The sequence below is a fragment of the Pelodiscus sinensis genome, chromosome 2 (genome assembly GCF_049634645.1).
Source record: "Pelodiscus sinensis isolate JC-2024 chromosome 2, ASM4963464v1, whole genome shotgun sequence".
Classification (NCBI taxonomy): Eukaryota; Metazoa; Chordata; order Testudines; family Trionychidae; genus Pelodiscus; species Pelodiscus sinensis.
In genome coordinates this window covers 3,363,238-3,428,959 of record NC_134712.1, presented here as the reverse complement: position 1 = coordinate 3,428,959, position 65,722 = coordinate 3,363,238, and the positions used below count along the sequence as shown (strand labels likewise).

The 65,722-nt window shown below is 54.0% G+C and overlaps 1 protein-coding gene and 1 long non-coding RNA gene across 2 annotated transcripts; both read right to left on the bottom strand.

Moving 5' to 3' along the window:
• Positions 1–35,871: 35,871 nt before the first annotated feature.
• Positions 35,872–39,121, bottom strand: LOC102460129 (lymphocyte antigen 6 family member E). The gene is made up of 3 exons (XM_075920007.1): positions 38,963–39,121; positions 37,450–37,569; positions 35,872–36,140 (listed from the first exon to the last, which is right to left on the bottom strand). Exons 1-3 carry the CDS (start codon positions 39,012–39,014, stop codon positions 35,983–35,985), a joined length of 330 nt encoding a protein of 109 aa, XP_075776122.1. The 5' UTR covers positions 39,015–39,121; the 3' UTR covers positions 35,872–35,982.
• A 14,728-nt stretch (positions 39,122–53,849) lies between these two features.
• LOC142826679 (uncharacterized) lies at positions 53,850–58,387 on the bottom strand. The gene is made up of 3 exons (XR_012900879.1): positions 58,256–58,387; positions 56,413–56,532; positions 53,850–54,388 (listed from the first exon to the last, which is right to left on the bottom strand). It is a non-coding gene; the product is annotated as an uncharacterized LOC142826679 (long non-coding RNA).
• Between the last annotated feature and the right edge of the window lie 7,335 nt (positions 58,388–65,722).

Below are 65,722 nucleotides of genomic sequence, written 5' to 3'. Positions count from 1 at the left end.
GTTTGGCTTACATCCTACATCATGGCAGGTTTTACGTCCTACATCATGAGAGTGTAGGGTTCCCATGAAAATTTGTTTTTAATTATGCAGAAGGTTTAGGGTTTCATTCTTTTGTTAACATTTTCTTCAGAACCATCCCAAGTCAACATGCCCACAGCCAGTGAGGGAAATGCAAGGAGTGAAGGAATTCAGAGGAAAATACAGATGTATTGTATAAAGAACTGTCGGCAATTTGAAAGCGTGCAATTTAAGCCCATTGCTTCTTGTCCTATCCTCAGAGGCCAAAGAGAACAATTTTTCTCCCTCCTCCCTGGAACACCCTTTTCAGTACTTGAAAACTGCTCTCATGTCCCCTCTCAGTCTTCTCTTTTCCAGACTAAACAAACCCAGTTTGTTCAATCTTCCCTCATAGCTCATGTTTTCTAGACCTTTAATCTTTTTTGTTGCTTTACTCTGGACTTTACCAATTTCTCCCCATCTTTCCTGAAATGTGGATACAGTACTCCAATCAAGGCCTGATCTGTGCAGAGTAGCACTTATAGTTGATCCTTGTGGAATCCCACTCGTTATGCCCTTCCAGTAACACTCTTGGACCACTCTCTGGGCATGGTTTTCCACTCTGTTTTGCACCCATCTTGTAGTAGCTCCATCTAGGATGCATTTCATAGAATCATAGAACACTAGAACTGGAAGGGACCTCAAGAGGTCATCAAGTCCAGTCCCCTGCCCTCATGGCAGGACCAAGCACCATCTAGAACATCCCTGATAGATGTCTGTCTAATCTGCTCTTAAATATCTATAGCGATGGAGATTCCACAATCTCCAGGGGCAATTTATTCCAGTGTTTCACCACCCTCACAGTTAGGAAGTATTTCCTAATGTCCAACCTAAACCTCCCTTGCTGCAGTTTAAGCCCATTGCTTCTTGTCCTGTCCTCAGAGGCCAAGGAGACCAATTTTCACCCCTCCTCTGTGACACTCTGAAAACTGCTCTCATGTCCCCTCTCAGTCTTCTCCTTTCCAAACTAAACAAGCCCAATTCTTTCAGTCTTCCTTCATACCTCATGTTTTCTAGACCTTTCATCATTCTTGTTGCTCTTCTTTGGACTTTCGCCAATTTCTCCACATCTTTCTTGAAATGTGGTGCCCAAAACTGGACACAATACTCCAACTGAGGCCTAAACAGTGCAGAGTAGAGTGTAAGAATGACTTCTTGGCTGTGTCTAGACTGGCATGATTTTCCGGAAATGCTTTTACCGGAAATGTTTTCCGTTAAAAGCATTTTCAGAAAAGAGTGTCTAGATTGGCACAGATGCTTTTCCACAAAAGCACTTTTTGCGGAAAAGCGTCCATGCCAATCTAGACGCGCTTTTCCGCAAAAAAGCCCCAATCGCCATTTTCGCCATCGGGGCTTTTTTTGCGGAAAACAAATCTGAGCTGTCTACACTGGCCCTTTTGCGCAAAAGTTTTGCTCAAAAGGACTTTTGCCCAAACGGGAGCAGCATAGTATTTCCGCAAGAAGCACTGATTTCTTACAGTAGGAAGTCAGTGCTTTTGCGGAAATTCAAGCGGCCAGTGTAGACAGCTGGCAAGTTTTTCCGGAAAAGCGGCTGATTTTCCGGAAAAACTGGCCAGTCTAAACACAGCCCTTGTGTCTTGTTCACAATACTCCTGTTAACGCATCCCAAGTTTGTTTATAAAAGATCATGCGAGATTGCATTAAAAGCTTGACTGAAGTCAAGATATACGAAGTCTACCACCTTCCCTCATCTACAAGGCTTGTTATCCTATCAAAGAAAATGATCAGGTTGATTGGACATGATTTGTTCTTGACAAATCCATGCCGACTGTTACTTATCAACTTGCATTTTCCATATGTTTGCAAACTGATTGCTTAATTATTGCACCATTACCTTTCCAGGTATAGAAGTTAAGCTGACTGTTCTATATTTCTCTGGATTTTCCTTATTTCCCTTTTTATGGATGGGCACTATATTTATCCTTTTCCATCTGTGCCGTGCTGTGTTATTTTCCCAACAGATGTCTGACTAGCTGAAGTCCCTCAACATCACCACGTCCTGGACTGATTCCGTTAGTTGTTTATAAAAAGCCTTAGCTACGTCTTCTGCTCCAGGAGGTGCGGATCAGTGCTCCGGCCGGTTGAGGGTTGGGGTGGTTCAGCCAGCGCTTCTCCGACCTTGAGGTGGGAGGAGGAATTAGGTCTTCAGCAGGCAAAGGGTGCGTGCAGGGGGCGGAGTAGAGGCGGGGCCTCTGGCAGAAGGGGCGGGGCTGGGGATTTAGCATCCCCAAAGCAGACCTCACCCAGACATGATGGTCTTCATCATCCCATTTCTCTCTCCCCCTGCATAATCACTTGGCACATATGCTTGTCACTCAGAGGTGATAAGAGAGACAAGGTGGCTGAGGTAATATCTTTTATTGGACCAACTGCTTTGATGATACCCTTCAATTCCTAGGGAGAGCGTGATGTGGGGTCATCTTTGAGTTCTCTTCATTAGGTGGTTTTGGAGAGATGTTGGTTGACCACGTTACTGTAGTCTTCCCAATTGGTGTCCCCTTTGTCTGCTGGTTTGATCGGTTTTTGGTGCTTAGAGTACAGGGACAGCTGTGTTCTCCACAGGAGAGAGATTGTGGTGGATATGACGTTCCTTGTGGATTTGAGTCAATTTTTAAAATTGAGATTTAAAAAGATTGGGACTTTTCAGCTTAGGAAAGAGGAGACTAAGGGGGCAGAGTAAGGATAGAGGTCTATAAAATCATGACAGATATGGAGAAAGTGAATAAGGAAAAGTTATTTACTTGTTCCCATAACATTAATCCAATACTAGAATACTAGGACTTGAAGGGACCTCGAGAGGTCATCGAGTCCAGTCCCCTGCCCTCATGGCAGGGCCAAATACTGTCTAAACCATCCCTGATAGACATTGATCTAACCTGCTCTTAAATATCTCCAGAGACGGAGATTCCACAACCTCCCTGGGCAATTTATTCCAGTGTTTAACCACCCTGACAGTTAGGAACTTTTTCCTAATGTCCAACCTAAACCTCCCTTGCTGCAGTTTAAGCCCATTGCTTCTTGTTCTATCCTCTTATTAGCACTAGGGGTCACTAAATGAAATGAATAGGTGGCAGGTTTAAAACAAACCAAAGGAAGTTTTTCTTCACTCAGTGCAGTCCTGTGGAACTCCTTGCTGGGGGATGTTGGACTTTAACAGGGTTCAAAAAAGAACTAGATAAATTCATGGAGAATAGGTCCACCAATGGCTATTAGCCAGAATGGGCAGGAATGGTGTCCCTACCCTTTATTTGCCAGAGTCTGGAAATGGATGACAGGAAAGAAATCACTTGATGGTTCCCTGTTCTGTTCACTCCCTCTGGGGCATCTGACTTGGCCACTGTCGGCAGACAGGATCCTGCACTATATGGATCTTTGGTCTGACCCAGTCTGACTGTTCTTTTTTTCTGAAGCAATCAACGTAATGACCCTAAGTGTGGTTTTGCATGCTCTGTGTTCCAGGCAGATGTTACTTAGAGGCAATCCCATTTTCCCAACACCCTCTTTTCCCAGACACATCAATCTTGCTAATAGGGAGCCCGGTGTGAGGCCCAGGCATGTCTCTGCTTTCCTAGGAGCTCCACTGTTGACACTTGGAACCAACAGAAGAAACAGTTAAGCAACCAAACCTCACAAGGGTGTGTCGGTCTGAAAACCTTCCAGGTTTTTAGGGTGGCATCACGCATGAGGCAGAGGACAGTTGGCTGGCAGCCTCTGTCCCAGCACACCAAAGCCTCTGTAGTGTTCCCTACAATTTTCCCACCCCCTCTGCAGAATGAATTTTGTTATGTGCACCAATATGGAAAAGATGTGCACCATCTCCATGGCCACTGCCATGCCAGCAGGGGAGGGAGATCCTAATGGTACCTTCCGCACCCTAGAAGCAGCAATTAGAGACTAGATGAGGTGAAATTCATGTGCATCAGAGTCTCTGCTGGGCTTCAACTCTCCTTTTAATTGCTGGGCGGTTCCCTTCCTCACCTCGAATGGCAGGACGCACTTTTCTTCATGCTGATTGTCCCTGCTGCTTTTCTCATCTCCCCAAGTCACTGCGCTTCTTGGTTGCCTCCTTCGTTGCCTTGGTTATTTGATGCCTCCCTGCTCCAGTGCCAGCTTTGGCAGCAATGTTGACCATGTGTGAATTCATGCCATGAAACACCTGATCAAGCATGGGGTGAAGCAGCCACACAAGGAGCCAAGGTGGTTTATGGGCAAGAAAGGCTGGAAAACCTTCCTAAAGCCCACCGTGGGCCTGCAAAAAGCATCATTCTTTGGAGAACAAGCAATGCATCTCCCTTGAGACAGATGCAGGTCTGAAGAGCACAAGCAGCCTCCCTGCCCAGGCCTGCCGGCCACTGGTTAACGCTCACCAACCACAACTGGGATTATTGCTTTGCAGCACATTCTAATTTAAACCATTTTCAACCTGGAACAATTTCAGCTGGCACAATGATAAGAACATAAGAATGGCCAGTTCAATGGTCCTTCTAGTTCAGTGTCTTGACTTCTGACAGTGGACAATGCCAGGCACCCCAGACAGGGAATCATCAAGCGATCCATCCCCCATTGCCAAAACAAGCTTCTGGCAAACAAATGCCAGGAAAACATCCCTGCCCATCCTGGCTAAAAGCTACTGTTGGACCTGTCCTCCATGAACTTATCTAGTTCTTTTTTGAACTCCATTATAGTCTTGGCCTTCATAGCATCCTCTGGCAAGGAGTTCCACAGGTTGAGTGGGCATGGTGAGAAAGAATACTTCCAATTGTTTGTTTTAAATCTTGCTGCCCATTAACTTCATTGAGTGACCTTTAGGTCTCGTGTTATGAGAAGGCGTAAATAACATTTCCTTCTTTACTTTCACCACATCCTCCCCGACTTTGTAGATCTGTATCATATCCCCACTTAATTTTATTTTTTCCAAGCTGAAAAGTCCCAGGCTATGTCTAGACTGGCCACTTTTCCCAAAAAAAGGGGGAGGGATAGCTCAGTGGTTTGAGCGTTGGCCTGCTAAACCCAGGGTTGTGAGTCTAATCCTTGTGTAGGCCATTTAGGGATTTGGGACAAAAATTTGTCAGGGGTGGTACTTCGTCCTGCAGTGAAGGCAGGGGGCTGGACTTGATGATCTTTCAAGGTCCCTTCCAGTTCTAGGAGATAGGCAATCTCCAAAAAAGCAGCCACTTTTCTGCAAAAACTTGCCAGCTGTCTACACTGGCCGCTTGAATTTCCACAAAAGCACTGACGATCTCATGTAAAATCATCAGTGCTTTTGCGGAAATACTATGCTGCTCCCATTCAGGCAAAAGTCTTTTTCCGAAAAGCTTTTGCGCAAAAGGGCCAGTGTAGACAGCAGAGATTTGTTTTGCACAAAAAAGCCCCGATCGCGAAAATGGCGATCAGGGCTATTTTGCGGAAAAGCGCGTCTAGATTGGCCACGGACGCTTTTCCGCAAAAAGTGCTTTTGCGGAAAAGCGTCCTGCCAATCTAGACGCGCTTTTCCGAAAATGCTTTTAATGGAAAACTTTTCTGTTAAAAGCATTTCCGGAAAATCATGCCAGTGTAGACGTAGCAACAGTGTTTGAAATCTCTCCTCTTATGGAAGATGTTCAGTATCCCTAATCATTTCAGATGTTCTTCTTTGTACCTTTTCCAACACTAAGATCTCTTTTTTAAGTTGGAGAGACTACATCTACACAGAGTATTCAAGACGTGAGTTTGCCACAGATTTATATAAAGGCAATAAGATATTTTCTGTCATATTAGTGATCCCTTTCTAACCATTCCAAACATTCTGTTTGCTTTTTTGACGGCCGCTGCACATTGGGTGTACGTCTACACTACATGCCTCTGTTGGCAGAGGCATGTAGATTTGTTTATTCAGCAAAGGTAAATGAAGCCACGATTTAAATGATTGCGGCTTCATTTACATTTACATGGCTGCCGCGCTGAGCCGACAAACAGCTGATCAGCTGTTTGTCGGCTCGCACGCTAGTCTGGACGTTCCCCTGCCGACATCAAAGCCCTTTGTTGGCAGCCCCGGTAAACCTCATTCCACGAGGAATAACGGGGCTGCCGACAAAGGGCTTTGATGTCGACAGGGGGAACGTCCAGACTAGTGGCGAGCCGACAAACAGCTGATCAGCTGTTTGTCGGTTCAGCGCGGCAGCCATGTAAATGTAAATGAAGCCGCGATCATTTAAATCGCGGCTTCATTTACCTTTGCCTACAACCCTAATCTACATGCCTCTGCCGACAGAGGCATGTAGTGTAGACACAGCCTGAGTGGCTGTTTCCAGAGAACTATCCACGATGACTCTGAGATCTCAGTCTTGAGTGGAAACAGCTAATTTGGACCCCATTGTTTTGTATGAGTAGTTGGGGTTATGTTTCCCCCCTACTTTCTGCGTATATCAACATTAAATTTCAGCTACCATTTTGTTGCCCAGTCACCCAGTTTTGTGAGATCCTGCTGTAGCATTTTTCAGTTGGCCGAGGACTGAAATATCTTGACTAGTTTTGTATCACCTGTAAAATCCTCCCTTTTTCCAGATCATTTATAGAGTCATAAAATCATAGGGCTGGAAGAGGCCTCAGGAATCATCGAGTCCAGCCCCCTGCCCAAAGCAGGACCAATCCCAACTAAATCAACCCAGCCAGAGCTTGGTCAAGCTGGGACTTAAACACCTCTAGGGATGGAGATTCCACCTTCTCCCTAGGGAACCCAGCCCAGCGCTTCCCCACCCTCATAGGGAAATAGATTTTCCGAATATCCAACTGAGACCTCCCCTAGTGCAACTTAAGAACATAAGAACGGCCGTACTGGGTCAGACCAAAGGTCCATTCAGCCCAGTATCCTGTCTGCCGACAGAGGCCAGCACCAGGTGCCCCAGAGAGGGTGGACCAAAGACAATGATCAAGCGATTTGTCTTCTGCCATCCTTCTCCAGCCTCTGACAGACAGAGGCCAGGGACACCATTTCTATCCCCTGGCTAATAGCCTTTTATGGACCTAACCTCCATGAAATTATCTAGCTTCTCTTTAAACTCTGTTATCGTTCTAGCCTTCACAGCCTCCTCTGGCAAGGAGTTCCATAGGTTGACTACATGCTGTGTGAAGAAGAACTTTCTTTTATTAGTTTTAAACCTGCTCCCCATTAATTTCATTTGGCGTCCTCTAGTTCTTCTATTTAGGGAACTAATAAATAACTTTTCTTTTAACTTGAGACCATTGCTCCTCGTTCTGCCATCTGCCACCACGGAGAACAGCCTCTCTCCTTCCTCTTTGGAGCCTCCCTTCAGGAAATTGAAGGCTGCTACCAAATCCCCCCTCGCTTTTCTCTTCTACAGACTAAGAATATTTATGAATATTCCACGGTGGGGAGGTATGTTGTCCCCTCCGCCAGTCCAGGCACTGCTGCGAGGAGAGAGAGATGGAGGGAGTCATCTCTCCTCGCAGTAGCACCTCAAATTGGCCCCAACACAGAGCCCGTCCCACCCCCAGCCAGAGCCCTCAGACCCCTGCACTCCAACCCCCCCTGCCGCAGGCGTAAGCCCCCTCTCATATTATGGCCCCACCCCCGCCACATGATTTTGTTTATGCACACCCATATGAAAGTGATGTGTCACAGACCCCCTCCATCTTTGGTGCACATAACAAAATTCATTCCGCACAGGCTCGTGGAAAAATTATAGGCAACACCGGAGAGGACCTGGCGTGCTGGGATAGAGGCCCTCAGCCTGGAAGGTTTTCAGACCGACGTGCCCTGACGTGGTTTGACTGTTTAATTGCTGCTTCTGTTTGTTTCAAGTGGCCTGGCTGGGCCAGATGAGAAAGGGGAGACGCCCAGGGCTGAGTCACGCCAGGCTCCCGACTGAGAAGGGAGGGTGTTGGGAAAGTTTCCTCACCTCTAATCGACACCGGCCTGTAAAACCAAACTGGGGACAAAAATCGACTCTTAGAAGCAAAATTCCTTCCAATTGTTTCCCTCCCTGCCCGGAACACATTTTCTGCTGTGCACCCACGCAGGCACAGACATGCCCCCCCCTCCCCCCGAAACACGCTGCCAGCTGTGGGCGACTGAGGGCGCTCTGCCAGTCAGCTGGGCCGCACCTGACTCTCCCCCAGGCGGCCGCCCACGTGCTCGGCTTCCCAGGAACGCTGCTAGGAATCGGGAGACCTTGGGGTTCACGTGGGCCAGCGTTCCCGTCCTAGTGCGCCGCCGGGGGCGGGGGAGAGGGGATCGGCACACGGTCGCCACCCCAGCCCTAGTCACGGGGTGACTTAGGAGGGGCTGGCTCTGGGAGCAGGGAGGAATTTCACCCCAGGGCTTGTCCTGCGCATCGGGATCCTCCGCTGAAAGCTGCCCGAGGAAGGCCAGCTGCCGAGCGAGGGGTGATCGCAGAGGTGGAGGCAACTCAGAGAGGGGGGGTCGCTGGTAAAGGGGGGGGGCACACATGTTGTGGGGCGCTCAGGGACACGGGGAGGCAGCTCATGGAGGAAGGGGTCGCTCGTGCTCAGGGTGACCGTGTGTGGCGACGTGTCAGGGATCCCCCCCATCCTGCGCCCCCATAGCAGGAAGATGAGACTCCGCCAGCCCGTAGAATATCGCTTCTCCAGGCTGCAGCACAGCATGGACATAAGCACTCTGCTTAGTCTCTTCTCTTCATGGTTTCCCTGCAAAAAACTGCCCAGCTCCCTGGCCCTGCCCCGCAGCCACCTCCCTTCCTTTGTCTCTCCCCCTGGGAAGAGCCTTGTTATCTGAGCAGGCTGGGAGTAGGTGTCTGGGCCAATCCACATGTGGGTGAGCCAGTGGGAATGACACAGCCCAGCATGGGGGAACCCTGGGTTACAGAGCAGACAGCCCCCCCACTCCGTCACACCGTGGGCCTCAGTTTCCCCTCCCACTCCTGGCATTTCTTGCTGTGTCACCTGGTCTCCCCAGGCCTGGGGCTGTCGGTCACTGGATTTGCACAGCAGGCTGGGGCCCGGGTCTGTGTCCATGTGGTACCAGGGGCAGGGCTGGGCTACAGGAGGCTGCTGTCTACATTGCAGCGGGGTGGGGGAAACCCGCGTGGGCGCTCCTGCTCCCTCCCACATGGGGGGAGGTAGGAGGAGATGGGGGGGTGGCAGCCCAGCGGTTTCCACTGGTCTCTACTCCCCACCCCCCGGGGCTGCAGGGGGATCGACGCTGCTCACCTGGCGTAGGAAGGTGATGGGCTTTGGCCTGCAGCATGGGGGTCTCCCGAGTGGCACCAGAGAACCGCCCGGAATGGCTTCTCCTCTCCCTGGGGGCAGAAAGCAAAATGCCCAACCCAGAGTGTGGGGGGGGACGGGTTCTGAGCTGCATTAAGAGCCAGACCTCCCCTCCCTTCCCCTGGGACGGGCTCCCCGCTTTGTCCTGCAGCCCCTTTCCTCTAGCCTGGCTGCTGCACCCCACAGGCCCGGCCCAGTGACAGGGCAGGGAGCTGGCCCCAAGAGGCCTGCAGGGCCGGCCTAGCGACAGGGCAGGGAGCCGGGAGCTGGCCCATAACCCTGCCTGGCTGGCCTAGCGATAGGGCAGGGACCTGGGAGCTGGCCCCATGAGCCCTGCCTGGCTGGCCTAGTGACAGGGCAGGGAGCCGGGAGCTGGCCCCATGAGCCCTGCCTGGCTGGCCTAGTGACAGGGCAGGGAGCCTAGCGACAGGACAGGGAGCCGGGAGCTGGCCCATGAGCCCTGCCTGGCTGGCCTAGTGACAGGGCAGGGAGCCAGGAGCTGGCCCCAGGAGCCCTGCAGGGCCATCCCAGTGACAGGGCAGAGAGCCGGGAGCTGGCCCCAGGAGCCCTGCAGGGCTGGCCTAGCGACAGGGCAGGGAGCCGGGAGCTGGCCCATGAGCCCTGCCTGGCCGGCCTAGTGACAGGGCAGGGAGCTGGGAGCTGGCCCATGAGCCCTGCCTGGCTGGCCTAGTGACAGGGCAGGGAGCCAGGAGCTGGCCCCATGAGCCCTGCAGGGCTGGCCTAGTGACAGGGCAGGGAGCTGGGAGCTGGCCCAGGAGCCCTGCAGGGCCGGCCTAGTGACAGGGCAGGGAGCCAGGAGCTGGCCCCAAGAGGCCTGCAGGGCCGGCCTAGCGACAGGGCAGGGAGCCGGGAGCTGGCCCCATGAGCCCTGCAGGGCTGGCCTAGCGACAGGGCAGGGAGCCAGGAGCTGGCCCCAGGAGCCCTGCAGGGCTGGCCTAGCGACAGGGCAGGGAGCCAGGAGCTGGCCCCGGGAGCCCTGCAGGGCTGGCCTAGCGACAGGGCAGGGAGCCAGGAGCTGGCCCATGAGCCCTGCAGGGCTGGCCTAGCGACAGGGCAGGGAGCCGGGAGCTGGCCCCAGGAGCGCTGCAGGGCTGGCCTAGCGACAGGGCAGGGAGCCGGGAGCTGGCCCCAGGAGCCCTGCAGAGCTGGCCTAGCGACAGGGCAGGGAGCCGGGAGCTGGCCCCAGGAGCGCTGCAGGGCTGGCCTAGCGACAGGGCAGGGAGCCGGGAGCTGGCCCCATGAGCCCTGCAGGGCTGGCCTAGCGACAGGGCAGGGAGCCGGGAGCTGGCTCTGTGTCCCCCACAGGGACCCGGTCGAGGGGCAGGGAGACGGGCACCCCCAGTGTCAGGACAGACCCGGTTTCCCAGATCCGTTGAGCAGGGCTCAGCTGTGGGCCGCTTGGTCCCTGGGGATTTTGCTGGCAGCGCCGCGCTGCCTCTGACTGGCCAGACAGGCCCTGGCTGGGCACAGCAGCCAACAGGCCCGACTCCAGGGCGGGGAGCCCGGTGCCTTTGACACACGGCTTCCCCGCGTCCAGCGCCAGGCCCTCCCTCCGCCGCCGTCTCCCTGCTGGGCTCCAGCGCTCAGGGGGCACTCGGCACCTTGCAGCTCTGGGTCTGGCCTGACTCCTCGCCCCCCGCGATATTCCTGCACCTCCCCGAGGGAGGTGCGACCCCCCCCCCCGAATTTCCCCACCCCAGTGGTCCACGAGTGACCTGTCACCTTGCCAACGTACTCATTGGTTGGAAATTTGAATTGAAACAAACCGCCTGCCTGGCCCCGCCCCCACTCAGCCCCAGAACGCCTGCTGTAGGGCACAAGCCCCGTCCTGCGGGGGGCGCTGCAGGCCAGGCCATCAGTGGCCCACACAGTGCAGGCCAAAGGGACACATGATGACACTTGGCCTTCAGCCACTCCCTGGGCAGAGCTATTGCCGGCGCTTGAAAATGTTCCCTCCCAGCCCGCCTGTGTGAGCCTCCTCAGGCCCATTTGATAGACAGGGAAACCGAGGCACGGGGAACAGTCTTGTTTTAGTTTAAGTAATAGGAAAAAAGATACCCACACAAGCCAGCCGACCTGCCGTTCCTATTCCAACAGAAGCTGGCACCAGGGAAAACTCCTGCTAGCCACTGCCAGCAATGTGGGAAGCAACTCCACAAGGAGCTCTGTCTCGCTATTGCAGGGTATCCGGCTCATTTTGGGAAATACAGTCGCTCTACCACAAGGCCTCCTGAACAGATGCTTCCTGCTCCCTTGGAGCCTTCTGGGAAGGGATGGGACACGAGACACATATTTACAGAGCTCAGTTCCAGATGAGGACAGATAACGGCCTATTTGTTTATGTGATGACAGGTGCCAAAGTAGATGGTACGTGGCAGACACAGGAGAGCTAGGAGTTCAGCAGTTGGCGTGGGTTGGAGAGAAGGCATCGTGCTGCTAACACCAACCAAACATACTCACGGTCCCACCCAGAATTCTGGGGACATGAAACACAAACCTCTGTCAGTGGCCTGAACACCGAGAACTTTGCCACGTATGAGCTGTCTGAGACTTTCATAGTATCCTAGAACCGGAAGGGACCTTGAGAGGTCGTGGAGTGCAGTCCCCTGCCCTCACGTTAAGACCTAGTACCATCCAGACCACCCCTGATAGACATTTATCTAACCTGCTTTTAAATATCTCCAGAGATGGGGATTCCACAACCTCCCTGGGCAATTTATTCCAGTGTTTCACCACCCTGACAGTTAGCAAGTTTTTCCTAATGTCCAACATAAACTTTCCTTGCTGCAGTTTAACCCTATTGCTTCTTGTCCTATCCTTAGAGGCCAAGAAGAACAATTTTCCCCCCTCCTCCCTGTGAGACCCTTTTAGATACTTGAAAACTGCTATAATGTTCCCTCTCTGTCTTCTCTCTTCCAAACTAAACAAGCCCAATTCTTTCAGCCTTCCCTCATAGCTCATGTTCTCTAGACCTTTCATCATTCTTGTTGCTTTTCTCTAGATCTTCTCCAGTTTCTCCACATCTTTCTTGAAATGTGATGTCCAGCACTGGACACAATACTCCAACTGAGGCCTAATCAGTGCAGAGCAGAGCGGAAGAATGACTTCTCACAACACTCCTGTTCACGCAGCCCAGAATCATGTTTCTTGCAACAGTGTCACTCTGTTGACTCGTATGTAGCAGAGACCCCTAGATCCCTTTCTGCAGGACTCCTTCCTAGACAATCACTTCTCCTTGTGTATGTGTGAAATGGATTGTTCCTTCCTCAGTGGAACACTGTGCATTTGTCCTTATTAAACATCAACCTATTTGCCTCAGACCATTTCTCCAGTTTGCCCAGATCATTTCTGAATTACGACCCTCTCCTCCAAAGCACTTGCAATCCTCCCCGGTTGGTATCATCTGCAAACTTAATAAGCGTCCTCTCTATACCAATATCTAAATCGCTGATGAAGATACTGAACAGAACCGGTCCCAAAACAGACCCCTGTGGAACTCCACTTGTTATACCTTTCCCGCATGACTGTGAACCGTTAATAACCACTCTCTGAGAACGGTTTTGGGTTGGGTTGGCGCGCTGTGGTCCGTTCTGGCCTGGGAATCTCTGAATGTCCTTGTTCCTTCCCAAGGCTCGGGAAGGAAACTGCCGGCTTCACTCTTAACACATTTGTAACATTTGCAGGTCTGCATTAAGACACTGGCTATACTTAAAAGCTCATGCTCTAGGGTTTCTGCAGGTCACTGGCAGGGGTCAGGAAAGATTTTAGCCTGGCCAGATGTATATAGCAGGGGTAGTCACCTTCCTCTGAAGTAGTGGTTCCCAAACTTTTCGGCATCACGCCCCCTTTTTGATTTTTGAGAAATCCTCATGCCTCCGCCCCAAAAAATTGCCCTTTAAAGAGCAGAGCAGTCATTGCCCTTTTAAGGTGGCCATTTTTAAGTCTACCCGGAATGCTCCATACTCCCCCCAGCCAGCCCGAGCTGCACGTGTTCCGACAGACGCCCCGAGCTAGGAATACAGAAAATACCGAGCATTTCACATGGGGTATGTCTACACTACCCTCCTAGTTCGAACTAGCGGGGTAATGTAGGCATACCGCACTTGCTAATGAAGCCCGGGATTTGAATTTCCCGGGCTTCATTAGCATAAGCGGGGAGCCGCCATTTTTAAATCCCTGCTGCTTCGAACCCCGTGCAGCGCGGCTACACGGGGCTCGAACTAGGTAGTTCGGACTAGGTGCCTATTCCGAACTACCGTTACTCCTCGTGAAACGAGGTGTACCGGTAGTTCGGAATAGGCACCCTAGTCCGAACTACCTAGTTTGAGCCCCGTGTAGCCGCGCTGCACGGGGTTCGAAGCAGCGGGGATTTAAAAATGGCGGCTCCCCGCTTATGCTAATGAAGCCCGGGAAATTCAAATCCCGGGCTTCATTAGCAAGTGCGGTATGCATACATTACCCTCCTAGTTCGAACTAGAAGGGTAGTGTAGACATACCCATGGTGTTTTCTGAATTTTTTTCCCGGACGGACTGGGCTCTTTCTTGGAGGGGATTGACGGGGGGAGGGCTGGGTTGCCTCACACACCCCTAGAATTTCTTCATGCCCCCCCCAGGGGGGGCGCACTCCCTCGCTTGGGAACCTATGCTCTTATGCTGCAGAGTTTGGCCATAGCTGGAGATGGGACGTCAGGTGGTGCAAAGCCCTGAGATGGTACGAGAATCTGCTGTTTTAAAAGCTTGGCTGGCTAATCTTGGTCACAGGCAGAGTAGCCTAAGAGAGCACTTCACCGGGGAGGAAGAAGTAAAGACCAACTGGCTAAGTAGGAGTCTGGCAGAAAAGGACCTGGGGGTTACAGTGGATGAGAAGCTGGATACAAGTCAACAGGGCGCCCTTGTAGCCAAGAAGGCTAATGGCATATTAGGGTGCATTAGGAGGAGCATTGCCAGCAGATCTAGAGAAGTGATTATTCTCCTTTTTTCGGCACTAGAGAGGCCACATCTGGAGTATTGTGTCCAGTTCTGGGCCCCCCACTACAGAAAGGATGTGGACACATTGGAGAGGGTCCAGTGGAGGGCAATCAAAATGATGAGGGGGCTGATGCACATGACCTACGAGTAGCGTCTGAGGATTTGGGGCTTTTTTACACTGCACCGGTGGTCGAAATAAGCTACGCAATTTGAGCTACGCCAATTGTGTATCTTATTTCTAAATAGCTTAGTTCATAATTTGGCACTCGCGACACAGCGCTTAATTTTGAAATAACCCGCTATTCTGAAATGTCTCTTACTCCTCGTGAAATGAGGTTTACAGGGATATCCGAATAACGAGCCTGTTATATTTCAAAATAACGGGCTTGCTGTTAAGACACAGGATAGTTATTTCAGGACATAGCCTTTCAGACCAGCATTGGTTAACAATCTTGGTTGTTTTTTAATCACTTCCCTTCTCTAGTTTTAGACATTTTAATCTTTTCTTGCTTTGTTATGACATTTGAAAAATCTTTTCTTGTCGTTCTTTTTGGAATATCTTATTTCCTGGTATTGATAGCCTCTATTTAGTTAGGCCTTGTTCGTTTGCTTGTTTTTTTTAATTTTGGCAACCCTGTTGATACCTAATACTGAGTGGTGCTTAAAGAAAAGAAAATGCTTTGTTTCCCCTCCTCTACACACCTAGTTGTGTTGTATTTTCCTTTGGCTGCACTCTCTGTGTTTTGACAATAGTATTTCATAGTACGTTTCATTTCTCGGATTTGCTGGCAGGAGAATCAGTTTCCATTCTGCAGAGAAGTTTTGTTTGGTTTAGTTTCTGGGGTCAGAAGCTCTGCAGAATTAGCTTCACTTGCTCGTCTTCTGAGCAAGGACAGTCTGTTACTCTGTGCTGGCAAAGCTTGGGTCTTAATCCCAGGAGGGCACTTTTGTGATCCAAACAAGTGGTCCACAGCTTTCCCACACACTCCTCTGGCAGCCCACATGCCCTGCCTGTGGGTGTTTGCACACGACAGGAAGGGCCCTGCTTGTATTGCTGAGGCTGCTCATCAGCAAAATAATTTTCATAGAATCATAGAACTGGAAGGGACCTCAAGAGGTTATCGAGTCCAGTCCCCTGCCCTCATGGCAGAACCAAACACCATCTAGATCATCCCTGACAGATGTCCATTGTAAACCACGAGTTTTATGTTTTATGTAATGTGCTTATTGGGTAGTGTGAGAATAAACAACTATAACTCCACTGGCCACCCTTCTCTGGATAGCAGGGAAGAAGTTTTCTAGACCCTTAATAACGATGCATCAGGCAAAGTGCTTGGCTGTGTCTACATTGGCAAGATTTTGCGCAAAAGCAGCCGGTTTTGCGCAAAAACTTGCTGCCTGTCTACACTGGCCGCGAGTTCTTGCGCAAGAACATTGACGTTCTAATGTATGAAATCAGGGCTTCTTGAGCAAGAACTATGATGCTCCTGCTCAGGAATAAGCCCTCTTGCGCAAGTATTCTTGCGCAAGAGGCCAGTGTAGACAGGCAACATGAATTTCTTGCGCAAGAAAGCCCGATGGCTAAAATGGCCATCAGAGCTTTCTTGCGCAAAAGAGCGTCTACACTGGCACGGACGCTTTTGCACAAAAGCACATGCCAATTTAGACACTCTCTTGCGCAAATACTTCAATGCAAAAACTCTTGCGTTGAAAGTATTTGCGCAAAATCTTGCCAATGTAGACATCGCCCTTGTATTTATATCTGACATCAAGACAGAGAAAGATCAGAGGGATTCTTGTGAGTCAGCACGGTCACACTGTTGCTCTTGGGAGTAATTAGAATACCAATTGTAGTATAAAGAAAATACACTGAACGAATTAAAAGTTTGTATTAATGGAAGTTTTGTGTTCGGAATTAGATTGATACCTTTTGTATGAACAATTGTATCCCTTTTCCCATGTATGACATGATTGTGTAGTTCCTAGGGAGGGGGTAGGATTGCCAGGTGTCCAGTTTTTCTCTCCCCTGTCCTGTAAAAAAAGAAAAGAAAAACATTTTCTGTTTCTCTCCGATGAAAGGCCGGCGGGGACTGTCTGGCGTGGGCGGAGGGAACTGAGGAGTCCAGGGATTCTTAAAGGTGCAGAGACCTTTTTTTTTGTTGTCGTGAGGGTTTTTTTGTTTTGTTTTGCTCAACAACTTTTGTGTGTCTCTTTTTTTTTTTCCTCAACCAAGTTTTTTTCCTGCCATATTTGGGATTTTTGGTGAAAGCATCTGGCAAGCCTCGGAGGGGGAGTGAAAGAATTTGGAATATGGTTGTTTGGAGAGATAACCTGAAGGCCCAGTAATTTTAGTGCCAGATGGTGGAAGAGGGGAATGGGTTGTGGTTTTGCTGTGTGTTATGGAAGCAGGTCTTCAACATAAAAAAGTAATCAGGACTCTGGTGGATGTTAATTGTGCCCCTTTTTAAGACAGAGTTTCTGAGTTATGATAGCTTTGGATCTAAAAGCAAGTCAGAAAGTGGGAGTGCAAATGACATAGCTAATAAGGGAAGGCAAAAACTGTCCATAATGAATATACCTTGTCAGCAAACTAGGCTCAAATTGTGACCATCCAATCCAGAAAAGAAAGGTAAAAGAGAGAGTCAAACCTGAGAGTAAAAGGGAATAATTGAACCGTAAGTAAAATACAGTAAAACTCCAATTGTCCGGCATCCAGTGGTCCAGCACTCCCGATAGTCCGTCACCAACTGGAACCCGGAAGTACTCCGGCCAGCCAGACAATTGGAGCTGCTCTGCCCCCGGCTTCCCCAAGTCCGCCGCTGCTGAAACTGACCAGCAGCGGACTTGGGGAAGACGGGGGCAGAGCAGATGGGGTGCTGCCAGGTTGGTCCCACAGCACCGCCCTCACCCACACTGCGCAGTTCCCCACCGACTACCACCCCCACCCCAGACCCCTCATAGCCCCCCTTTTGGTACTCTGGCATATCTGATAATCCGGCACTCCCTGGGTCCCAAAGGTGCCGGATTATCAGAAGTTTACTGTAAAAACATGGTATATGCACAGTGCTGAAATCTGAAAACAGATACAAAAGGGAGTCTCCTAGGCTGTGTCCAGACTCCATGCCTCCGTCGACGGAGGCATGTAGATTAGCCAGATCGGAAGAGGGAAATGAAGCCGCGATTAAAATAATCGCGGCTTCATTTAAATTTAAATGGCTGCCCCGATCTGCCGATCAGCTGTTTGTCGGCAGATCGGGAGAGTCTGGACGCGATGCCCCGACAAAGAAGCCTTTCTTCATCGACACAGGTAAACCTGGTTTCACGAGGCTTACCTGTGTCGATGAAGAAAGGCTTCTTTGTCGGGGCATCGCGTCCAGACTCTCCCGATCTGCCGACAAACAGCTGATCGGCAGATCGGGGCAGCCATTTAAATTTAAATGAAGCCGCGATTATTTTAATTGCGGCTTCATTTCCCTCTTCCGATGTGGCTAATCTACATGCCTCCGTCGACGGAGGCATGGAGTCTGGACACAGCCCTAGTATGCACAACTGCCCTTCCTTTTAATTCACCCAAACTCCAAGAATGTAAGTAAATTAAAACCTAAGCAAAGATTTCAAAAGGGTATTAAACACACACTGTCCTCAAAAGTTAATTGTCCAAATAAAAGGCATGGTATATATATAACAAGATATTTATCAGCATTCACTTGTAAGAGATTTGATGCTAATGTTACTGTTTAACACTGGAATAAATTTAACGTTAATAAGTGACCCTGTAATAATGTATATGATTCCCTTTTGGAAAAACAAATCTTGTACACTGTGACGGCGGGTTGGGGGTCCCCCGTCTCCTGCACCCCGAAATGGCACAAACAGACTGTACCAGCCGGTGGAATAGAGGAAGTTTATTGCCTCTCCAGGATACAGCACAGCACAGATGTAATCTGGTCACAGAGCTGGGCTAGGATGCCTCAGGCCCCCTTGAGATGGGGGAGACTGGACCCCTAAACTCCAGCCCCTTTCCCTAGGCTGTCTCCTCCATGCTCCCAGACAGCAACTAACCAACACTCTTCCAGCCCTGCCCCCCAGCCAGGGCAGCATTCCACCTCCCTTTGTTCCTCTCCATGGGGGTGTCTGGCCATACCGGTTGAGAGGTCCCTTTGCATAGTGACTCATCCTGTTTTGCTGGGTCGTGGTACCCACAGCAGCCAGTGGGGGTTACCCCAGAGCCAGCAGCATAGAAACCAGCCAGGTACCCCCACTACGTCACATACACATGCTAGAATAGTAATTGGGAAGCACACCTCATGCTAAAAGGGGAAAAAATCACTATAGTGGTAAAGTTTTTCAGTTACTACCTGTGAATATATTTAAAGCTTCACACAACAGAGAAACTATTACAAACCTGGTCTGCTGTGTAAGAAGGAAACTGAGACACCCCACCTCATGAGTTTAACAATTTAAACAGGGAAATAATTCATTCGAAACCCTTAAAGGGCGTGAGCAATTTAAGCCTGGCCTAGCTATAGAACAAAAACAGACTTACACAAGTAAATGGGTCATTTCAGGCAAAGCAGAGGAATCAGCAAGGATATTTGTAAAATAACAGAGTATTTTAAGCAAAAATGTTCTTTTTGTCTTTAAGAAACTCAGAAAGAGCTGGTACCAGTTGAAGAACAACCTAAAATACCACGGATCTACTGTTGCAACGAAAATTGTGTTTATGTTTTAGGTTTGTGTTTGTCTTGCGATGTTTTGTCTTATTGCTAGCATTGTTGTGTATTGTGTAAAAAGCAATACTGCATTAGGCAGAAAAGAAAGAAATAATCATTTCCAAATGTATTTACAAAAGTCAATATCTCAGAAAGACAATGGTCAAGGAATGCCTGTCTTTCTAATAGGAAAACATCCAAAGGTGGTAAAGGCAGATTTAAAGGCAAAATTCAAATGGGACACAAGGCTTAGCTGTTGGTGAAAAATAAAAAGAATAAACATAAAACATTTAAAGAACAAGGTTAAATTACTAAAGAAAAGTATAAATATGAGAAACCAATTGGTTACATAAAAGAATCAGTGTTAATTGGAAAGTTTTAATCAACTTCCAGCTTGCAAGCCCAGCTAAATGCACCTGGATAGTGTATAAAATTGGAAGCGAAACAAGGAAGGCCACTATAACACTTGCTCTAATTCCTGGATGGGACAGTACAGTAAAGGTCCCAAGACGGTATAGGTCAATGTAAGGTTATTACATTTGTTTGGCAGCCAGAAGGAGCAGCCAGAAAAAGTAAAAAGACAGGTCTCCCAGGAAGTGCATTGGAAACTGATTTGGGTAAAAATGTATGAGGAGTTGGTAGTGCTGGATAGAGATATTAACAAACAAGTTATATTACAGCTAAAATGCAAACATTGGGAAAACCCATCAGTGCATGCTCGACGAATAAGGAATGAAACAACAATGATTTTCTCAAGCAATGCCAGTTTGCCAATAGCAAGGAGAAAAAATGTATTGATAACAGGGACTATAAAATCAATACAAGAACATGTATCCTTAGCATTAGCCTTTCAAAAATAAGTCAGCAATTATTGAAATAATCCAGCAAGGTATGCAAAAAAAAAAAAGTTGCCTTTGGAAATAAAGACGTTTTTGTGGGAAAACGTTGCAGAAGGGAAGAAAGAATTAACAGCGTGGTAAAAATGGGTAAACTTTACTTTTAATAAAGATCAAATGGCTCCATAAGTAATTGCTCACCCTAGTCTAAGTATTAATATCTGTCCACCAGTATCTGTGGAAATTCAGTTAACAAAAAATATGTCTTTGGCTCATAGACTCATAGACTTTAAGGTCAGAAGGGACCATTATGATCATCTAGTCTGACCCCCTGCACAGTGCAGGTCACAGAATCTCACCCACCCCTCTTAGAATAATCTTCTCACCTATATCTCAGATATTGAAGCCTTCAAATACTTTGAAGACCCCAAGATGCAGAGAATCCCCCAGCTGTGATCTGTGCCCCATGCTACAGAGGAAGGCGAAAAACCTCCAGGGCCTCTGCCAATCTACCCTGGAGGAAAATTCCTTCCCGACCCCAAATATGGCGACCAGCTAAACCCTGAGCATGTGGGCAAGACTCACCAGCCAGACACCCAGAAAGTTCTCTATAGTAACTCCTATCATCCCTCCATTGACCTATTTCCCACTGATAGTGAAAGGTCAATTAGTTACCACGATCATGTTATCTCATCAAACCATCCCCTTCATAAACCCATCTAGTTTAATCTTGAAGCCAGATAGATGTCATCATCTAGCACAACCAAGAAAAACTAGAATAAAAGACATTGTGCCTGTATTATTGAATTAGAATCTATTATATGATAAAAGGGATATTTCCTTAACCCTCCTCCCCCCCTTCGCAATATATTTGTAATGTGACCAGATTCAGCATATCTAAAAGTGTGTATTTTCCAGTACAATTGGGAAACATATGCTGATATAGTGGCTAATGATGTTATTAATTTTGGTTTATCGTTAGGAGTTAAACAGAGCTATATAAGTACATTTATTAAAAACGAACCAATTAGCCAACTAACTCATGACACTGGCATTCAGAGTCAAACATGCAGTTTGGCAGCTTCACATGAAAGGTGTCAAATCCTCAAAACTTCAGATGTAGCTGAACAAATAAGTATTCATCAATAGGATGATACTGTTGGAAAGATAACTCGAAGGCCCAACAATTTCAGAGTCCAGGCAGTGGAAGAGGGGAGGGGCTGGAAGACTCAGAGGTGTGAAGGTACCATCAATTGGGCCCAATACAACGCAGACCGATGGAGGGCCTATGGACGGTCTTGGAGTGTTAAGAAGCAAGCGCCCTTTTACAAACAAGACAGCCTTGAAATAACAGTGGGAAGGAGGCACCAACATACTGATGTCAGATGGCAAAGAAGAATGACTTCCAGATAAACAGATGTTAAAACGCTGATTAAGAATGGACAAAGCAAAATGCATAGACCTGAATGGGAGAACATTCCTATAAAAGTAGGGTTGTCTTGCAAGAATCTCTGGGTCTCATCTTGTCCACATTGGAGCGTCGGTCCGGACTAAGAGAAGCTCCCGTTCTTCCCCCTTGCATTTAACTTGCCTGGCCAGTAAGTTAATGTAAGCAACAGACTGGTAACTTTAAGCAACAGCAAGACTTGGCGTGTTTGTGTGTGTGTGGTGTGGGGACTTATCTTTATAAAGCATATGTTGTTTTTCTACTGTATTCTCAATAAATGTGGCATATTGCCTTTTCCCGTGAAAAAGAGCAAGTGAGCAGGTCCTTATAAGCATAACAACTCAGTGTTTTGGTTTCGTTTCCTGGGCTCGTGGCATTTCAGTTCTTATCTCGGTTTTGCCTACTGTGTTCATAACCAGCTGCCCATGACGATTTCTCGCTAATTTATTGCAGGGCAGAAAGTTCATGGATCTTGCTATTGACAAGTTTCCTATCCGGTTTCCTATGCCAAGTGCTGAGTTATGCAACGCTGGGTATTAAGGACTCTGTATCTTAGCCTAAGAGAGCAAGTCTTATTGTATTACAGAATGGAGAGAGATCTGGCCCCCCTTTCTAGCTATCCCCCAAGGGTTCATACTGGGACCAATCCTATTCAACCTGAGGTAAATAGGATGATGTTTAATAAGGACTACTGCAGAAAGGGATCAAGAGGTCTCCACAAGCTAAATATGAGTTAAGAGTGTGACACTGTTGCAAAACAAGCAAACAGGATTCTGGGCTGCATGAACAGGAGTTTTGTGAGCCAAACACAAGAAGTCATTCTTCCACTCTACTCTGTGCTGATTAGGTCTCAGCTGGAGTATTGTGTCCACTTCTGGGCACCACATTTCAAGAAAGATGTGGAGAAACTGGAGAAGGTCCAGAGAAGAGCAACAAAAATGATGAAAGGTCCAGAGGGAAGACTGAAAGAATTGGGCTTGTCTAGTTTGGGAAAGAGATGCCTGAGAGGGGACATGAGAGCAGTTTTCAGGTATCTAAAAGGCAGAGTTGTTGACTCAAGTCCCACAACTTGAACTCAAGTCCGACTTATGTCGCCTAGGTGACTCGACTTGAGACTCGACTCAGGTTCATTGTTTGTGACATGAGACTCGACTTGAGACTTGCTCATTTTGTTAAATCGACTTGGTGACAAAATTGTCCAAAAATGCCGATATTGATGGCTAGTACTAAAGTGACTTGACATTTTTTAAATTAAGACTTGGGACTTTACTCAAAAGTGACTTTAGGGACTTGAGACGCGACTTGAGACTTGAATTGTAGGGACTTGAGACTTGACCTGGACTTGACAATGACAACTTGAAGACAACACTGCTAAAAGGGTGTTACAAGGAGGAGAGAGAAAAATTGTTCTCCTTGGCCTCTGATGATAGGACAAGAAGCAATGGGCTTAAACTGCAGCAAGGGAGGTTTAGGTTGGACATTAGAAAAAACTTCCTAACTGTCAGGGTGGTGAAACACTGGAATAAATTGCCTGGGGAGGTTGTGGAATCTCCATCACTGGAGATATTTAAGAGCAGGTTGGACAGACACCTGTCAGGGTTGATACAGACAGTGCTTGGTCCTGCCATGAGGGCAGGGGACTGGTCTTGATGATCTCTCGCGGTCCCTTCCTGTTCTAATATTCTATGATCCTATTTATAAATGATCTGGAGAAAGGGGTAAACAGTGAAGTGGCAAAATTGGCAAACGATACTAAACTGCTTAAGATAGTTAAGACCAAAGCAGACTGTGAAGAGCCTCAAAATAATCTCACAAAACTAGGTGACTGGGCAACAAAATGGCAAATTAATTTTAATGTTGATCAATACAAAGTAATGTACATAGGGAAAAATATTCCCAACTACACATACAATATGATGGGGACTAATTTGGCAACAACTACTTAAGAGAGATCTTGGAGTCAGTATTAATAGTTCTCTGAAAATATCCACTCAATGTTCAGCGGCAGTCAAAAAAGCAAACATGATGTTGGGAATCATTTAAAAAAGGGATAGAGAATAAGACAGAGAACATCTTATTGCCTCTGTATAAATCCATGGTACTGCCCACATTTTGAATACTGCGTACAGATGTGGTCACCTCATCTGCAAAAAGATCTCTTGGCATTGGAAAAGGTTCAGAAAAGGGCAATAAAAATGATTAGGGGCTTGTAACGGGTCAAATATGAAGAAAGATTAATAAAACGGGGACTTTAATAAAAGATTAATAAAAAGTGGCGACTAAGAGGGGCTAGGATAGAGGTCTATATAATCATAACTGGTGTGGAGAAAGTAAATAACGAAAAGTTATTTTCTTGTTCCGATAACACAAAAACATCAAATGAAATGAACAGGTAGCAGATTTGAAACAAGCAAAAGGAAGTTTTTCTTCAGGCAGCACACAGTTAACCTGTGGAACTCCTTGCCAGAGGATGTGGTGAAGACCAGGATTTTACCAGGGTTAAGAAAATAAAAAGAACTAGATACATTCATGGAGGTTAGGTCCATCAATGGCTATTAGCCAGGGTGGGTAAGAATGGTGTCCCTAGCTCTGTTTGTCAAAGGCTGGAAATGGGCGACAGGGGAGGGATCACTTGATGATTCCCTGCTCTGTTCACTCCCTCTGGGGCATCTGACATTGGCCACTGTGAGCAGACAGGACACTGGGCCACATGGACCTTTGGTCTGACCCAATATGGCCATTCCTAAGTATCCATCTTGGTGTGTGCAGTGGGGAGGGTCCATGCCCCGTTTAGAAGCAGCCCCACAGTTGCCATCAGGCAGCCGTGGTGTAAAACTTGCTCTCTGGATGAAGCAGCTGCAGGTGTTGTGCTTTTAAAGGGACGGTAGCACCAAACTGTGCTGTTGTTAACACAGTCCCCCAGTCTCCTGGGAACTCAGCAAAGGGTAGATCAGCAAAGTTGGGCCGTATAACCGACCAAGTTGTTTTCCCACCAGCTGCGGTCAAAGATGCCTTTTTCTAAGAAATTTTCGAGTATGTGGGCCCTAGAGACTTGCCCCAGCTAGAGCCGGAAGGCCGCGCCCTGTGTGTTCAGCCATTCTACTTAGCAGGGTTGAATATTTTGCTGGCATTCCATGCTTCAGCTGTGAAACCGGCTTTTACTCCAGTCAGCTGCCAGACTTTTGGTTCCTGGTGTAACCTACACTCCTAGTGTGATTCACTGTGCCGTGCAGTGGCACCTAGACCACAGAAACCGATAAAAACAAAAGACCTTTACAGCATGGGCTTAGAGCAAGCTGCCTTTTACCTTAAAAGGTAAAGGCTCCTACATTAAGCTTCAGAAGTCCCAGGTTCAAATCCACCCAGTGGCAGTTACACTGACACAGTCCTTTGCCACAAGGCCATCCTACTTAGTGTTGCCAGATGGTTTCACAAAAAATTCCGAATACTCCCCGTTCCCTCCTTCCCCCCGCAAAAAAAAAGCATGAAAATTTCTGTTGAGAAAAAAAAATGGGGAGACCAAAGTTATTAAGCAGAAAAAAAAGGCACTGTGCCTTTAAATGGCCCGCCAGACACGGCAGGGGAAAATTGTCCCCGACGGGCTTCCATCCAAGGGAAACCGGAAATAAAATGTTCGGTATTTTCTGTTATTTTTACCGGATGGAGGACCCAAATAACAGACAGTCCAGGTGAAAACCAGACACCTGGCAACCCTAATCCTACCACACCCCAACTCAGTAACCAAATAGCCTCAAACTGCAGCAGAAATGGACCATTTGACCACCTCGTCTTTAGTAAATTCCTCCTGGTCCATGCAGTCTGCTGCGTCCCGTCCTGCCCTGGGAAAGGCCTAGGCACGGCTGTGGGCTCTCTCCCCGGTGCAGCGTGGGGTGTTGTGGTCAGGTGGTGTTTTCAAGGGGTCTTAAAGAGACAGGCACAAGTTCTGTTCCGTCCTGAAAACGGTGTAAAACTTACAAGAGCTCCTTTGCATTGCAAGGGGTTTCCTGGCTCTTCCGGCAGGCGGGACTCTGAGGAAGGCATGGCATCTGGGTCCTGAGCCATCTGCAGAGCTGCAGCCTGGAGCAAGATGAGGGGAGTTGTTTTGCGGCTCTGCCCTAGAGAGCAGCTTGCTTTGCCGGGTTAGATTTCTGGATGCTCAGAAATAAAGTGGTGCTGCATTGCAGCCTCCCGGGGATTCACAGATTCCATGGCTAGCAGGGACTCTGGCCTCCTGCGTAACACAAGCCAGAGAACGCCCCCAAACCGATTCCTGGAGCAGATCTTGTAGAAAGACTCCCACACTCGACCTTAATATGGCCAGTGATGGGGAATCCCCCAGGACCCTTGGAGAATTGTTCCACCAGTGAGTTTCCCTCCCTGTTCAAAAATTCCGCCTTATTGGCCTAGTTTCAGCTGCCAGTCATTGGATCGTGTTCGCTCTTTCTCTGCTGGATTGAAGAGCCCTTTGTTAAATGTTTGTTTCCCTGCGTTATAGGAAGAGGATCTTTGGAGGGGAGGCGTTGGCTGATGCTGCGTGTGTGTGAACACAGCTAGGGTTGCCAGGGGTCCGGTTTTCGCCCAGACAGTCCGTTATTTCTGGCCCCTGTCCGGTAAAAAAAACAGAAAATACCGGACAGGTAAAATTCTTCGTCTGGTGAGGGCGGGGGGACTGAGGAGCATGGGGATATTTAAAGGCACAGCGACTTTTTTTTTTTTTTTTTTTTTTGCTCAACGACTTTGGCTCCCCCTTTTTTTTTTGCTCAACGGATTTTTTTCCTGCCATTTTGGGATTTTTTGTGAAAGGATCGGGCAACCCTAAACACTGGATAGATAGAAAGGGGGACCAGAAAGCCTTGGCCCCAGGGGGGCCAACAGCTTCTGTAGGCCTCACACAAAGTGCAGGGGGAGGGCCCGGCTCTGTGCCCCTGGAAGGGGCGGGGCTTGGGCTGAAGGGGCCAGGCACTGCCCCTCCCCCAGCTCTCAAAGCCTCGTGGAGAGAGTAGAGTGGTGCTATGGGGGTGATTTAAAGGCCCAGGACTCTAGCCACCGGGATCCCTGGGACTTTGAATCGCCGGGTCACGGGAGAGCTGTCCCTGTCCCTGTTGGTTGCATGGCCCCATCCCTTTTCCCTGGCTGTAAGGGCGAGCGACAGGGGGAGGTAGAGACGAGGAACAAGCAGGGGGGGACGTGGTCTTGGAGGGAGAGGCAATTTGGGGGCAGAGCTTTAAGGGAAGAGGCGCTGCGGGGGCAGGGGAGAAGGGGAGCCCACCATGGCCTTCCTTCACTTTCAGGGAGATTCTGCTCCTCCTGTGGGATTACGACACGCACCCGCCTCAGCCCGGCCGCACAAACAGATCCCGTGCTTCTCCTCGTGTAACCCACACCCCGAGGCTATGTCTACACTCACGGCTTCTTGCGCGAGTACTATGCAAATGAGGCTAAGCGTGGAATATCGCCGAGCCTCATTTGCATACCTAATGAGCCACCGTTTTTTTCAGAAGAGGCTCTTGCGCCAGAAGGAGCTGTCTACACTGCCCCTTCCTGTGCAAGAAAACCCCTCTTGCGCCATGCCGTTCTTCCTGAAAAGGAATAGGTGAAAGGCACAAGAACCTCTTCTGAAAAAAAGGGTGGCTCATTCGGTATGCAAATGAGGCTCGGTGATATTCTACGCTTAGCCTCATTTGCATAGTACTCGCACAAGAAGCCGCGAGTGTAGACATAGCCTTGGTGTGGGTCGCTGTCCCATGCAGTGGCATAGACCACGTACAGCCAGGGATAAGAACAAGGGAACTCCGCAGCTTAACCTGGGAGCCAGCTGGCTTTATAGCTCAAGCCATAGAAGCTTTTACACTAAGCTCCAGAGGTCCTGGGTTCAAATCTGGCTGGTAGTGGTTACACTAGCAGTGTGGCTGGTCTCATCCTCCCTGTGGTGGGTCTCTGCTGGCTTACCACACTGGGAGCCTTGCCCTGCCTGTCTTATCAGTCAGTATGGGATTCCTCTTGCAATGAGCCTGTATTATTCTATTTCTGAGTAGTCCGTGTTCAGTAGCACTGGCTCCACCTTGAGGAATTTGTTTGGCTTTCACATCCCCGCCTTGGGCACCAGCTAATTGCAGTTTTCACAAGGAAGGTTTTTCTCCTGGAAAAGGCCAGTTGGTCAAAAACAAAACATTGTGGGAGCGTGTCAATTTTGACTTCATTTCATTTGAGGAAAAAATCCATTGAAACCAGAACTGCAGGAAACGTCCGCCCACTCTGTTGCAGGCTTTTTGGGAATGGCTTCTTTGGCTCTTCACTTTGAAATGTGTTTCTAAAACTAGAACTATTTAGAAAAAATCAAAATTTAGCCTTTTTACCAATATCAAAATAACACTGATCCCAAACTTTTTCCCCCCAAAAAAATTTCATTTAGCGGAACCCTGGGGTGTCTTTGTGTTCCAGTTCGGTTTCAAAGATGTCGGGATTTTCCACAGAACTGAAACTCCCAATCTGGGCCAGTTCTGCTCTGGAGGGACAAGTCTCAGTTCCCGGATCAGACAGCTCCTTCAATCCGCATTCCCATTGCGCATCCCTGAGCTGGGAGAGGCCGCCTGGCCCTTAAAATCCTCTTTCTCGGAGACGTCAGGGCCAAAGGACCATCGTGATCATGGAGTCCGGGGTCGGCAGGCAATGTCTCGCGAGCCAAACATAGCTCAGTGTGGAACCAAATCCGGCTCTTTTCTCGTTCCCAGAATACACGCAACGTTTTACATTCAAATGAAACATTAACTCACAATTTTAAAGAATGCGGAATGACTCGTGCAAGAGAGTCTTTTTTGTGGATTTCACCGGTACCCAGAGGTGAAAGGAAGCTGGCTGTGCCCTGTGAGAACCGGCTGGGGCACCCCACTCGTTTAAAGGGCCAGCGGGGGCGCGCTGCAAGGGATGCGTGTTCCAGATGGGATCGTGAGAGAGGCTGGTGGTGGCAGATACCTCAACCCCCCTGCCCTGAGCCCCTCCTGCACCCTGCCCTGCCTCCTGCCCCCCCCACACACCTCAACCCCCTGCCCTGAGCCCCTCCTGCACCCTGCCCTGCCTCCTGCCCCCCCCACACACCTCAACCCCCCTGCCCTGAGCCCCTCCTGCACCCTGCCCTGCCTCCTGCCCCTCCCGCACACCTCCACCCCCCTGCCCTGAGCCCCTCCTGCACCCTGCCCTGCCTCCTGCCCCTCCCACACCTCAACCCCCCTGCCCTGAGCCCCTCCTGCACCCTGCCCTGCCTCCTGCCCCTCCCGCACACCTCAACCCCCCTGCCCTGAGCCCCTCCTGCACCCTGCCCTGCCTCCTGCCCCCCCCACACCTCAACCCCCCTTCCCTGAGCCCCTCCTGCACCCTGCCCTGCCTCCTGCCCCTCCCGCACACCTCAACCCCCCTGCCCTGAGCCCCTCCTGCACCCTGCCCTGCCTCCTGCCCCTCCCCCACACCTCAACCCCCCTGCCCTGAGCCCCTCCTGCACCCTGCCCTGCCTCCTGCCCCTCCCACACCTCAACCCCCCTGCCCTGAGCCCCTCCTGCACCCTGCCCTGCCTCCTGCCCCCCCACACACCTCAACCCCCCTGCCCTGAGCCCCTCCTGCACCCTGCCCTGCCTCCTGCCCCCCCACACACCTCAACCCCCCTGCCCTGAGCCCCTCCTGCACCCTGCCCTGCCTCCTGCCCCCCCCACACCTCAACCCCCCTTCCCTGAGCCCCTCCTGCACCCTGCCCTGCCTCCTGCCCCTCCCACACACCTCAACCCCCCTGCCCTGAGCCCCTCCTGCACCCTGCCCTGCCTCCTGCCCCCCCCCACACACCTCAACCCCCCTGCCCTGAGCCCCTCCTGCATCCTGCCCTGCCTCCTGCCCCTCCCACACACCTCAACCCCCCTGCCCTGAGCCCCTCCTGCACCCTGCCCTGCCTCCTGCCCCCCCCACACACCTCAACCCCCCTGCCCTGAGCCCCTCCTGCACCCTGCCCTGCCTCCTGCCCCCCCCACACCTCAACCCCCCTTCCCTGAGCCCCTCCTGCGCCCTGCCCTGCCTCCTGCCCCCCCACACACCTCAACCCCCCTGCCCTGAGCCCCTCCTGCACCCTGCCCTGCCTCCTGCCCCCCCGCACACCTCAACCCCCCTGCCCTGAGCCCCTCCTGCACCCTGCCCTGCCTCCTGCCCCCCCGCACACCTCAACCCCCCTGCCCTGAGCCCCTCCTGCACCCTGCCCTGCCTCCTGCCCCTCCCGCACACCTCAACCCCCCTGCCCTGAGCCCCTCCTGCATCCTGCCCTGCCTCCTGCCCCTCCCACACACCTCAACCCCCCTGCCCTGAGCCCCTCCTGCACCCTGCCCTGCCTCCTGCCCCTCCCACACACCTCAACCCCCCTGCCCTGAGCCCCTCCTGCACCCTGCCCTGCCTCCTGCCCCTCCCACACACCTCAACCCCCCTGCCCTGAGCCCCTCCTGCACCCTGCCCTGCCTCCTGCCCCTCCCACACACCTCAACCCCCCTGCCCTGAGCCCTTCCTGCACCCTGCCCTGCCTCCTGCCCCTCCCACACACCTCAACCCCCCTGCCCTGAGCCCCTCCTGCACCCTGCCCTGCCTCCTGCCCCCCCCACACACCTCAACCCCCCTGCCCTGAGCCCCTCCTGCACCCTGCCCTGCCTCCTGCCCCTCCCGCACACCTCAACCCCCCTTCCCTGACCCCCTCCTGCACCCTGCCCTGCCTCCTGCCCCTCCCACACACCTCAACCCCCCTGCCCTGAGCCCCTCCTGCACCCTGCCCTGCCTCCTGCCCCTCCCACACACCTCAACCCCCCTTCCCTGAGCCTCTCCTGTACCCTGCCCTGCCTCCTGCCCCCCCCACACACCTCAACCTCCCTGCCCTGAGCCCCTCCTGCACCCTGCCCTGCCTCCTGCCCCTCCCACACACCTCAACCCCCCTTCCCTGAGCCCCTCCTGCACCCTGCCCTTCCTCCTGCCCCTCCCGCACACCTCAACCCCCCTTCCCTGAGCCCCTCCTGCACCCTGCCCTGCCTCCTGCCCCTCCCACACACCTCAACCCCCCTGCCCTGAGCCCCTCCTGCACCCTGCCCTGCCTCCTGCCCCTCCCACACACCTCAACCCCCCTGCCCTGAGCCCCTCCTGCACCCTGCCCTGCCTCCTGCCCCTCCCGCACACCTCAACACCCCTGCCCTGAGCCCCTCCTGCACCCTGCCCTGCCTCCTGCCCCTCCCACACACCTCAACCCCCCTGCCCTGAGCCCCTCCTGCACCCTGCCCTGCCTCCTGCCCCTCCCACACACCTCAACCCCCCTGCCCTGAGCCCCTCCTACACCCTGCCCTGCCTCCTGCCCCTCCCACACACCTCAACCCCCCTGCCCTGAGCCCCTCCTGCACCCTGCCCTGCCTCCTGCCCCTCCCACACACCTCAACCCCCCTTCCCTGAGCCTCTCCTGTACCCTGCCCTGCCTCCTGCCCCCCCCACACACCTCAACCTCCCTGCCCTGAGCCCCTCCTGCACCCTGCCCTGCCTCCTGCCCCTCCCACACACCTCAACCCCCCTTCCCTGAGCCCCTCCTGCACCCTGCCCTTCCTCCTGCCCCTCCCGCACACCTCAACCCCCCTGCCCTGAGCCCCTCCTGCACCCTGCCCTGCCTCCTGCCCCTCCCGCACACCTCAACCCCCCTGCCCTGAGCCCCTCCTGCACCCTGCCCTGCCTCCTGCCCCTCCCGCACACCTCAACCCCCCTGCCCTGAGCCCCTCCTGCACCCTGCCCTGCCTCCTGCCCCCCCCACACACCTCAACCCCCCTGCCCTGAGCCCCTCCTGCACCCTGCCCTGCCTCCTGCCCCTCCCACACACCTCAACCCCCCTGCCCTGAGCCCCTCCTGCATCCTGCCCTGCCTCCTGCCCCTCCCGCACACCTCAACCCCCCTGCCCTGAGCCCCTCCTGCACCCTGCCCTGCCTCCTGCCCCCCCACACACCTCAACCCCCCTGCCCTGAGCCCCTCCTGCACCCTGCCCTGCCTCCTGCCCCTCCCACACACCTCAACCCCCCTGCCCTGAGCCCCTCCTGCACCCTGCCCTGCCTCCTGCCCCTCCCGCACACCTCAACCCCCCTGCCCTGAGCCCCTCCTGCACCCTGCCCTGCCTCCTGCCCCCCCACACACCTCAACCCCCCTGCCCCGAGCCCCTCCTGCACCCTGCCCTGCCTCCTGCCCCTCCCACACACCTCAACCCCCCTGCCCTGAGCCCCTCCTGCACCCTGCCCTGCCTCCTGCCCCTCCCACACACCTCAACCCCCCTTCCCTGAGCCCCTCGTGCACCCTGCCCTGCCTCCTGCCCCTCCCGCACACCTCAACCCCCCTGCCCTGAGCCCGTCCTGCACCCTGCCCTGCCTCCTGCCCCTCCCGCACACCTCAACCCCCCTGCCCTGAGCCCGTCCTGCACCCTGCCCTGCCTCCTGCCCCTCCCACACACCTCAACCCCCCTTCCCTGAGCCCCTCCTGCACCCTGCCCTGCCTCCTGCCCCTCCCGCACACCTCAACCCCCCTGCCCTGAGCCCGTCCTGCACCCTGCCCTGCCTCCTGCCCCTCCCACACACCTCAACCCCCCTGCCCTGAGCCCCTCCTGCACCCTGCCCTGCCTCCTGCCCCTCCCACACACCTCCACCCCCTTGCCCTGAGCCCCTCCTGCACCCTGCCCTGCCTCCTGCCCCTCCCACACACCTCAACCCCTCTGCCCTGAGCCCCTCCTGCACCCTGCCCTGCCTCCTGCATCCCCACATCCCCAAACTGCACCCCCGGCCGCAGCCGAAGTCCCACGGAATGGAGTCTTCCAGCGTGTCGATGATCCACGAGACTCTGCCGCCTATTTTCAGTCAGGCAAAGGGGCCCTTTGCTGAGCCCTGGGTCTGAATCCGGATGTCGTGTGGCGCTTTGCCGAGCCTCGAGCTCTCCCGACTCTCGGCGCGTGGCAGACCACAGCACCGCGCCCACCCACGCCTGCCACGGCCCCTGAGCCTCCGGCTAGTGGCTGACGTCCTCCCGTCCTGGCTTGAAGACTCCGTGGGCCAGACGCCATCTCGGCCTGGCACGCGTCCATGCCCACCAGCCAGACGCCCGGGCCAGGATCCTCTGTGGTGACTCAGAGCCCTCCCCGGCTAGCAGCCCCCTCCTGCCGCCCCCTCCGGACACGTCTCCAGCTCTGACTGTCTCTGTCAGTGCGGTTCCCCCCCCGGCCCGGCTCTCCTTGGAAGTCTGCTCCGGACCTTCAGTCCTCCTCTGGCTCATCCGCCAAATGCTTTCAGGGGCTGCTGGTGAGGGGGGGGGGCTGGGAAGAGCCAGGACAAGCCCCCTCTGCCCCAGGCCCCTGCCCCTGCGTCACCCCCACCCCCAACCCACGTGGGACACCTAGCTCTGGCCCCCGGGTGCGGTGAGTGCGGGGGGGGAGGGAGGAAGGTATCCTGCCCCCTCCCCCCGAGCGGCGTGTCAGGACAGCAGAGCGGTGCCTCATTGCTCCGCGTTGCCCTGCCACTGCCTGTGGGGGGGGGGGGGGACCCGGCCAACCCCTGCAGCGGGGGCTAGTCACCCCTGGAAATCCAGGAACTTCAGCCCCTCCGGCTGCTGGCCGGCCCCTTGCCCCTCCCGCTCCCAGCATTGGGGGGGGGGGGCGTGTACCCCTCCCCACCCATTCACCCCGGAGTGTGTGGATCCCAACCTCCGCCGGGTCTCCGCTTCTCCCTCGAGCAGGCGGATGGGTCGGATTCCCGCCCCACCCTTTGGCCTTGTGCTACAGCCTAGCTCAGGTCGGGGGGGGGGGGGGACCCATCTCCCAGGTGGGCTGTGGATCATGCTCAGTCGCTACATTTCTTCTGCTTTGTTAGCATCTCTAGGTGGGCCGGAGCCGCAACCCCACCCCCCAGCCGAAGGGACATCAGGCCGTGAGCAGAGGTGAGTGGTTTTCGGCACTACCGAGTCTCAGCGCCACCCCCCACCCTCCACCCGCCTTGGATTCAAAGCGATGACCCAGAAGGGCGTCCGCAGATTCCCCAGCCGGGCCAGAACTACCCCGCGGGAGCAAAGACCGCCCCAGAGAGCACCCCTGTCCCAGCCCTAGAAGGGCATGGCCGTGCAAGGCAGAAGTGCGTTCGGCACCAGGGTTTGATGGTGAGCTCGGGTCACATCTGCCAGTGGTGCGAAGGAAAGCCAAGCGCAGGCTGTAGGAACAATCCCGTGGACTTTGCCATTCAGTGGACAGCTACTTTCCATCCTGGGCTCTCCCTGCACTTTGCAGACATCGGGGTGAATTCACTTCAGTCCCCCGTAAGCCTTCAAAGTAAACATTGTCTAGAGGGGGAAACTGAGGCACAGAGCCTCACTTTGGGAGAGCACCAGATCACCTGACGCCTACGCCCGTTTCCTTCACCCCCAGAGGGTTTGTGATCTCAATTGAAACACAGTTGGTAAAGCTGTCCTTTTCTTTTGCTGGGAGCCACTTCTTGCAGCTGGTGCGGGAAGGGAGGGATGTACCGACCAGGAGCCGGTTCCAGATTTTTGACTTCCTGGGCTGATCAGCACCAGTGTTGGCCTTGGTGTGAGTGAGAGTTTTATTTATTCAAATGTATTTATTCAAATGTATTCCATCTAGCTGTGGTGCCTAGGGGATCCTACGCCAAGTGAATACTGGTGAACTCTAGTTGCACCTTCCTTGTCTCACCTCCTGGCCACCCATCCCACCGGAGTGGGACAGGCAATTCAGGAGCTGCCCACGACAGCTTTATACCAGCTGCATTCCCTCAATTAGGGGCTTTCTCAGATGACCTGCTCGTGTGGTAGAAAGGAGCCAATCTACAGAAGAGAGCATGGCCTTTTGCCTTTAGATGTGCCTATCACTCTTTTCTTTACATGCTCCTGATGACAGCATCCAAGAATTGCTGAGAGACTTCTTTTCAGAAAAGCAAAAATGATTGAATCACAATCCACAGCGGACAACAGGACATCCATCGTTCTGACACAGGCGTCCTCCCATGCAATCGCATGGTGTTTCTCTTTATTATGTGTTGCACGAACGTGATTCCACTGATGGTATGCAGCGTGGAACAGTGTAAGGGTAAGAACGTCAGGCCGCAAACGGCACAGAAGACACCTGATGCACAAACACTGTGGCTACGTCTAGACTGGCATGATTTTCTGCAAATGCTTTTAACGGAAAAGTTTTTCCGTGAAAAGCATTTGCGGAAAAGAGCGTCTAGATTGGCACGGACGTTTTTGCGCAAAAGCACTTTTGGCGGAAAAGCATCCGTGCCAATCTAGACGCAGTTTTGCGCAAGAAAGCCCCGATTGTCATTTTCGCCATCAGGGCTTTTTTGCGCACAACAGTTCTCAGTTGTCTACACTGGCTCTTTTACGCAGAAGAGGGCTTTTTCCCGAACGGGAGCAGCATAGTATTTGCACAACAACACTGACAATCTTACATGAGATCGTCAGTGTTCTTGCGCAAATTCAAGCGGCCAGTGTAGACAGCTGGCAAGATTTTCCGCAAAAGCAGGTGCTTTTGCGGGAAAACTTGCCAGTCTAGATGCAGCCTGTATGGTGAGTACATGAAAGCGTTCAGTCGTAAAGAGCAACACTAGGAGGCGAGGGAGGGAGGTTAGCTGCCTCAGGGAAGGGAGATAAAAATGGGCATTATTCGATGAAGTTTCGAAGAAATCTATGGGCTGATGCACAGATAAAAAATGGCTGTTCTTCATGGCGGGAACTGTGGAGAAAAAAGTACTCATGCCACCAGCTGTGTGATGGTGAAAAAAGCCAATGTTAGGGGAATGGAGAGAGCCAAAAGGGGGATGCACTCATGAGAAAGACCAAATCCCAGACGTTTCCTAGTATACACAATCACAATCCGTCTTAAACAGGAGTCATTTATTAAAGTGGACAGCTACAATCCCAGACACAAAGAAATAGGCTTCCACACAACTCAGGTTCTCTCTTTGTCTCCCTTGTTTACCAGGGGCCCTCCCTCAGTTTGGAACTCTACCCAACACAGGCATCTAAGGAGCAAATCTTCAATAACGGGTCTTCAATCTAGCAGAGGAAGATCTAGCATGAGTCCAGCGGAAGCTGGGTCCCTTCAGAAGGGAAAGAAGATGCACATTTTGAACAGGGAAGGTGGTTCGTCACTGGACCAGTTTCCCAAGGGTCCTGGTGGATTTGCCATCATTGGCACATTTTAAATTAAGATGGGAGATTATTCTAAAAGATCTGCTCTAAGGATGATTGAGGGGAGGGAGGTGCTAGCCTGTGTCATCCTAGTGTGACATGGACTAGAAATGTCTGTCGGAAAGGAAATATTATAGAAACTGGCCGAGATAGAACTAGGAACCCTCTCTGCAGAGTAGCATTCTGGATCCTCCTGCCTCACCTGGCCAAACCAGTCAGCCCCGCCCAGTGCCAGGACCACGCAGAAGAAGGCCATGCATCTTCCAAGAGACAAGCCAGGGGACCACCCCAGGAAGAAGGGCAACAGAGATGCTGTTTGCATAGAGGCCTGGTGGCGAGGATGCAATGCACAGAAGGTGTCGGTCTCTCATTGGGGAAACTCGGGCAGGTTCGTCGGGGCCTCCTCCCCAAATCCGTCTCTAGGGAAGGCCCCAAGCCTCTTGCCCCATCACTGAGCAGCTGGCTTGAGCGCCGGCTTCCCCCCCACGTTGCAAAGCGAATGCTGGCAGCAAGCGGTGGTGAAAGAGGCGATGCCCAGGTTGATATTCATCTGCGGGCAGATCGGGGAGCATTTCTTGGTGATCTGCCTGTTGACGGTCCATATGCCTGGAGCATGGAGAAGGAAGAGAAAGCAGCTTAAAAAGTCTCTCCCGCGCGCTGAGATCTGATAAAGGGCTTGAGCTGATCCTCTAGGGTAGGGGTGGCCAAGATATCCGTGCATCCAGCGTGAAGAGCCAGGGCAAAGTTGTGGAGCAAAAAAAAAAAAACTGCCCCTTGGCCCCTTTCAAAGGAGCCCCCATCATGTTTGGGCGAACCAAAAAAAAAAAAAAGAAAAGCTCTGCCCCTTTAAGAAAACACGTTTAAAGGCTTTTTGGCCACATCAGGCTCCCGCTGGCTGACAACGTCTTGGCAGAAAATATGCAAATGAGATCACGACTCATGCAAATGAGTCCCTCATTAGCATATTTTTGGCAGAGAACACTCATAGTGGAGACGTAGCCTAGGCGACGATAGTAACTTAGTCCCTCCATTCGCCTCTCTCCACTCCTCCCGCCGGCTCTGTGCACCCCCTGCCTCCTCCAGCCAGTTGCAACAGGGCAGCAAAGGGGCTGTATTCAAACCGGGGGAAGGGTTTCTAGACGGCAGAGCTGGGACAGGACTTTCACCCCCCCACAAAGGCTGGAGTGTTTGACCCCGGGGTGCTCACGCCACCCTGCAGGTTCTCCGCCTTCCAGACACACCCCTCCTGGGAGGGCTGCAAGTCCTAGACCCGTCCCCTGCACAAAGGCTCCCCCGTTCTCCACTCTCCGGGAGTCCCCTGCAGTGTTTTCTGTAAGCTGAGGGCTTAGGCCACCACCGAAGAGAAATCCAGGTGCCCCCCAGCTGATTAGCAGAGTGCCCACAGCTGGCACATGTTTCTATGGGTGGTGCACATCTGCACATGCCGCAGCGCATATAACAAAATTTATTCCGCCCATGGATGGAAAAATCAGCAGGAACACTGGTCGCTAGTCAGCGATCCTGGCCCCGCAGGATGGTTTGGGGTAGCCCCCCAGGATTTGCGCTTTTGGGGGCCCCATAGCAGCCCCCTCAACTATCCAATGGAGGGGTCCCATGGGATTACTTGGGGGCAGGGTGTTCGCGGGGTGCAGTGGGCCAGCAGGATGGCAGGTGGGATGAAGTGGAGCAGGCTGCCAAGCCACCCTGGTTGCCCCCCTGTGGTGAGTGCGGGGAGGAGGTGACCCCTGCTGCCCTCCTGTGCCAGCCCCCTGGGCCGCACTGCTTAGAGGAGGGGGCAGGGGGCAGGGTGAGGTCGAGGGGCGGGGCTTGAGCAAGGTGGGAGGAGCCCTGTGCCTGGGATGGGGGGGTGCCCAGGCCCCGTGCGTCCCTCCGGACAGCCCTGCCGGGCACGTACCTAGCCCTGTGTTACGAACGATCGTCAGGCAGTGCCGGTCCGCAGCCGCGCACTTGGTGAACTTCAGGCATGTCCAGTTGCTGGCCTGTTTCTCGCACGTGAAGCACCACAGCGAGGCAGCTGCGGAAGGGGAGACACGAGAGGCGTTAGCCGGCGGGGTGGGGGGGGCAGGTCTCTCCTTAGGCCCTGCCTGTGGAAGCCAAAGCACCCAGAGCCCGGAGGGAGAGGAGCTTCTAAATCCACCCACCCAGCCACTGCACCCGGCCCGTAGTAAAACCCCTCACGCCCAGGGAGCTGGGGGGAAAGGGTGCGGTGCATCATCCCACAGCAGGGTGCTCCACCCCCGTGGGGGAAGCTGAGGAGGGGGGCATGGGAGCTGGATTCAGCCTCCAGACCTTGGGTTCCCCACCCCTGGGCTAAGGGAAGCAGGTACCTCCTCCGATGGGGGAGAACCTACAGCCAGGGCACAGGGGGTCTGCCAGGGCATCTCAGGGGCCCGTCGCCAGCTCCCACCGGCTTCCAACAGGGGATTGCAAATCAAAGAGGCTGCCACACACCACTCTACCCACAAGGGGGCACCCTCTCTGGTGAGCCACCCCCTCCACTCGCACTACGGCGCCGTGCAAGGCCTGGCACGAGGGCAGGGGGGGGGGGGTTAGTCTGGCACCTGTAAGTGCCGCTGTGCAATAGAAACAATAAACATCCCAGAACTTAGTCCCACCTTAACCAGCCTGAAGCCCGTTAGAGCCCCCGCGAGCATGGAGCAAACCCCCTGAAACCCCCAAACCGGCAGGGAATGGAAGTGACGCGGCCGGGCTGCGCCCCGGTGCCGGGAAGTCAGTCCATGGGCCAGTAGTTCCAGCAGGATTCGAATCCGCCTCCGAGGTAGAATGTGGATGCCGCAGCGCCGGGCGCTGAGCCGGCGGCTTTGCCCACGAGACACCCGCCCCCCCCCCCCCGGCGGAGGCCTGTCAACCAGGCTGGGTTTGTGCTCTCCAAGCACCGAGTCCCCCCCCCCTCAGAAACTCCTTCTCCTTCCCCCCCCATCCAAAAATTGTTCCCCTCTGGCCTGCGCTCTGGCACCGGAGAGTGACCAAAGGGAGCTGGCAGCAGGGTTAACCCCCCCACACCCTGCCCTGGCCCCACGGCCTCTCTCGCGTGGCCTCAGCTCGGTGTCGCTGGCCCAGCGGGCGAACACCCTCCCCCCACATGGGCAACTTTCTGGGCCAGCAAAACCCACCAGGCCACATGGGCTGGGGGGTGACGCATGGGGCTGGCGGGTAGGGCCCGGCTCCTAGGGGACGGGTCCCCCCCCCAGAAGCAGGTCCTGCCTCCAGCGGCGTGAGGGGGGCAGTGGGGTGCTGCCCCTGGTGGGGGGGGGAGACCACAACAGAGCATCTTGGGCTTCCAGCCTGGCCAGGCTCCTTGCTCCAACCCCCCACGGCCACCTGCCGCCACGAGGCCTCTCCAGGGCCCCTCCCCGGGCCAGGGGGGCAGAACAAAGCAATTTCACCTGGCTGTGCGCACAGGACGGCGGCCAGCAAGACAGCAAGGGCGGCCTTCATCTCCCCCGGCTCTCGGCAGCGTCTCCCGGGCAGGCTGCTCCGCTCTGCCAGGCTCGGGTGCCGTGACTCGGGAGCCAGCAATTTTGAAGGCTGGGTCCCCGGCAGGCTGGCTTGGGAGGGGCGGGAGGCCCGTGGGAGGCAGCTCTGTCTCGCCCTGCCGTGGGGTGTGACGGGTCCCCTGGGGAGGGCAAGAGATGGGCGGCTCCCGGTCCCCACCCTTCTGCCAGGCAGGATCAGCAGCAACCAGGGCCAGCTCCGGGGCGTGGGGCGGGGGGGGCTCGTATTAGCATTACAAAGGAGAACTGGTGGAGCCCCCCGCCCAGGAATCTGGCAAGCCGTGGGCCCCTCCCTGGGGCCCTGCTCAGAGGCAAGGCCGCCCCCCCCTCCCCCGAGCCCCACCTCTGGGGCTGACAAACAGGAGCTTTTGGGAAAAGGCCGAGGGAAGGCGGCCGTCGTGCGGGAAAAGGCCCCACCGCAGCCCCAAAGCATGCAACGGACAAACGCCCCTCCCCCCCGCGCCCTACGTTGGGCAGCCGCCCGTGCCTCAGTTTCCCACCTGGCCGCATGAAGGTCTGAGGAACAAATGGCCCCTTCAACATGCCCCCCGCCCTTCCCCGCGCTGCACCCCACTTCCTTCTCCCCACTGCTCCCTGCCACGGCCCCCCCTTCTCCCCCCGCACCCTACGTTGGGCAGCCGCCCGTGCCTCAGTTTCCCACCTGGCCGCATGAAGGTCTGAGGAACAAATGGCCCCTTTAACATGCCCTCCGCCCTTCCCCGCGCTGCACCCCACTTCCTTCTCCCCACTGCTCCCTGCCACGGCCCCCCCTTCTCCCCACTGCTCCCTGCCATGGCCCCCCCTCTTCTCCCCACTGCTCCCTGCCACGGCCCCCTCTCCCCGTGTTCTCCCCTCTGCTCTCAGCCATGGCCTCCTCCCCCTCTTCTCCCCACTGCCCCCTCTTCCCCTCTTCTCCCCACTGCTCCCTACCACGGCCCCCTCTCCCCCTCTTCTCCCCACTGCTCCCTGCCATGGCCCCCTCCCCCTCTTCTCCCCACTGCTCCCTGCCATGGCCCCCTCCCCCTCTTCTCCCCACTGCTCCCTGCCATGGCCCCCCCCTCTTCTCCCCACTGCTCCCTGCCACAGCCCCCTCTCCCTCTCTTCTCCCCACTGCTCCCTGCCACGGCCCCCTCCCCCTCTTCTCCCCACTGCTCCCTGCCATGGCCCCCTCCCCCTCTTCTCCCCACTGCTCCCTGCCATGGCCCCCACCCCCTCTTCTCCCCACTGCTCCCTGCCACGGCCCCCTCCCCCTCTTCTCCCCACTGCTCCCTGGCACGGCCCCCCCCTCTTCTCCCCACTGCTCCCTGCCATGGCCCCCTCTCCCTCTCTTCTCCCCACTGCTCCCTGCCACGGCCCCCTCTTCCCCCCACTATATGTGTGTGGTGTGTGTGAATGCGTGTCTCTGTGTGGGTCTGTGTGTGTGTGTGTGTCTGTGAGGTATGTGTGTTTGTGTGGGTCTGTGTGTGCATGTGCACGTATGTGTGTGCATGTGCGCGTATGTGTGTGTGTGTGTGTGTGTGTGTGTGTGTCCATTCAGACCCTGCTCACACAGCATGTCTCTGGGGTCAGGACACACCTGGCTGGACATTTGCAGGCGCACTCCTGAGTAGATCATTGCCAGAGCGGTTAGAGCTGGTGACTGCGTAGAAAGACGTGACTCAAGCCCTGTGTTGCTGGCAATTTAATTGGTAAGCAATACAGGAGGAGTTGAGAGCAGCCGTCAACTACCTGAAGGGGGGCTCCAAAGAGGCTGGAGAGAGGCTGTTCTCAGTGGTGGCAGATGGCAGAACAAGGAGCAATGGGCTCAAGTTGCAGTGGGGGAGGTCTAGGTTGGATATTAGGACAAACTCTTTCCCTAGGCGGGTGGGGAAGCGCTGGGCTGGGTTCCCTAGGGAGGGGGTGGCGTCTCCATCCCTGGAGGGTTTGAAGTTCCAGCTGGACAAAGCCCTGGCTGGGATGATGGAGTCGGGGTTGGTCCTGCTTCGACGTGGTGACTCCCGAGGTCCCTTCCCGCCTTCGGATTCCCAGAATTAGACCCAAACGGCGAAGGGTGCAGGGAAGGGCTGTGACATACAAGCAAAGTGACCGGGGCTCGGGCAGGCACGAGGCCGGCGAATGCTCAGGGGAGAGCAGGTTCCCAGCGCGTCTATTCCAGACCGTCTCTTTCTAACATTGGTTCAGGCCGCTGATGCAGGGCGGGGCGGGGGGGGAGGGACAATTGCCCCAGCACCTGGTGATTCAAAAGGGCCCAGGGCTCCCAGCTACTGAGCTGCTACTGAGCTGGCACCTGTCGCCCCAGGCCCTTGAAACTGCAGCTGGAGCGCTGCGTGGGGCACTCCAGCTGGCTCTGAGGGCGGGGCGGGGCGGGACATGCCGCGGGCGGGGCGGTGCTGAGGGATGGCTGCCCCTGACCCCGCCCCTTTCACCTGAGGCCCCGCCCTTTCCACCCGAGGCCCCGCCCCTTCCAGGAGCATGCCCCGCCTCCCTCCATCTTGCCCTAGAGCAGTGGTTCCCAAACTTTTTGGCATCACGCCTCCCCTTTTTGATTTTTAAAAAACTCTCACCCCCTCCCCCAAATAGCAGCAAAACTTGTGGAGCAAAAAAAAAAGAGGGACTGAACAGGGCAGCAAAACTTGATGGGGGGGAAGCTGGGTCACCTCACGCGCCCCCCAGTTTGGGAACCCATGTCCTCGGGCCTGGGGAAGCTGTTGGCTCCCCTGCATTGGTCTTCTTTGGATTATAAATGCTCAGCTGCAGGAAGAGGTCGATCCGGCTGTACAAGCTTTGCTGCACAGCCAGGGCCGCTGGAAGTGTGACCCGGCCACGCCCCAGTTGGAGAAGCGTGGGGTTAGTTATGTGTGTGCTCCATTGGGGGCAGGCCTGCGGTCCCTTACCCATGAGGGGCTCCCGCTGGTCCTACCCCACTGGCGCATGGACCCCTTGTGCATCCGATTAGGTACCTCCGAGATTTCCCAGCCTATTGCAATGGGTCATATTGAGTGAGAACCCTCCCAAGAGCCGGCTGCCCGTCAATGTACCATCCCCAGCCCCGGATTCGTAGTCGCCGGAGGAACAGGAGGAGCAAGGCTGACCCCAGGACAAACGGGGGCAGACCGGGTGGGGTATCGGGCAGTCATGCTCTGGATTCTGCAGCAAGAACAATTCCACCGCTCAGCAGGGAGTCTGGGAAGTAATCCCATGATACAGAATTGCACCACCAGGGAGGAGTAGTTAGCCCGGATTAAAACTGGTTTCAGCGAGTGACTATTATACACCTCGGCTGTAGCAAGGCTTTGGCCGCAGCCCCACGTGGCGTTGGGTGAAGCAAGCAGGAGCAAAGCAGGCAGAGTTGTTGACTCAAGTCCCATGACTTGAACTCGAGTCCGACTTAAGTTGCCTAGGCGACTCGACTTGCGGGTTCATTGTTTAGAACATAACATAAGAACATAAGAACGGCCGTACTGGGTCAGACCAAAGGTCCATCTAGCCCAGTATCCTGTCTGCCGACTGACCAGCACCAGGTGCCCCAGAGGGGGTGGACCGAAGACAATGATCAAGCGATTTGTCTCCTGCCATCCCTCTCCAGCCTCTGACAAACAGAGGCCAAGGACACCATTTTATCCCCTGGCTAATAGCCTTTTATGGAGCTAACCTCCATGAAATTATCTAGTTTCTTTTTAAATTCTATTATAGTCCTACCCTTCACAGCCTCCTCTGGCAGGGAGTTCCACAGGTTGACTACACGCTGTGTGAAGAACTTTCTTTTATTAGTTTTAAACCTGCTACCCATTAATTTCATTTGGTGTCCTCTAGTTCTTCTATTTAGGGAACTAATAAATAACTTTTCTTTATCGGCTCTCTCCACACCACTCATGATTTTATAGACATCTATCATATCCCCCTCAGTCTCCTCTTTTCTAAACTGAAAAGTCCCAGTCGCTTTAACCTCTCCTCATATGGGACCCGTTCCAAACCCCTCATCATTTTAGTTGCCCTTTTCTGAACCTTTTCGAAGGCCAAAATGTCTTTTTTGAGGTGAGGAGACCACATCTGTACACAGTATTCCAGATGTGGGCGTACCATAGTTATATACAGAGGCAGTAAGATATTCTGGGTCTTATTTTCTATCCCTTTCTTAATAGTCCCTAGCATTCCATTTGCCTTTTTGACTGCTGCTGCAACCTGCGTGGAAGTTTGTGACTTGAGACTTGCTCATTTTGTTAAATCGACTTGGTGAAAAAAATTGTCCACAAATGCCGATATGGATGGCTTGTACAAAAGCGACTTGACATTTTTAAAATTAAGACTTGAGATTCGACTTGGGACTTTACTCGAAAGTGACTTTAGGGACTCGAGACTCGGCTTGGACGTGACAATGATGACTTGAAGACAGCTCTGAATGCAGGCCCTGCAGAGCTGCCCTGACATGGACACATGATGGGTGGAACAGCCGCAAAAGAAGAGTCCCTCTTAATGGAGCCGTGTCAGAGGGGTGGGAGGTTTCCTGTGGGGTTCCACAGGAAGCAGTTCTGGGTTTGGGATTGTTTAACTTTAGCAGCCTGGATGCAGGAGCAGAGAGCAGACAAAGCCCCCTAGCAGATGATACAAAGCTGGTGGGATGGGGGGGAGAACCAATTTCCCTGTAAGCTGAGTGCTTGGGGGTCCCTCAAGAGAGATTCACGTGCTACCCCGCTGATGAGCACCCACAGCCGGCAGCTTGTGTTTCTACTGGTGGTGCACATCCGCACATGTCCGATTAACAAAATTTATTCTGCACACGAATGGAGACCAATAGAGGGCGCATTGGAGGGGGGCAAACACTATGGAGGACAGCGCGGCAGGTCAGCGAGATCTGGTTAAATTGCAGAATTGGGTTCTAGAAAAAAAAAGAAATTCAGCAAAGCCAAAGGGAAGAGGCTGCAGTTAGGGAAGAAAACGCAAATGCACAAACTGGGGGACACTGGCTCGGCCGAGGCTGGGAGCCGGGGAGGGTCCCCACCTCCATGTGAGCATAGGCAGCCCGGGAGGTGACAGCCGCTCTGTTCGGCGCTGCATTGGCCTCAGCCCGAGACCTGCGTCCACTCTGGGCACCGGCGTCGGGCCAGGCTGGGACCCAGAGGCCAGCGACAAAGGTGACCGAAGGGGAATGCAGCCAGATGGGCAACGGCTGAAGGGCCTGGGTGCGGGGGCAGCAGGTTTGCAAACATTATGGTGATGCCCAGAATGCCCAGAGCCCAAATCCTTCTCCCACCCAAACTCCCCCCACCCACCTGCCTAAGGATCTGGGAGGGAGTTTGGGTGGGGGAGGGGTGCAGGCTCCAGGAGGAGGTTTGGGTGGGGGAGGGGTGCAGGCTCTGGGAGGAGGCTTGGGTGGGGGAGGGGTGCAGGCTCTGGGAGGGGGTTTGGGTGGGGGAGGGGTGCAGGCTCTGGGAGGAGGCTTCGGTGGGGGAGGGGTGCAGACTCTGGGAGGGGGTTTGGGTGGGGGAGGGGTGCAGGCTCTGGGAGTTTGGGTGGGGGAGGGGTGCAAGCTCTGGGAGGGGGCTTGGGTGGGGGAGGGGTGCAGGCTCTGGGAGGAGGCTTCGGTGGGGGAGGGGTGCAGGCTCTGGGAGGGGGTTTGGGTGGGGGAGGGGTGCAGGCTCTGGGAGTGGGTTTGGGTGGGGGAGGAGTGCAGGCTCTGGGAGGGGGTTTGGGTGGGGGAGGGGTGCAGGCTCTGGGAGGAGGCTTCGGTGGGGGAGGGGTGCAGGCTCTGGGAGGGGGTTTGGGTGGGGGAGGGGTGCAGGCTCTGGGAGTTTGGGTGGGGGAGGGGTGCAAGCTCTGGGAGGGGGCTTGGGTGGGGGAGGGGTGCAGGCTCTGGGAAGGGGCTTGGGTGGGGGAGGGATGCAGGCTCTGGGAAGGGGCTTGGGTGGGGGAGGGATGCAGGCACTGGGAGCGGGTTTGGGTGGGGGAGGGGTGCAGGCTCTGGGAGGGAGTTTGGGTGGGGGAGGGGTGCAGGCTCTGGGAGGGAGTTTGGGTGGGGGAGGGGTGCAGGCTCTGGGAGGGGGTTTGGGTGGGGGAGGGGTGCAGGCTCTGGGAGGGGGCTTGGGTGGGGGAGGGGTGCAGGCTCTGGGAGGGAGTTTGGGTGGGGGAGGGGTGCAGGCTCTGGAAGGGGGTTTGGGTGGGGGAGGGGTGCAGGCCTCAGTGAGCTGCTGGGCTGTCCACTGTCACTGCACATGCTCCTGGGGCCCCCCCTCAAGTCCATGAAGTTGCCTCCCCCATGCCGGGTGTATCTGCTATCATGTGTGTCTCCAATGCCAAGTTCTCTTTTTTGCAATGCAGCGACCACAGCTGCCCGCAGTATCCAGGATGTGGGTGTGCCAGGGAGTTATACAGAGGCAGGAAGATATTCTCTGTCTTACTCTCTATCCCTTTGTAAAAGATTCCCAACATTCGCGGGCGCTTCAGGGCGTAGCCGAGTTAGTCGGTTACAGAATAAAACAACAAATGGTCCGGTAGCACTTCATAGACGAACAAAACATGTAGATGGAGCATGACCCCATTGACGTGGTTTGTTCGTCTATCAAGTGCTACCGGACCATTTGTTGTTTTTGTCCTAACATTCTGTTTGCTTTTTTGAGGCCACTGCACACAAAGTGGCTGTTTTCCGGGAACTATCCACAGTGACTCCAAGATCTCTCTCTCCAGTGATAAGAGCCCCCCCTCCTGAGACTTTCACCCACCACAGAGGCTGTCTGACTTGGGGTGGAACCATTCTACCCTGTCCTAGAAAGTCTTATCTATGCGCCACTCTGCATCCCTGAGCAAATCCAATTCAGCCACCCTGTTCTCCAAAGCCCACACACGCTCCCTGAGGGCCAGGTGTTCCTTGCACCGAATGCAGACATACACCCCCTGCCCAGAGGGCCTTCACAAAGATGCTAATTACCTTACCCATTACGAAGATAGCCTCCCCACTTATCACCCCAGATTAGCCATTCATGGACTCAAATAGCTATTCCCACCCTTCCTCTCCCTCACCCCATCTTCTGTACTAAAGTCTGATTTGTCAGTTCAAGAATGTGTTCACTTTTTTATTGTATTTCTTTGGTATATATGATCAGGGCTTGACAAACGGCAGCGAAAGCCACTCGCCAGCCCTGCACTGTGCGAGCAAGAGCCGCATTGTGCATGCACGCGCCACCGGAAAACAGGGCGCACGGCTGAAATCTACTCACCACGGGCGAGTAGATTCTATAGTTTGTTGAGCCCTGGTTATGGTCATGCCAATACTCTTCCAGAATACGAGCTGAGGAAGTGGGTCTGGCCCACGAAAGCTCATCACCTAATAAACCATCTTATTAGTCTTTAAAGTGCTACCTAGCTTTTCCTTTTGTTTTTACCCAGAGGGCAGGTAACCATATATGCTACATTGGGGGCAATAAATAGGATAGCCCCCTCTCTACTTCTGGCCTTCTGCCTGCCTCCTCTCTTTTTGTTCCCGAGGCTTATCCTTTCTTACTGTTTATTTTTTAAAGCAGGTAGTTTGGGGTTTTAGGGTTGTTAAGTGTATCTACCCCCTCCCAAACTCTGCTTCCGAGCTCCCCTGTTTAGCCGGCCTTCTGTTTCTTATCTTTTCTCTGGAGCACCAGACGGGATTTGCTAATGACAAGGTTTCTGTTACCTTCATCATCCTGCCTCCCTTGAGAAACAAACTCCTTGGGCAAAGGCCTTCCAAATTCATCAGAGTTTTATTGAAAAATCTCCGAGGGGGAGCCCTGTTAGTCTGTAACTAAAAAAACAGCCATCGTCCTGTCTAGGGTTGCCAGATAGTTTCAACAAAACCACTGGACACACTCTGGCCCACGAAAGCTCGTCATCTAATAACCCATCTTGTTAGTCTTTAAAGTGCTACACAGTCCTGTATTTTGTTTCAGCTACAGCAGACTAACACGGCTACATTGCTATCACTGGACACACTTGACATGACATCACAATCCACATTCCATCCCATTGAGAGAATACTGGACGGTTCTATTTACTCAATTAGACTTTCTCAATTTGTTTCCCGACCAGAAAGCTCAAATACTGGACACCCTAGTCCTGTCCTGTAGCACCTTAGTGCCAGGGTAAGGAACGTAAGGCCCCCGGGCCGGATACGGCCCCCTGCTTGCCTGGATCCGGCTCTCCCCTCCCCCAGCATGAGGGACCCCACGCTGGTGCTCCAGTCCCCCTGCCGTCCCCCCATGGAGCACACACAATCTATAACCTCCCTCCCCCTCAGGTTCTAATGCATGGGTTCCCAAACTGGGGGGGCGTGAAGAAATTCTGGGGAGGGTGAGGTGACCCAGCTCCTCCTGCCCCCCCCCCCCCCCCCAAGTTTCGCTGCTATTTTTGTTTTTCGGCCCCGGTTAGTTCCTTTTTTTTTTTTTTTTTTTGCTTAACAAGTTTTGCTGCTATGGGGTGGGGGTGGGGGGCGTGAGGGTGTCTCAAAAATCAAAAAGGGGGCGTGATGCCGAAACGTTTGGGAACCGCTGCTCTAGTGTGTGATGGGGATGCGGGGAGTGTCTTCATGCTTCTCACTCGGGGGCCATGTCAGTGAGGTGTGTGTTTGGGGGGGTTTTTTGCTTCTCTCCTATGTGAGGGCCCTCCCCAGACTGATTTTTCTGTGGGTCAGCAGCCCCCCCCCCACCCAAAATAGGTCCCCCACCCCTGCCTTAGAGACTCACACAAATATACAAATAGTATCATGAGACTTGTAGGCTCTAGACCCTCCTGCGCCCCGGGCAGCGGGCAGGCGACGCACGGCGCATGTGTGGCTCTGTCCCCCGGCACGCTGCACACCTTACAGCTGCAATCGGGCGCACGGCATCCCCCCATAGGTTGGCACCCCAGGCAGCTGCCTAGCTAGCACCCCCCTTAATCCAGCCCTGCGTGTAAGCACCACCAACCCTAACCCTAACCCTGTGCCCCTCGCTCCATACTTGTCACCCAAGGAAGTGGGTTGTGCCCACACAAGCTCACGAGATATGTTTGTGCGTCTCTAAGGTGCTGTGGATTCATTGTTTTCGAATTCATCACAGTCACACTCTGGCTGTGTTGCAGTTCACATAGCTGGAGGGGAACCCCCAACCCTGAATATTCACACCACCAAAGTGCCTCCTGCCCAGATAAGTCATCCCCCATTTATTGGGCCTGTTTAGTTTGGAAGAGAGGCCGTTAAGGGGGGTTGTGATAAGAGTCTTCAAAGGCTTGAAAAGCTGCCCTGACAAGTGATGGAGAAAAGTTGGTCTCTCTGGCCCCACAGAGCAGGACAAGAGGCAGTGGGTTCAAACCACAGCCGTGCCGATTTAAATCTCAGGAAAACCATCCTGACAGCCGGAACAGTAGGATAGAAGCGCAGAAGCTCAGGTAGGTAGTAGAAGCTCCTTCATGGGGTGTTTTCCAAAGGAGGCTGGGGAGCCATCCAACCTGGGTGTAGATTAGACACAACAAACCCTGACTCTGCCCAGTGGGTTAGTCTGGATGACCCTGGCCGTCCCGTCTAACCCCACAGCTCTAGGATTCGTTCTCTGAAAACGTTGGCCTCCTGCCAGAAGTGGACAAAAAGGCAGTACAGGAGTGGAGCCCCCACCAAGAAAAAATAAAAGTCGGTGCCTGTGTATCGTGGGTCTGGAAACGGTTTGGGGAAAAGCCATAAAGATGATCTAGGGTTTGGCAAATCTGTTATATGAGAGGGACTAAAAAGATTAGGTTGTTCAGTTTAGAAAACAATATCTCTAAGGGGGAGATCTAATAGGGGTCTACTAAACCATGAATGGGGTGGGAAAAGTGAATAGAGACACATTATTTGCCATTTCCCACACTACAGAAGCCAGGGGTTATATAATGACACTCACAGGCAGAAGGGGTGATGAAAAGGAAAGATTTTTTTTTACACAATGCGCTGTCAACCTGTGGAACTCACTGCCAGGGGATGTTAAGACGGCCAAAAATAGAACGGGGTTACAAACAGCTAGAAAAGTTCACAGAGGATAGGCCTGCTCATGGCTATTAGCCAACGTGGTCAATGAGGGAACTCCGGTGCTTGGGGTGACCCTAAACTACTGACTGCTAGGAGTGGAATATTAGGGATTCACTCCAAAATTGCCCTGGTCTTTACAGGCTCCCTGATGCTCTGAAACCAGGCACTGTCAGAGGCAGGATACTGGGCGAGATGGCCCAGCGATCTGATCCAGTCTGGCAGTGTCTATGTTCTTACGGGCTTTGGCCTTCAAGCCACACAAAAGCTATGAAAACCAGTGCTTCCATGCTGGAATTTGCTTCCCTAGTGGGTCCAGCATTATCCAAGCTTGCTGACCTTTCCCCAGGGGGGCAAAGTCCATCTCCGGCCCTAGGCTTAACCCTGGCAAGGGAAGGGCAAGGAGATCTGGCATTTGGGGTTGAGTCCGTATTTGGCTGACACGAGAGGGGACATAGAATCATACAATCATAGAACACTAGGACTGGAAGGGACCTCGAGAGGTCATCGAGTCCAGTCCCCGGCCTTCACGGCAGAACCAAATACTGTCTAGACCATCCCTGATAGACATTTATCCAACCTACTCTTAAATATCTCCACAGATGGGGATTCCACAACCTCCCTGGGCAATTTATTCCAGTGTTTGACCACCCTGACAGTTAGGAACTTTTTCCTAATGTCCAACATAAACCTCCCTTGCTGCAGTTTAAGCCCATTGCTTCTTATTCTATCCTCACAGGCCAAGATGAACACGTTTTCTCCCTCCTCCTCATGACACCCTTTTAGATATCTGAAAACTGCTATCATGTCCTCCCTCAATCTTCTCTTTTCTAAACTAAACAAACCCATTTATTTCAGCCTTCCCTCATAGGTCATGTTCTCTAGACCTTTCATCATTCTTGTTGCTCTTCTCTGGACCCTCTCCAATTTCTCCACATCCTTCTTGAAATGCGGTGCCCAAAACTGGACACAATACTCCAACTGAGGCCTAACCAGCACAGAGTAGAGCGGAAGAATGACTTCTCCTGTCTTGCTCATGATAGCGATTTTCAGGTAGCTATAAGGGTGTTATAAGGAGGAGGGAGAAAACTTGTTCATCTTGGCCTCTGAGGATAGAACAAGAAGCAATGGGCTTAAACTGCAGCAAGGGAGGTTTAGATTGGACATTAGGAAAAACGTTCTGTCAGGGTGGTTAAATATTGGATTAAATTGCTTGGGGAGGTTGTGGAATCTCCATCCCTGGAGATATTTAAGAGCAGGTTAGATGATCTAGATGGTGCTTGGTCCTGCCATGAGGGCAGAGAACTGGACTTGATGACTTCTCGAGGTCCCTTCCACTTCTAGGATTCTATGACCTCAAGGAAGAGGAGGGACCCCGGAGGGGGGTTGGTCAGATGGAGGATGCAGCTGCTCAGAAAACTGCGGACGCTGCTTGAATGTGGCTTTGAGATCACGCACAGACCAGGAGAAAAGCAGGTAAGATTGGTAAGGATATCACAGTGTAATTGTTAACATGGTTAGCCGACGAGCATCAGCTGATCGGTTTCCGTTACGGTGACATGCCGGCTCCCACTCCTGCTCCCGGGGAGCTGGCTGGCATCCCACGCTGTGGACTCTGCCATATAAAATCATATTGCAGTGACCACGGTGAAGCCAGCTCCCCAGAAGTGGGGCCAGCAGCCAGGAAACCAGCTCGTACATAAGGTTTATATTGAAGAGCCCACGGTGCGTGTAACTGCTAGGAAATTTTTAGAGGTTCCGCGGTTACATTTTGAAACCGATCTTTTCCATCCCTAAATGAGAGTGCTTAGCCCGCATGTCCGTACTGATGGAATAGCTGACTGTCCTCGCCTTGGCATGCACCCCAGGAGCTGATCAGGGCGTGGGAAAAGTTGGTTGCTGAAGGAACACCACCAACCCAGATGGCTCAGATCTGTCAGGTGCCGCTGTGCTTGGCTCCGCAGGTGGAACAATAGCAGCAGGACTGCAAGACCAGATCCCAGCCCAACGTAACACTCCCATCTGGTGCTTGTGCTTATGCCTCAATCATGCATCACCGTGGGCGTCGTCCCCTGGAGTTATTCTTCTCCGCAGAAATCGCACCCTCAGATCCACCCCGGCCGCTTTGCAGAAAGTTCTGCAGCGTGTTGTGATTTGCTCTTGGAGCTCCCGCACGTCAGCCAGAAGGAGCGTGGTTCTGCTGAAATATTGCGGGCGGAACCTTCTGCAGCTTTGAGTCACCTTCTGGCTCGCCCACGCCTGGCGGGGCCTGTCTCCCCCTGCAGCCTGGCTGAGTCCGGTGTCACTGCCCGACCGTCCGACGGGTCCTGGCTCCCTCCTTCGGCTGCGCTGCCCGAGTGGCCAGAGGGCTGGGTGAGGCTCCGACTCCTTCTCATGGTGAACAAGAGGGGAGGGACACTCCGCCCACCTTGGGACTGCCACCGCCAGTGTGGCAGGAATGGCCCCATGTGCCAGATGCTGGCAGTCGAGAGGCTGCTGTGGCAGAAGTAGACAATTCTCAGAGTCCTCTATCCTATCCCCCTATCCCCCCGTTGTGGTCCCTTTTCTAAGCTGAACCGCCCCAGCTTTGTAAACCTTGCCTCATGCATGTGGTCCCTTAACCCTTGCTGTCTTTTTTGAGGGGGGAGGACCAGAACGCCACACAGTGTATTTGTGGTGGGGATGTACCCGGAGCATTGGACAGTTTGGGGTGGCTGCCTCAGTCCACGCTCGGAGGACCCTGTGACACACGCTCGGAGGACCCTGTGACAGCCACCTCAGGCCCCTGGGGGATTATGCCCACTCGTTTCATCAGTCCCACGGTGCTTTTGGAACAGACTGTGAGGAACGGACGCTCCTTGGAGGTGTTTATTCCCAGGCAAGGCCAGAAATTTCCGGCAGGGGAAGGGGCTCTCAGGAGTCCCATGAATCTCAGTGTGAGGAACAGACAGTCTCCGCTCTCCCGACAGACAGCCCCTGACTTCTGCTGCATCAGCACGTTCCTTGGGAGCGACTGGCTCACACCGAAATCCCCAGCCCACCTGTCAGGCAATGGTTGTTGGCATCTCATCCCATTGCGTATGGCCAGCAGACTCACCCGGTGCTGCCTGGGTGCTTCAGGCCAGGACCTTGGGGATGTGTGGGGAGGATGGGGGTACAGGAGGGTGGCTGTTCTCTTGAGTTCTCGCTCCTCCAATCATTGACCTGATCTGGGACTAGAACCCACGACCCTGTGCTTCCCAGGAAAGCGCCCTATCCCCTAGGCCACACGGGAACCCACCCTACCACCTTGCCTTCAGGGAGCCACACACCCAAACACACCAGGGCCTGTTCTCTCCCCCGTAGACCCAACCAGCCACCAGAGAGGCCTGTTCGCTCCTGACAGACAGACACACGGACGGATGCACTCTAAAATCTACAGAGCGAGAGAGCGCGCATCTGTCCGTCGGTGCGTCGGCTTGTCTGTCTATTCAAGAACGCCTCCTAGACCGTAAGAGCTAGGACCACCACATTTGGTAGGCAGCTTCCTCTTACTTTAACTTGAACCAAGGCCGGGGGCTGTTTGTGCCAGGAAAACGGGAAGTGCCGGGAATGGGACTGTTCCCCATAACCTGGAAAGGGAGGGGGCAGAGAGAGGGAAGGGCCGTGATACTGACAGCGGCCACTGGGGACAGCAGCAGCACACAGAGCGGCCAACAGGGCCGGGGCTCCATCATCTTGCCTGTCCGCACACCGGGAAGGTGCCCCCTGGCCCAGACCTGGAGCCTGCCCCTCCCCCGTGGAGATCCGCCCAGAGCCTGGCCCCTCCCCAGACAGCCTGCAGGCTCTGGGGGGGCGGGGAGAGGTGCTGGAGGGGGCAGCAGCCTCTGGACCCTGGTCTCCGACATCCTGCAAGCCGTGGCGGAGGGCAATTGGGTGGGGCGGCTGGCAGGGGAGCACTGCCCCGGCCCCCTGGGAGGAGTCACTGCCACCCTCACTGCCACGGGAGGTCCCCCTCCTCCCAGTCCCCTACTAGGGTTGCCAGATGGTTTAACCAAAAATACCGAACACCCTTCCCCCCCAAAAAAAGAAACATCTGGTTAAAAATTCTGTTGAGGGGGGAAAAAAAGGGGGAGACCAAAGTTGTTGAGCAAAAAAAAAAAAGTAAAAATAAAACAGTATTAAAACAGCATGGCCCCTTTAAGAGTCAGAATAGGGCCATCTTGTTTTCTTGACTGAGCCAGAAGGCAGCTTCCCTGCGGAACCAGGTAAGCAGGGGGGCAGGCATTCGGGGGGGGCGGGGGCTGGGCCCAGTTGCTGAGTGTGTCGTAGGGTTGCCAGGTGTCCGGTATTGACCCGGACAGTCTGGTATTTTTGCCTCCTGGCTGGGAAAACCCCCAGAAAATACCAGACATTTTAAGTATCCGGTATTTTCTGCATTTTTTTTAACCAGACAGGAGGCAAAAATACCAGACTGTCCGGGTCAATACCGGACACCTGGCAACCCTATCCCCTACCCTGAGCCCCCGGCCCTGAGTCCTGCACCTCCCACCTTCCTTGACTTCAGCACCCCCTCCCTCTGCCCTGAGGCCCCCCACACCTCCCAGCCCTCTGCCCTAAGCCCGCCACTCCCTGCTCCTCCTCACCCCCAAATTCTCACTCCAGCGTTCATTTTCGAAAAATACAGTCATCGAAATAATGCATGTCTATTTTTCATTTATTTTTCAAAAAAACCCAAAACAACCCAGTGTTCATTACAGACTTGAGCAATGCCGGATACATCTGCTAGTGTGTGTGTGTGTGTGTGTGTGTGTGTGTGTGTGTGTGTGTGTGTGTGTGTGTGGAGAGAGACTAGGGTAGCACCTGTGGGACCCATTCAGGGATCGGGACCCCATTCTGCTAGGTGCCACAGAGATAAATAAAACAGCGGCCCTACTCCAAAGAGCTCACAAGCTAGAGCCCAGCCATGCTGGTCTGGAGAGGGCAGCGTTTTCCAGCGAGGCCTCCCGTGTCCCCAGCCCCTCGAATGTGGCCGGGCAGGTTCTGGGTGTGCAGAGCTGCCTCCGGGAGCAGCCCCGTGGTGGGAAGGGCGATACGTTATTTCCGTACGAGATCAAGACAAGCCCCTGATTTGCTCACACCTCATTGGCCGGTCCAGATAAGGAGCCAGATGAAACTGTCCCAAATCCTACCCCACCGCGTGGTGCTCATGCCAGTCGCCCCGCTCCGGTTGCAATAGTCCCCTTGGCAGCACGAGATAGACGTCGTGCCCAGCATGGGGCTATGGGGGTCTACTTTACACATGGGCAGACACAGCTTGGTGATGCACGTCGCCCCGGAAGAACCTACATCAAAAAAGAAACATAGGCGGCCGTGGGTGCAGCTGCCTTCCCCTCAAGGCGGTCAGCCGGCCTAGTGGGGAGAGCAGGCTCATGTACTAGCTGCACTGGCATGCAAGGCCTGAGACACCTTCATGATCACAGCAGCCACTTCCCTACACAGCACCACGTGTGGGACGCTGCACGCGGAGTTAAGGCAAACCATAGAGTCCTTGGCCCCTTGCTTCCTAGAGAGCACAAGGCTGTGATGTGCAGGGCAGGGCCAGCTCATGAGGCACATGTGGCTCTTCACCCCTGAAAGTGCGGCTCTCAAAGCCTCCCCCCGGCTCGTGAAGCTGCCCCACGTGTCCCTACAATTGGCCCCCGGTCCTGGCCCCCTGTACTGATGGGAGCCAGATGTGGCCTGCTCGTGGCTTTTAAAGGGGCAGCGTCCTTTTTTTTTTTTTTTTTCTCAACAACTCTGGCTGTGGAGAACTGGTCCTTTTTTTTTTTTTTTTTGCTCAACAATTCTGGTGCGGCTTTTCGTATTTTTTCCGCCATTGTTTTGGCTTGAGGAGAGCCAATTCCCTGCTGTTCCAGTGGGGCCTTAAGGCCTGGTTGCTTAGGTACCATTGAAAGCAACGGTAGTGAGGCAGCTTTGCACATCTCTGCCTCCGTTCCCCACCTGTTCAATGGCACTGCCCTCTCTCACAGAGGTGCGGCCAAGATAAATGCATAAAAGGCTTGGAGCGGCAATGGGGACCAGCGAAGCACCCGAGGGGTTATTTTGCTCTGCACGGAAACACACGGTGTTGGTGTCTGCTCTGCCGCTCCTCTCCCAACAAGGAGCGACCAAGAGCCAGGTTGTGATGGTGACAGGACTCCCACTGTTTGCAGCTGGTACAAGGTCCACTGCAAACAGCTCCTGGGTGGCTCGCCATACCGCACCAGCAGGGAGAAAGCGCTGTCAGACTGGCCTCGGGGAAGATCCCGGAGTCAGCTCTGCCTGGTCAGGCTCTTCCCCCTGCTGTACTGGGAGTGGGTGGGTGATGTCCAGCAACATCCTCCTCCCACACATCTGGCCACTCCCCTTGGGGGCTGGAAAACACTAGCAGGTAACATCAGCCAGCTCCCCAGGCAAAGAGGTAGGTCAAAATTCTGACTGTCTCCTGCAGACGTGCTCTGGGAAGGGTGTTTCATCTTCCTGGGTTCCCAACACGGCCATGCACGGGCAGCCACAACTCAGAGCTAAAACCAGACATACCGGCTGCGTCTAGACTGGCATGATTTTCTGGAAATGCTTTTAACGGAAAAGTTTTCCGTTAAAAGCATTTGCGGAACAGAGCGTCTAGATTGGCACGGACGCTTTTCCGCAAAAGCACTTTTTGCAGAAAAGCATCCGTGCCAATCTAGACGTGCTTTTCCGCAAAAAAGCCCCGATCGACATTTTCGCGATTGGGGCTTTTTTGCAGAAAACAAATCTCAGCTGTCTACACTGGCCCTTTTGCCTGAAGGGGAGCAGAATAGTATTTCCGCAAGAAGCACTGATTTCAGACAGTAGGAAGTCAGTGCTTTTGCAGAAATTCAAGCGGCCAGTGTAGGCAGCTGGCACGCTTTTCCGGAAAAGCGGCTGATTTTCCGGAAAAACTGGCCAGTCTAGACACAGCCACTGAGTCCTCTGCTTGGAACACGCACTGACTTCCATGAATTGCAGGGACTTTGTACAGTTCCAGATGGACTGCAGTGCTTTTTTAATGATGTGCTTCCTGGTTCTTAATAAGGAGACTACTTAGCAATTATATAGGGCTATCCTAGTAAACAAACCTTGATTAAGTCTCCCAGCACCCTAGTGAAGTAGGCTGACTGAATATGATTATTTCTTTCCAAAGCTGGGAAAAGTGGGGCAGAAGGAGTGGAAGTGATGTGACCAAGGCCATGGGAAGAGTCAGTGTCATACAGCATGTGGAATTAATGCAAGCATTCCCAGTTCTCAGTGCTGTGCCCAGATCAGTAGGCAGACACTCTGCCAGCCCCTAAATGCTGCAACTTACTGGACTTGTCAGTGCCGGTTATTGTTACACAGTATTTGTCACCGTTGTCGCAGTCAGTGGGTGCCAGACACTGGTCATTGCTGGACTGGGCCATGCACGTGTAGCATTTTAGTGAGTGAGCTAAGGGAGGGAAAACACGATGCAGATCACAGGCATGTTCTGATGAGAGCTCACAAAGGTCTGTAACACATGACACCCCCCCCCCCCGTTCCTCCATCTGCCAACCTGTCTGCTCATAAACACCTAACCCACATTACAATACAGGTTACCTCTCTAAACTGAGAGACTCTTTGGTCCAGCAACACTAGCAGGACCGTGGGTCTTCCAGGACCAGAAAGTCTCAATGGAGGGCTGGTGTTTGGGAATCCTGCAGGCTGCCAGCAGCGGGCTGGGAGTCTGGCATGTGGCCCAGTGGAGCCGGCAGGGCATCAGGGCTGGTGGCGGGGAGAGGGGGACAGCAGGCTAAGGCTGGAGGGGCTGGGGACGGGGGGCCAGAAATGACCTCCCCTGGCCCAGCAAAATCCCTCATCCTGGCTCAGTCTGGTCCTAAGGATACCAGACCAGGGATGTCCAACCTTCGCACTTTTCAACACCCATCCGAAAATAACTGATTGGCACAGGGGTTTCTAATTGGGATGTTAAATCCCGGTTAATCAGTTAACTGGCTAACCAGTAAGTTTCCCCAATGTTTAACTGCTTAAGCGACCAATGTGGGGTCCTGGACTGGGGACCACTGCAGGCTGGCTGTGGGGAGGGCGGTCTTCCTGTGGCCAGAGCCCCCCCGCGGTGGACCCCCTGCGACACTGACGCAGCCCTTTGCCCATGGCTGCTTCACTTAACTGGAACCAATAAACATTACGGCTGTGTCTACACTGGCCACTTATTCCGGAAAAGCAGCCGCTTTTCCGGAATAACTTGCCAGCTGTCTACACTGGCCGCTTGCTTTTCCAGAAAAGCAATGACGATCTAATGTAAAATCGTCATTGTTTTTCCAGAAAAACTATGCTGCTCCCGTTCGGGCAAAAGTCCTTTTCGGGAAAAACTATTCCGGAAAAGGGCCAGTGTAGACAGCACAGTAGTCTTTTCCGCAAAAAAGCCCCGATCGCAAAAATGTCGATTGGGGCTTTTTTCCGGAAAAGCGCGTCTACATTGGCCATGGACGCTTTTCCGGAAAAAGTGCTTTTCTGGAAAAGCATCCTGCCAATGTAGACGCGCTTTTTCCGGAAATACTTATAACGGAAAACTGTTCCGTTTTAAGCATTTCCGGAAAAGGGTGCCAGTGTAGACACAGCCTACCTGTTTAGAGTGATGCTAACTGGGCAACCGGTTCATTTTTCACATCCCTAGTTTCTATGCCAGATCCCTGCACTCAACGCTTCCTAGCAGGAAAACCCTCCCACAACGAATGCACAAGAGCACTTGTGCAATTCTATGCACACGAGACTGGCGTGCGTCATTCTCTGAGATAGGAAAGTGTGATCGGCCTCGGTGGACAGCGGGGCACAGTGACGCACGCGGTCCGCCTGGCGTTGCCAAGCTTTCGGTAGTCGGAGAGGGCTGGGACCAGGCCAGGAATGGATGGAATCCATTGTACAGAAAGGGTCCACAAAGTTATTTCACTTACAGCTGAGACACATCACGCTGGCGGCTGCAGGGGGAGGGAAGACTCTATTCTGGAATCAGATGCTAGATAGAGCTGACCCCTCCGGTCCTCTCCAGAAATGCTGGTCTCCAAGCCGTAACGCTAGCAACACACGTCATCTCAGAATACAATCCCCTACCTCCCCCGCATCCCCATCCTCTCTTGCATTGTCCGGCCCAAGAGAATTGCTGGAAACCTCACCTTGCCCAGCGCACAGGACCGCAGCCAGCAAGACGGACAAGCACAGCCTCATCTTGGCTTGCATTCCTCAGCCCACACTGCCCGGGCAGCATATGTACCTCCCCAGGGCACCTGTGACTACGAAGGCAGCAATTTTAATGCTCTGTTCCTGATTCGGGCTGGATCACTAGGAACAACACCGATCCACGTGGCAGCTGTGCCAGGGAGTTGCTGCAGGCTTATGGGGCGCTGACGCCTCATGGGAACCAAGTTCTTGCTTTTCCCACATGGCCGTGGTCCCAGCTTGCGTGGCCTCAAGGGGGCTGAGTGCCAGGGGGCAGCTGGGAGGGGTTAGGGATGAGGTCACACCCCAGACTGTAAGCCTAGTGATTCTTTTAAGGAAGCATCATAAGACTGTGGACATCACTTCTTGAGCAGAGCTGTGGTAATAGCTGGAGGTGTCCTGCTTCCCCCCAGTTGTGTTAGGACTCACACTAGTAAAGTCGGGTAAAGGAGCCCGAGCAATTAGAAAGATACTGTCCACCCACGAGGTGTTTGAGCATTTTACACTCTCCACAACTCAGGGACGGATACGTGACTTTTATTTTAAATACGCAGCAGGTTGCAAATAAACAAAAGGAAATACTGACTCACACAACGCACTGTCAACCTGTGGAACTCCTTGCCAGAGGATGTGAAGGCCAAGACTAACAGGGTTAAAAAAGATCTAGACAATTTCCTGGAAGACAGGCCCATCAATACTTACTAGCCAAGATGGGCAGGGATGGTATCCCTAGCCTTTGTTTGCCAGAGGCTGGGAACGGATGATAAGGGAGGGATCACATCCGTGTTCTGTTCAGTCCCTCTGGAGCACCTGGCATTGGCCGCTGTCTATACTGGGACTGAATCTACACTGCCGGTTTTTTTGCAGCAGAAGATATGCAAATTGCGCTCTCATTTTTATATCTTCTGCCGATCCTTTTTGCAAAAGCGGTTTTGCCACTAAAAAATCTCATGTAGACGGGGCCGTTTGTTGGGGAAAAAAACCCCCTTTTGTGCAAGATCCCTTCTTCCTCAAAAAATGAGGTTTACGGGGTCTTGCACAAAAGGGTTTTTTTCAGACAAACGGCCCCCGTCTACATGGGGCGTTTTAGCAGCAAAACCTCTTCCGCAAAACGGGTCGGCAGAAGATATGCAAAGGGGGCAATGCAGGAGATCAGGCTGGGGGGCGGGGAATCAAGGGGCTGAGGGGAGCAGAGGGAAGATGTGAGGGGGGGGATACAATTTCCCTTTACAGTGGCTGCACTTCCCTTTGCTCCCCTCTTCTTTGCCTCCCTCCTTTCCCCCACCACAGCGCGACCCACTTTGCACCGTATTCTGTGTGAATGAGGGTTTCAGCCCCTTTGCAGGCGCTGCGCACCCCCTCCCCCGATATCTGGCAGGTCTGCCCATCGTTCGGTAATCCGCAGCGCCCCCTGGCATCAGAGCTGGGACACTGGCCCCCCTCCGGGTCCCCAGCTTTAAATGCCAGCGCGCCTCTCTGCCGGCAGCTCAGCCCCCTGCGTTACTTCCCCCAGCCGCGTCTGTCTGGGGCTCCTCTGTGCCACGGACCAGCCTCCTCCAGCCCCTGTCCTGACCCCTCCGTTGCAGGCGACACCTCACGGGGAGAGCCGGAAATCAGGCCGGGCCGAGGGAGGCCTCTCCCCTGCGTGACACTGAACCCCGGCTGGCAGCGCGGTTCTAAGCCATAGAGCCGCCTCGACACCGGCATAGAAAAGCAAATGGCTGTTCTTCTCCTCTCGGCTCCAGCGCCATCGCGCTGCCATCAGGCCCCACACCTCCCTCCGAACCCCGAACGGCACCCGTGTTCCCCTGCCACGGGGAGCACAACCACCGACAGCCCCACGGGGCTGGACGTGCAGCTATTGGCCCCATTCGCACCCTCTCGCCTCTTCTGTGTTACTCCCCGGAGTCCCTCCCGCCCCCAAGCTCCCTCTTGTGCCCCCACCCCACCCCCTCTCCTGCCCCCAAGCTCCCTCTCACGCCCCCACCCCACCCCCTCTCCTGCCCCCAAGCTCCCTCTCACGTCCCCACCCCACCCCCTCTCCTGCCCCCAAGCTCCCTCTTGCACCCCCACCCCACCCCCTCTCCTGCCCCCAAGCTCCTCTCGCACCCCCACCCCACACCCCTCCCACCCACACCCCACCCCCTCTCCTGCCCCCCAAGCTCCCTCTCACGCCCCCACCCCACCCCCTCTCCTGCCCCCAAGCTCCCTCTCACGTCCCCACCCCACCCCCTCTCCTGCCCCCAAGCTCCTCTCGCACCCCCACCCCACCCCCTCTCCTGCCCCCAAGCTCCCTCTCACGTCCCCACCCCACCCCCTCTCCTGCCCCCAAGCTCCTCTCGCACCCCCACCCCACCCCCTCTTCTGCCCCCAAGCTCCCTCTTGCACCCCCACCCCCTCCAAACTCCCTCTCACACCCCCACCCCACACCCCTCCTGCCCCCAAACTCCCTCTCCTGCCCCCAAGCTCCCTCTTGCACCGCCACCCCCACCTCCTCTCCCGCCCCCAAGCTCCCTCTTGCACCCCCACCCCACCTCCTCTCCCGCCCCCAAGCTCCCTCTCGCACCCCCACCCCACACCCCCTCCAAACTCCCTCTTACACCACCACCCCACACCCCCTCCCGCCCCCAAACTCCCTCTCACACCCCCCACACCTCCTCCCGCCCCAAACTCCCTCTCGCACCCCCACCCCACATCCCCTCCTGCCCCCAAGCTCCTCTCGCATCCCCACCCCACACCGCCTCCCGCCCCAAAACTCCCTCTCACACCCACCCCACACCTCCTCCATCCTCCAAATTCCCTCTTGTACCCCCACCCCACACCCTTCCTGCCTCCAAACTCCCTCTTATACCCCACCCCACCCCCGCCTCCAAGCTCCCTCACACCCCCACCCCACACCCCATCCCGCCCCCAAATTCCCTCACACCCCCACCCTTCCCACCCCCAAACTCCCTCTTGTACCCTCACCCCAAACCCTCTCCTGCTGACAAACTCCACTCCAGACCCTGCCCTCCTCACCCCCTCCTGCACTCCACCTCACCCCCAGATCCTGCACCCCCATCCCTCTCGAGGGCATCCCTGTCCCGCACACAACCCCTTTTTTTGACCCCACTTCAGAGACTAAGGGGGCCCCAAAATCCACTAACCCTGGAACCCCAGAAAAGTCAATCTGGCCTATGGGAAGCCCTGAACCGGAGTCCGCCCTGTCCCCTCCCCTCGCCCTGTGGGGCTGGAGTGCCAGAGGAGTGAGGTGTCTCAGTTGGGGGCCACAAGTGAGAGCTGGGGGGGTTGGGAAGAGTTTTTTGCTTCTCTTTTGTGTGGCCCCCAACTGATTTTTCTGTGGGTCAGAGGCCCCCGACCCAAAATAGGTTCCTTTCCCCTGCCATAAACGAAGAAAACATGGGAACCTTTTGTGCTGGACATCTATTAATATTTTACTTTATTTAAAACAAAGCCTGATAAACTAACAGGAGAAAGTTAAGAGGCTTCATCTCTTTCCTAATTTAAATTAAACCGTTTTCCCCAGCTGCAGCCCTAGCAAAATAGCTCAGCCGTAATTACGCAATTAACGGCACGTTTCCATTAGCCACTGGTGGTCCATGCCAAGCTTTGCATTGAGCCAGCCAAAACGTTTGAGAACCTCTGGATGTGCCGGGGGGAAGAAAACGTGTCACTCCTCACTTGGCTCTCATGCTGAGGGGAACACGTGGGCATAGCTGGACATAGGTAACAGCACGTCAGCCAAGAGGGACAGGCCTCTAATTAAACATTGCAATTAACACGTGCCCAGCCCTGCACGTGCTCAGCAAGGAGCCGATGTGCTGGCATTGCATCAGGGCACTGGCATTGAGCAATAACCCAAATTCTCAAAGCAAAACTAATCCCCACCCAGGTCAACTGACAGGGTCTCCCGGGAGCAAGGCGTCAAGCCGGCTTTGCAGAGGAGTTGAAAGGAAGGGCCCATGGGGCTAGAATTCCCCCGGGGGGGAGGGGAGGGTCTGCACGCAGCATCACAAAACTAGGGTGAGCCCCACATTGAGGGGTCTGGTGGCTCTTGGTTGCTGCTTGGGATTTATCTTGATTCTCCGATACAAATGTTACCCCCTAAGCTGGAGACCTTGCCGGCTCTTAGTTTGCGTCAGGGGGGCCCTTCACCTTTTCGCAATGACTGGGCAGGGTTGTCGGGTAGGTACACTTGAAATAACTCACTGGAGAGGTTTGGCCCCTGGCTCCTTGCATGTTCGGATAGCAAGAGACGCAACCCACTGATCCATGGCTGCTCCTGCTAGCCAGGGTCTCCTGCCATGTGCCTCACGTCTTCAGCCTTGTCTCCACTGGCTTGTTTTGTCGCCAAAACCTGCCTTTTATTAACCAAACAGTGAGCGCGTACGCTCTACGATGCAACTTTTGTGGGGAAAACCGCCCAGTTTCGATGTCAAAACACTTCCATCCCTGCGAGAGACTTCTGCCTTTTCCCCCTCCCTTTGTTGTCGACAAAGAGCCAGGGTGGACTCTGCTAAATACCTAAAATGTCCGGTATGTTCGGATTTTTTTCCCCCTGCCAGGAGGCGAAAATACTGGACACCTGGCAATCCTACACACACTCAGCAACGCGGCTCACCCCCCCCCCCCCCCGTTCCCGATCCCCGCGGTTATCTGGTTCCGCAGAGGCGCTGTCTTCTGGCTCCGATCAGGAAAACAAGATGGCCACTGGCAAAAAGCCTTTTCTTAAAGGGGCCATGCTGGTTTTTTTGTTTTTTTTTTTAGCTTAAATCTCAGGGTCTTTTTTTTTTTGTTGTTCAACAACTTTGGTCTCCCCCCTTTTTTTTTTTCCTCAACAGAATTTTTCCCCGGTGTTTTGTTGTTGTTTTTTCTTGGGGGAGGGGGTGTTCGGTATTTTTGGTGAAACCATCTGGCAACCCTACTGCCGGCTGGCTTGGTCTCGTGAAAGGAGGGTCTGAACCAGCCTGAGTGGAGCAGACAAGAAGGCAGCTTGTTAGCCGAGTGTAGGCCAGGCCTGCTGACGGAATTGCCCTGGGCAAGGTGAAGGGGGCTGGCTCCTGGCCCCCATGCCACCCAGAGCTCTGCTAGCCATCTGAAGGGCCCAAGCAGCTGCTTTTTTTTTTGCCCCCCGTTGGCAGCCCTGGGTGCCCCTCGCTGCTGCTGGCCTGGGGTGGGTTTTAACCGCAGCAGGGAGCTCCCAGCTGCGGCCACGGCCCACAGACCCAGGCCCTTTCAAGTTGCCTGGGCCGAGGGGGACTTCCAGTGAAAGGGCTGGAGCGACTCCCTGCTCCAGGCCCGGCCCCGGCTGCATTGCCAGCTCATCCTGGCCAACACAGTCGCTCCCCAGCAGGGCCCGTGGGGGTGGCCAGGAGGCAGGGCGTGGTGGGAGAGTGGCAGGAAAGATGGGGGGGGAGCTAGGGAGTGGGGGTTCTGGGCTGTTGTGGGGCTGCGGGCAGGGTGCTGTGCTACGGGTGGGGCTGCAGGGGGCGCTGGGCAGAGGGAGTCAGGGGGATCCTGAGCCGGGGGGGGCGCTGTGGGGTGCCCCATGGCCCTGCCCTCGAGGGAAAGGGTCAAGCTGGCAGCACAGGTCTGGGTGGGCCACTGTGTGTCTGACCACTTCCCGGGGAGGGCACCGGGGATCAGGGCTTCAGCCCCACAGGGGTTGGGGGGCAGGGTGTCCATATTTCCCACCGGGAATACTAGACACCACATGGGGCTAAGCTGAGCCCTTCCCCCCTCACCTCATGGGGCTGGCCCGAGCTGCTCCAACCTTCACCCGAGCCCCACTCCCCGCACAGAACTGGCCCCCCCTCAGCCTCAGCCACACCCGGCCTGACCCCCCAGCCATGCAAGGTGCCTATAAACCATTGTGTGGTGCGCCCTGGGCAGCACCCGGGCTTGGGGGTGGCCAGCACGGCGCACCATGGGCAGCGCTCAGAGCTGGCTGCCCCCAGCCCTGCCCCTTCTGCCCGGGCCCCCTCCACGCCCGCCTTACCCAAGGGCCTGGCATGTCCGTCAGACCCACAGTTAGCGCCAGGGGAAGCTTTACAGAGAGGGGTTTAGTTCCTCACTGGGGAAAGCAGGTCGCTGGGTGAGTTACGGCTCCTGGAGCCCCGGCTCAGCAATACAGATGACACACGGTGCGATCCCCAATAGCTAAGTCTCGTGTTTAGGGCCCTACCAAAGTCAGTCATAGGCCTTTAAAAATCATCAATGTCACGGCTTGAGCTCTGTACATCTGGAATGTCCCAGGGTTGTATTTGTAGAGTCCTGGTCCAAAAAGGAGCTGTGGGGGATCACAAGGTTATGAGGAGGGGGGATTGGGGTACCGCTGCTGGCCGTGACGCTGACTTAAAGTGCAGCAGGGGAGGTTTAGATTGGACATTAGGAAAAAATTCCTAACTGTCAGGGTGGTCCAATATTGGAATAAATTGCCAAGGGAGGTGGTGGAATCTCCCTCTCTGGAGATATTTAAGAACAGGTTAGATAGACATCTGTCAGGGATGGTGTAGACGGAGCTTGATCCTGCCTTGAGGGCGGGGGGCTGGACTCGATGACCTCTCGAGGTCCCTTCCAGTCCTATTATTCTATGATTCTATGATTCACAGCTGGGCTATGTCTACACTGCAGGGTTTTATCAGAAAAAATAGCGCAAATTGCAAATCTTTTTCCAGTTATTCTTTTGGAAGAGGCTTTTCCGACATTCGACCCGTCTACACAGGGCCAAATGTCGGAAAACCTCCTCCTTCGGAAGAGCCCGTATTCCTCAGAAAATGAGGAACACGGGGTTTCCGAAAGAGCGCGTCTGCTCTCCTGAAAAAAATTTTGGAAGAGCAGCTGCATTCCCTGGACGCGGTAGAGTTTATCCGGGATACCCCCAGGATTCCCGGAAAAACTCCATGGTGGAGACATAGCCTTAGAGCCCAGCTCTGAAGCAGAAGCCACTGCCAGCAGTGCGGAAGGATAATACGGCAGTGTTTCCCAGACAGCGTTCCCGGGGTTCCGCAAAGTGGAAACGAAGGTTCCACGAGAAAATTCCATTCCAATAATATTTTATGATTTAAAAAAAATAATTAATATGATGTGATTTTTGTTTTTCCATATGTGCAATTAAACGAAATGTTGCTCTCAGGACCTTGTTTAGCATTTGTTTATTATCCTTACTTATTTGTGGTCTACTTTTTCAGCTCCATAGATTAGACTGTTATTAGGGATTCTGCAAAATTATTTCAAGTTTAAAAGGGTTCTGTGGCCAAATAAAACTGGGGAACACTGTGGTACGGTATTGTCACTCTTACTTCTGCACTGCTGCCTGTAGCGCTGGGCTCTCCGTCAGCAGTCACCGCTCTCCAGACAAGAAGGATAAAGACACGCACACACCTAGCATGTAACAGGTGCACCTCTAGTCACCCTCCAAGAGC

Coding starts and splice junctions, on each gene's coding strand:
- LOC102460129 (XM_075920007.1), bottom strand. CDS start 39,014: ATGAAGGCCGCCCTTGCTGTCTTGCTGGCCGCCGTCCTGTGCGCACAG. Junction 37,570..38,962: donor CGTCCTGTGCGCACAGCCAG/GTGAAATTGCTT, acceptor CCCCTTCCGCAG/CTGCCTCGCTGTGGTGCTTC. Junction 36,141..37,449: donor CGTTCGTAACACAGGGCTAG/GTACGTGCCCGG, acceptor TCCATGCTCCAG/GCATATGGACCGTCAACAGG.